A 72,089-nucleotide genomic window follows, 5' to 3' on the forward strand; every position below is an offset into this window, starting at 1 on the left:
GGAACCTGGTATCAAGCCAAACAGCGCGGCAGTAATATGGAATAACACAGTGCATGCAAAGTTTAAAGTCGCAAGGCGGCTTTGGCTCCGCACGCCCTTTTCCCAGTCCATTACGGAAAATGTTCTAGGAGCTGACACAGCCGGGACTTATATGGGAGAGCCCGCAAGCCCAGGAGAACGGCGCAGAGAGCCATAAATGTTTCCACAGTTTGGCAAACACACACTGGGCATAGTACAGCTACTACTTTGGGCAGCCCTGGGGTTGGAGGGATTGGGCATATGCAGTCAACTCCTTGGATAGAGATGGCTTTGAAGGAATTTCGCCGCCTACCCGATGACTCTTCACTGCATTGAAGGCTCACATCAACTATGGATACAAAGCCCGTAATGGCCCAGTGATTCCGCACAAGACCCTTTTCTCTGAGACTTTCAACCAGATGGGCCTAACCGACTTTGGCTAGAGGCTTTCTCCCCATGTTTAACAGAATCATTGCCTATGACAGTTCAAAAGCCAGCTGTCTCCAATCATTCCTTGAAGAGTGGTGAACAAAGACGCGGTGTTGGCGTGCGCTAAGCCAATATCAGCTAGAAGGCAAAGAGGATGACCAAGCCTCTGTGCTAGTGCCGTGCTTATTCAGATTCGCTACCTTGCGACCTTACGTACGTGGGTATAAAGTAGCGCAGGGTATGTCGTTTGCCGTATTTCATCTCAATCATCCCGTGGCGCTAGTTTCCAGAAGCTCAATTCATCTCAGCCCAGCAGAACCAGGAAGTTGAGCGAATGACTGGTGCATGTGCATGAGAGATATTCCGCCAATGGCAGACTCGATCCCACGCGACAGACGGCGAAAGGCTCACCGTAAAGTAAAGACTGGATGCAAAGCGTGCAAGGCCCGCAGACAGAAGGTAAGGTTACGTTCTTGGTGTTGAAGTCTGCCAGTCGTTAATCCCTGCTTCAAAGTGTGACGAGAGGAGGCCGATATGCTCCGGCTGTACCAGGCATTCAACGGAATGTTTGTATCTATCCGCTGAGTGCATTGTCCGGAGACAAGTACTCGAAACAGCATATCTACAGCCAATTGCGCGTGTGCCAGACACGACGGCTAGTTATCTTACACCTCCGACTCGAGACTTGAACCTTTCGGACCTGGAACTCTTGCATCAGTACCTGACGTCCACATGCAAAGCGACCTCGCAGCTGCCCGAGGTCACGACTCATATCCAGACGACGATTCCTCACCTAGCTCAAAACTACCCATTTCTGATGCGCGGCATTCTTGCCGAAGCAGCTATTCATCTGTCCTGGTTACATCCACGTCGGAAAAGCCATTACGCCGCACTGGCATCGAATCATCATCGGCTTGGTCTGCCAGATTTTAGGGCAGCACTACAGACTATAGACACGGACAATTGCGATGCATTGATGGCCTATTCCAAAGGCCTGGTATGGTGCGCATTTGCCTGGCATGAGTCGTTTTCCGCAGACGTGCAGGCGGTCTCCCCTGTTGGGGTCATCAGCTGGCTGCCTCAGTGGTTCAACCTCCTTCGTGGATCTTGCCTCATTGTTGAATCGTGCAGACGTTGGTCTACGAACTGCCTATACGCTTTACCGCCACAGCTCGACGACATGACTGAGTTTTTCAACAGCACAGACGGCTGCAAAATATCTGCATTAAGAATACAGTTGACTTACAAAGCGCATTCTCCGGCCTGCGAGGCTCTTCTATCCACTCTCCAATATTCCTTCGCACTAGCCTCTATGAGGCATCACAACACCCCTTTACGGAATGCCATCAATAATTGGATGAGCGCTTTACCTAATGATTACGTTTCGCTACTTCAAAAGGAAGAGCCGTGGGCTCTTGTCCTGCTGGCTCATTTCTGTATCCTAATTCACCGGTCCGAAACACGCTGGTTTATGAAGGGTCACGGATCGCGACTCCTCCAGTCAACAATTGGACGTCTCGATAATCAGTGGAAAGATTACGTCCAGTGGCCACTTGAAGAAATTGGGGTGTGTGGACTATATCAGGTAGGACGATGATTGTTCGTGACATCGTCACGTGCATCTTCCAGCAATAGTTATCTGTGTGAGCATATCATTCATGCTAAATACCGGCCTACCTAAGTTGGAGGGCAGAAACACAGGACTCTAACTCCTATGAGATTGCTAGAATGAGGCGAAAGTCTGTTTATGGGGCATCTGTACCATGTTCTCTATCGCGACGTGGAAGCTTTCAAGACATACCTTAGGTACTTCACAGGAGAGAGAATACGAGGAAAGACAAAAACCCATAGCTTACGGCAGTTGGTATGTAATCATAGAACGCACTTGGCCTCATAACAACACACATATCACGACCGATTTCTCCTTATGTTGACAGCAAGGGGCCCATACTATTCAGTCAATATATCTCGTAAGTGGCAACAGTAGCGCAGCGCCATCTTGTGTTTGATCGCTATCTCTGAAGCACCTCCAGTAACCTTTCTCGCTGTCCATAGTCTACGTATAAACGATACTTTGGCTAAAATCTTGTACAAGATGTCAAAAGCTTTAGGTTTGTTCTCCCGACAGCGATGTGGAATTGAGACCGAAGTGGTTTAGTTCGCTTCAGCTGCTCTTTCATTTTTCTGCTTTTGATGGCTGCGCATTGCGTCCAGCAGACGTTGCTCAAAGTAAGGTATCTACAAAGGTCTTCTCACTACCTGCGCATACGTCGGTTAGTTCCATCGAATCAATGACGATTTGGCGCTCCCTGCTGCGGTAGAGAAGAGGCGGCGGGTAATTGCATTATACCATACAGTATGTCATTGCGGCGTTTCTTACGATCGGCCTGTGGATCTTCCCGACTGTTTCCGACTTTGGGGCCACAGACTTGGGCATACGTGAAGCCTAAGGTCTGAAATGTTACTCAATCTCCAGACTTGTATCATCGTATAGAAAAGGCAGAACCAAGCTCGGCGACGGTACTTTCATGTATCAAGTCGTAAGGTAAACTTGATAGGTTACTCAGACAATCTTACAATTCAGTATTTGGAAACAACGGATGGACCGACCCATGATTACCGACGGCGAGCCATTGAGTCATGAGGCGTCAAGAGAGGATTATGTCTTCATCATTTTACCTGTGGATATCACGACTCAAAGAAATGTAATGAGTACCATTTGGGCACATCTGAGCAGCATGTCCCTCCCCACTATGATAGGCGGAGTGGTGAAGTAACTACTAAACCTCGATCATGAAAGGCTCATTTTCCTTCTCGAACTAGCCATGGTGATTGCTGGAAGTGAATATTGCCTTGTTTAATCTACTTCTAAGGAATGACTATTCAACTTAAATAAGAGCCTAAAGTTCCTCCTCCACTGTCAAGCAGCCTTTTGAAAAGTGCGTCTTGTCAAATTAGCTCTCCACCAGTAGAGACTCCAAGTGTGTCTGCCGCAACCGGGTGTACAAGTCACTCGACGTATGTCGAAATTTATAGAGAGATGCCAAGCGCACTGACCAGGCCAAAGAGGTCCCAGTTGACTCGGAGACCAACAATTGTGTCGTCCTGCCACCTAGCAATCGTGTAATGCAGCAGGTCAAAACCTCTCCCAGTGGCCTAGATCGGCTTTCCAGATATGTATTCGGGCAGAACCAGTTCACCCTTGTGAGTGCCGCTGAGAAAGGCAGCAGAAGCAGTCCAGTCCCCCTGGCCCACGATCTGTCGGTAGGGTTGATTTTCGAGTCGTAGATCGGGAAATGCGGTCTTCATGTTGTTAAGCCAATCGATGTACCCCTGCGGACTCAGTGGCTGATCAGAAAGACCGAAGATCTCGGCTTTCGGGGATAACTTGAGGCCTTCCAAAGTAAAGTTACCGTCATTCAGAGCATCATCGGACTTTGCCATGTAGGCCTTGTTAAGGGACGAGGTGTCTGTGTTGTTGGGACCCGTTGATAGCGGCGACGCAAGGTTCAGTTCCAGATCAGGTAGATTCTCGGCTGGTCTGTTCGCCAAAACACCCAGCTGGCGGTAAATCAAAGGGTTGTCGGACCACAGGTATTCCTCCACCATCCATCCGTTGCTCCAGCGGGCGATCGTCATCAAGTCGTATTGGACTGGCTTGTTTGTAGGAGGTAGATAGGTGCCGTCAAGATTAGTCAAGGGACCATTCTGAATGCCGGTGATGGTCTCAACGGCCAGAGTCCAATCTCCTTCTCCGAACAAGATCTTGTAGTCGTGATTATGCAGGGTCAAGTCAGTGTTGGAGTACACGACAACAATGTCTTCGAGATGCTCTGTCAGGTTCCTGATTGCCGTCCCTTGATAAACCTTGACATTCTCATCATGATTGAAGCGAGCTAGATCTCGGGCATTGAAAAAAGCGTCGTCAGATAGCTGCATCTGCCTTGTGTTCTGATCCACTGTCCAGTGTGTGATGTTGTTTTGGTTCGTTGGAGACTCCAGGGGAGGCGTATCTGATGAATTTTTAGTCGCCTACAAGGTATGGTCCTTAGACTAGCCTCTTACCTCGCCTCAGGATATGACTCCCCGAGGCAGCTGCCGCGCGCTGTACGTGCACTGGGACAAGTCCACCGCAAGCCGATGTCTTGTGGCTCATTGTCAAAAGTAACGCAGTAGTAAGGAAGTTCATGATGAATGGTGCATCGGGTTGCTTCTCGATGTTCATGTGGTGATATAAAAAATGGTTCCTTTGGTTGGGACATTCCGGATTTATAAACAATTCCTGTGAGATTTTACTACTACATCGTAGGTAGCTTTCATCCGCCTCTAGTGATTTATAATCCTTCAAGCAGAGAAGAGCTGTGAAATAGTGTCACTATCCCTAGCAATCTCGGCACTCCGGTTTCTAGGCCGTGGTCGATAATGATGAGTCACGATTGTTTCCAGTTGAGGTCATTTCAACGGCCCTTGACTGGTCTCGAGCACTTCAAAATACCGCATCGCTGCAATACTCGACATACGCAACTGCCGCGCTGTGTCGTACTACGCCGCGACCGGACTTCGCTGTGAATTCCACCTTTCGCTCACCACTTAGCACTTTATGCCGTATACCGTATACCGTGTGCCGTTTACCGTATACTGTTCACCGTATACCTTAGTCCACATAGCGTGGGCCGTCGCTTATTTCTGTCAGCAGCTATTAGGTCATCACCTTTTAAAATGACAAGGCAGATCCAATCACGTTTTTCACACTCTTTCGCATGCCTCAACATGGAAGGCATAGATAGACTGCATTTCACGTGGAAGGCTGAGCGAAGGGGGGTGTCGGTATACACGTCAGCAGGGCAGCCTTGCGGCCGATTACGAGGCTCAATAATCGTATATTGAACTTCGTATGGGTGGTATGTATGGATATGGAAGGAGGAAGTTCGCGGGCAAGCCCACGAATCCTCCGCGGGTGTAAGTAGGTGGAAGGGGCCGTTGGCACGGGCCCATATCGCCTACCTTCCTAATCCACCTTTTCTGCCTAATATTCCAACAGGGGGAGAGGGGGGTGGAAGCATTAGTGGCCATATAGTGATTAAACTCCCTAAGTGTCTTGCTGGACTGTCAGTAGCTGGTTACATTGCACTACTTTATTAGCAACTGGAAATCTCCCTTGCCCACTTGACGAGCACTTGAAGATGTGCTGAATCTCGTAGCAACCATATACTTTGGTGGCTCGGCAATGCATGTCACTCATTCTTGCCCTTTCGTTTAGGAGCGAGAGTACGCACTAAAGAGACTTGGGAGCCATACCGAGTAGAAAGGTTAGCAGTGGCGCTCGTCGAATAGGGGATCGATTATTCTCTTTCTCTTCTCTTGAAAAGTCAGTCGAGGTCTTGCCCATATTTTGATCCACTCACTCCGGCACTCATTGTTTTAAAAGATCCCTTGAGGCTCGTTATCGCAACACAGGTGGGCTATATCGGTGCTTGTGTTTTCCTTTCGCAAGTCGATCCGCACTCCCCTTGAATGTTCAATGCAGTCGTCACATACTCGGTCAGAGCTTGTGGAAGAACAAGTACCACACCCAGTTCCAGCTAGCTCTCAATGTCTGGATCCAGCTGTGCGACTCTCGGTCCTCGACCCCAGCTTCTAATTGCCTTCGTCCAGGTTATGTTCGTCGGATGGCACACCCTCAACAAGAATCGCCCAGCGAAGGTGCTCAATATACATTTCCGTAGTTTGCGGTCAGACCAAGGGTTAAGAGTCGCGCATCCTACTTAACACTTTCTTGACGCTTACTACCTTAGCATAACAAACCAGTAATATTCACAGTATTCTTTTCTTTGGCGTGAGTCTCGTAACTGACCGAGGGTTATGTGGAGAAAGCCTGCTTTATTATATATACCGATCGTATAACATAGCCCGAGGCATTCCTTAATTAATGCCCTATCAGTGGTCAATGTGATGAGGAGCCTGACATACGCGCGTCGCGCCTAAGTAGAACACATTCCCTCCTCTAAACACAAAAAATAGAGACTTGTTCTACTTAGCATTGCGCGAACACGCCAATGATAATTATTGGACAGCAGACGGATAGTCCAAGTCAAGACTCAACATAAAAGTCGGCACCGAATCCGATCTTCAGAAGGCAAAGCAGGCTCGCGCCGTAGTATGCTAGCAAGCTCGAGATCTTGCACTAAATATCGGTCTAAAAGAACTTCGTTATTGACAACATTATACTCAATCGAGGAATTGCACATGGAAATGAAACATTGCAAGATGTTTATAATGCTACATGTAGTGTATACATAGTCTTCTGGGAATGTGGATGGATTCGTGCAGCTCCGATGATAACTACAGCTAGTGGCAGCTTTTGAACTCGACACAAACATGAGGGTCTATTAATACAGGGTATTATTTGTCGCTGTATTCTAATCAGTGACTAGCAACGAAATAAGACGCTGAATTCAGAAGTAAAGTGATGACGTTATAGAGGAAGGCTTTGGTTACTACTATTACATGACCTGGACCTTGGCTGTAACCCCATCTTGTGGCTAGTATCTAGTAAATTGCAACAGCATCCGAATTTAAATGATCTCAGTAGCCCATGGCTGTGGACTGAAAACTCGTCCGGCTCTGAGCTTACAGGCGACTTTAATGAGGTAGATGCTCAACAATTTAATAATAGTTTAGTAAGCAGGATCATCAACAAAATAATCCAGCGACAGAACTAACTAGTGTTCAAGAGGTACGTCGAAAAATAAGATACGGTAAAAATTAATTATAGCCCAAAAAGAGAGGGGGGCATTACTTATATACAATAAGTACTTAATATAAAGATTTATAATCTTTTAACCTTATTATAATAATCAGTTCTAAGAATTCCGAAGTATTTTTATAGTATTAACTAAACAAAATCTATATTTCTATTTAAATTTAATAAGTTTTAAGTTAACTTGTTTAATTTTAGCCCCTTTATCGTTTTAGCCCCTATTAAGTTCTTTTTAATTATTTTATTAATATTTAATTTATAAAATATAAACTATTATAAAAATAATATATAAAATAAAAGTCTATTTAATACTTGTAAAAGCCTAATTAACTTTGAATTTATTCTAAGTTAAATAGTAGTTTTATAATAAAATTATTATATTATATTAAGTATATACTTAGAATATTCCTAAAAGCGTAATCCCGTTAAGGTCAATCTTTTATAATTATAAAGCCGGAATAAAACTATTATATACTTAGAGTATATTACGTATATTATATAATTAAAAATTATATTATATTATATAATTCTTTTTAAAAACCTAATCTTATTAAAATCGATCTTTTATATTTATAAAGCCGGAAATAAATTATTATATTTAATAAAACAATAGGTTTATTAAGTATTTTATATCTAATATATATAAGATGTTTTATATATATATTTGTTTTTAATTTGTTTTTAGTTCTACCTCTGCGAATCGCTCGGGCGGTTCTCGATATCGGTTACATAGTATTAATAAATAGTATTAGTGGATACCCCCACTGTCTTATTAGACTGTTTTATATATATATATAAACTAAAGAGTTTATTAAATAAGTTTTAGAAGTTTATATAAATAATAATTTAATTAATAAACGTTAAATATAAACATTTTTATCCTTTTAATAAAGTAATTTACTAGGGCCGTATTATATATTACATTAAAAAACTAAGTATATTACGCTCTATACCTAGTTACTAACTAAAATAGTTAATTAACTTAACTATTATTTTCTTTCTATTAATAACTCCTAACTTTTATTACTTATTAATGAAGCGAGCTACTTACTTTAATATATATAAAACTTCTTAATATTAACCTTTATAAATAACTAAATTTAATATATTTAATATAGTTTTTATATAAATATTATTATTATTTAGAGGGTTTATAAGAGCTATTTAAGATATTAATTTATTATTTTAATCTTATACTTTTTAGTTTATTTTTATAATTATTATAACTAAGCTAATATTAATATATTAAATCTTAATATTTATATTAATCTAATTATTTATAATACTTATTAAATTATTTAACTAAATTCTGTATTATTAAATAGTATTTTATTTTATTTTAAATATATTTATATTAGTTATAATAATTATAATATTAAACTACTCCTTAATAAAGTAATTTATTAGGGCTATATTATATATTATTTGTTTTTATTTCTACTTCTGCGGATCGCTCAGGCGGTTCTCGATATCGGTTATATAGTATTAATATATAGTATTAGTAAATACCCTATTATCTCGGTAAACATATTATATATTATATATTAAAGAAAACTAATTATATTATACTCTATATAGTGGTTTTTCTAGTTTTATAAGTATAAAAATTAACCTTAATAAGATTATGTTTTTAAAGAGAGTTATATAATATAATATACTTTTAATTATATAATATACGTAATATACTCTAAGTACGTACTTAACGTAATATAATAATTTTAATATAAAAACTATTATTTAATTTAAGATAAATAAGCTACTTTTACGTAGTAATACTAGTTAAAACGGTTAATAATAAAAGTTAGCTATAATAATTAGCTATAATAGTTAGTTATAAAGGTTAAAAGTAGCCCTTAATTATAGAAGTTTTAAACTTTAATAGTAATATAGAGGTTTTTAAAAAGGGTTAAAAGGGCTAAGATTTATTACTTTTAGAGCTCGTAAAGATTTTTATCCTTATTACTTTTAATATTATTTAAAGCTCTATTTATATTATATTTTATATTTGATTATCAATTAAAACCGTAGTAATAGTTAACTAATTTAATTATTATCTCCCTTTTATTAACTCCTAAACTTTTATTATATAATTTTAACTATTTATAAAGCGAGCTTTACTTATTTTAATATATATAAAACTTCTTAATACTAACTTATATAAATAACTAAGTTTAATATAATCTCTTTTATATAAGTATTATTATTACTTAAGGGGGCTTATAAGAGCTATTTAAAATACTAACTTATTATTTTAACCTAATCTTTTAGCCTATTTATTATAATTATTATAATTAAATTAATATTAATATATTAAACTTTAGTATTTATACTAACCCGCTATTTATAGTACTTATAATATTATTTAACTAAATTTTATATTATTAAAAAGTATTTTATTATTTTTAAGTATATATATATTAGTTATAATAGTTATAATATTGAGCTAATTATAGGTACTTAGCCTGAAGGATAAACTTATTAATAAATACTTTTAAAATAGTAGTTTATATATTAATAAATTTATTTAATAAGTTTATTTAATAAGTTTATTTAGTTTAAATAGAGTTTTAAGTAATATTAAAAATAATAATAATAAAAGAATTTTATAAGCTTTAAGTAGTAAATATTAGCCCTTTTTTAAAAAAAAAAAAACCTTTATATTATTATTAAAGTTTAAAACCTTTATAATTAAGGGCCGTTTTAACTTTTATAGCCGATTATTATAACTAATTATTATAACTAACCTCTATTATTAACTTTTTAATTAATATTATTATTAAAATACATAGCTTATTTATCCTGAATTAAATAGTAGTTTTTATATTAAAACTATAATATTATATTAAGCATATATTTAAAATATATTATATATATTATATAATTAGAAAATATATTATATTATATAATTCTTTTAAAGAACGTAACCTATTAAGGTCGATCTTTTATACTTATAAACCTAAAAATAAAACTTATTATATAATATTAAGCTAGTTAAAAATAGTATTTAAATCTTTAAAAAATAAACTTATTAATAAGTATTTTGAGTTTATTAATTACTAATTATATATTAAAAAAATAGGTTTTTATTAAAGTAATAATAGTTTATATATTAATAAGTTTATTTAGTAAATTTATTTAATAAATTTATTTAGTTTAAATAAAAATTAGTTTTAAATAATATTTAAAAATAATAAAAATAAAAGAAATCTTATAAGCTTTAAAAAGTAATAAATATTAGCCTTTTGCTCTTTTTGAAAAACTTTTATATCATTATTAAAGTTTAAAGCTTCGTTTTATTATAATTAACTTTTATTATTAACTTTTCAATTAGTACTATTATATAAGTATATTATTTAGCTTATTATTAATAAGTAGTTAAAAAGAGCAGCTTATTTATCCTAAATTAAATAGCGGTTTTTATATTAAAATTATTATATTATACTTAAAATATACTTAGGTATATTATATATATTATATAATTAAAAGTATATTATACTATATAATTCCTTTTAATAGCGTAATTTTATAAAAGTTTATTTTTATATTTATAAAGCTAGAATAAAACTATTATATAAATCTTTTATATAAAAACTTATTTAATAAAGTTAAAGAATATTATTTTATTAAACCTAAATAAATTTAAAAGATTATTAAAATAATTAGGCTTTATTTTTATTATTTAATATATAAAAGCGAATAAATATATTATATAAGCTAATAAGTATAATATATACAAATAAGTTTCTTAAGAATTAAGAATTTAATAAATTAGTTTTAAATAAAATAAAGGTTATTATTATATATAATGCTTAGTTTATAAGTTTAAGTCTCGATTAATAAGGATATTTCTATTTAAAATAAGTTTATTCAACTATATATTATATTTAAAAGAAATTAGTTAAATAATAATAGTTAAGTTTAAATCATATAATAATTATAGTTTTATAATAATAAATATTAAATAATAATAAATAACTAATAAATTATACCGCTTTTAAATAGTTAAAAAGATTTTTATTATAAACTTAAACTTTTAAAATAAAAATATTAAAAGGATAATAAAGCTTTAATTATTAATTTTAATAAGTATAAAAAGTATTATAATAATAGACTTTAAAATTATTATAATAATAATAACTTAATATGTTTTATATTTTAACCTTTAAATTTAATAATAATTAGTATAGTCTCTTTAATAGAGGGTATTTTAATAAAAAGAGTAAAGATTATAGCTTAATTAAGTAGTTATATAACTAAGATATATTATATAAAATAAAACTATATAATAGTTCTTTTTAGCTTTATAAGTATAAAAATCGACCTTATTAAAATTACGCTTTTAAAAGAAATTATATAATATAATATACTTTTAAACTATATAATACGTATAATATACCCTAAGTATATACTTAATATAATATAATAATTTCAATATAAAAACTACTATTTAATTTAGAATAAGTAAGCTACCCTAATAAAATAAAACTATAATTCAAAAATAATATAAAAGTAATATAAAACTTAAAAATATATAATATTTTATATATACTTTAATAATTATCACGCTTTATAAAAAGAATATAATTAAATTATTTAAATATATTAGAATTATATATTATATATAACTATACTATAGAATAATTAAGAGAAATATTATAATTACTCTTATTAAATTTATTTATAAATAATAACTTGAAGATATAATATAATTTATAACTTTATTAATATTATTTAATAGTTTCTTTCCGGCTTTATAAATATAAAAAATCGATTTTAACGGGTTATATTTTTAAAAGAAATCATATAATATAATATATTTCTTAATTATATAATATATATAATATATCCTAAGTATATACTTAATATATATAATAATTTTAATATAAAGACTACTATTTAATTTAAAATAAATAAGTTACTTTTTATATAGAATAATATTAGTTAAAAAGTTAATAATAAAAGTTAATTATAAAAATTAAAAGTAGCCCTTAACTATAGAAATTCTAAACTTTAATAATAATATAGATTTTTAAAAGAAAAAGAGCTAAAAAGGTTTATAATTTTTTTAAAGTTTATAAAGATTTCTTTTATTTATATTATTTTTAATATTAATAAAAACTACTTTATCTAAATTAAGTAAATTTATTAAATAAACTTATTAAATAAATTTATTAAATAAACTTATTAAATAAACTTATTAAACGAACTTATTAATATATAAATTATTATTTTAGAAATACTTATTAATAAATTAGCCTCTCTTAAGCTAGGTACTCTTAATTAGCTTATTATAATTATTATAATTTCTCCTAATAGAGCAATTTATCAGCCGTATTATATATTATATATTAGAGAAAACTAGGTATATTACGCTCCGTACTTAATTACTAACTAAAATTAACTAACTCGATTATTATTTTCCTTTTATTAATAACTCCCAACCTTTTATTATCCGTTTATAGGGCGAACTTTACCTACTTTAACGCATATAGGACCTCTTAATACTAGCCTATATAAGTAATTAGATCCTATATTATATATTCTTTTTTATTAAGGGTTAGGGGACCCCTTATATAGTCCCTTATATTTATAATATAGCCCGTATTAAAAGGATTTCTAACCTTATAAAGTATAATTTTTAAATTAATATTAATATATTAGATCTTAGTATTCGTATTAACCTAGCTATTTATAATATTTATATTATTACTTAGCTAGATTTTATATTATTAAAAAGTATTATACTATTTTTTAAGTATATTTATATTAATTATAATAGCTAGAGTATCGAGGGGGCTTAATTTATTAAGCCCTAGAGGGGGGGACTTATTAAGGGGTATTTTTAAAAAGTTTTAGCCCGCTAGTTATTAATTATATACTAAGAGAGTAGGTTTTATTAAAGTAGTATTTTAATTAACTAACCTCTTAACTAGTTATTTAACTAGTTATTTAGATAGTAGTTTATATATATTAATAAGTTTATTTAATAGGTTTATTTAATAAGTTTATTTAGTAAATTTATTTAGTTTAAATAGAGAATAGCTTTGGGTAATATTAAAAATAATAAAAATAAAAAATTTACGAGCTTTAATACGAAAAATAATAAATATTAGCCCTTTTAACCCTTTTTTAAAAACTATATTGTTATTAAAGTTTAGAACCTCTATAGTTAAGGCTACTTCTAACTTTTATAGCTAACCTCTATTATTAACCTTTTAGCTAGCACTACTATATAAGTATATTACTTAGCTTATTATTAGTAAGTAGCTAAAGGGTATAGCACCTATCCCAAATTAAATAGTAGTTTTTATATTAAAATTATTATATTACGTTAAGCGTACTTAGGGTATATTATATATATTATATAATTAAAAGTATATTATATTATATAATTTCTTTTAAAACGTAATTTTGTTAAGGTCGATTTTTATGCTTATAAAGCTGGAAAAAACTATTATATAATTATTATAATTAATATAAATATATTTAAAGAATAGTATAATACCTTTTAATAATATAAAATTTAGTTAAATAATAATACGAATATTATTAATAATTAAGCTAATTTATAATAGTTTTTATTTAGCTTTATAAGTATAAAATATTAACCTTAATAGGATTACGTTTTTAATAAAATTATATAATATTATATACTTTTTAACTATATAATATATATAATATACCCTAAGTACGCGTTTAATATAATATAATAATTTTAATATAAAACCGCTATTTAATTTAGGATAAATAAGCTACTTATTTTAATAATAATATTAGTTAGAAAGGTTAATAATAAAAGTCGATTATAAAAACTAAAAATAGCCCTTAATTATAAAAGTTCTAAACTTTAATAATAATATAGAGGTTTTTTTAAAAAAAAGGGCTAAAAGGGCTCATATATATATATATAGAGCTTATAAAGATTTTTTATCTTTATTATTTTTATATTATTTAAAGCTCTATTTAAACTAAATAAACTTATTAAATAAATTTATTAATATATAAACTAATACTTAAATAATTAGTTAAATAACTAATTAAGAGGTTAGTTAATTAAAATACTACTTTGATAAGAAGTTATTTTATTAAAAATACTTCTTAATAGGTCCTCTTTTTAGGCTCGATAGATTTTTAAGCTCCTTAATACTTTAATTATTATAACTAATATAATTATATTTAAAACGTAATATAATACTTTTAATAATATAAAGTCTAATTAAAAACAATATAAATATTATAAATAACTGGCTAATATAAATATTAAAATTTAATATATTAATATTAATTTTAAAAGTTTTTATAAAACTAAAAATCTTTTGATACAGGTTATATTATAAATATAAGAGATTATATAAGGGTCTTTTAATTTTTAATAAAAAAATACGTAATATAAGATTAAATTACTTATATATACTAGTATTAAGAGGTCCTATACGTATTAAAATAAATAAAACTCGCCCTATAAATAAGTAATAAAAGGTCAGGAGCTATTTTAGTTAATAATTATGTATAGAGCGTAATTTTTTTAATACGTATATATAATATAACCCTAGTAAATTAGTCCGTTAGAGGCTTATTAATATTATTAAATTAAACTTATTAAATTATATTTTATAAACGTTACTTAATTATATTAACGTCGTTTAATATATAAATAGTTAAGAATAATTAAATTATTAATATTTAATATAACGAAACTATTTATTAGCCCTTTTATTATTATTAATTTAATTATTTTATTAAAAATATAATAAATATTAAGAAAATAATTAATAAGTTAAAATAATTAAATAGTTAAGTATAAATAATACTAATTATTAATTACTAATTTTTAACAGAACTATTAAATAAAATTAATAGTTAAAACTACTTATAAAGCTTAGTTTAAAAATTAAGATTTGATAATTATTTTCTTAAGAAAAATTTAAAAGAGTTTAATAAAAGATTGATAATTAGTTATAAATATTTATTAGATTTTCTTTTAAGTTTAAACTAATTATTTAGCTTTTCTTTTCGTTTTTAAACAAAAAGAGGTTAAATAAATTTAAATACTAAGTTTATAAATCTTAAAAATTTAAAAGAGTTTAAAAGAATATTAAATATTATAAAATTAATTTTGATTAGTTTATAAAAGTCGAATTATTTAATAAAAGCTATAATTATTAAATAGTAATAATAAAAATTAGTTAATTAATTAAGTATAGTTAATAGTAATATTTTAAAATTATATTTATTAGAGGGATTTAAAAATAGAAAGGAGAAGGAGAATAAAAATAAGTAACTCAACTTAATAATTTAACTTAGTTACTCCTTTAAATTAGCTCTATAGTATATAAATATTCTATTATTAATAAAAAAATAGCCTATTTACTTCGTTAAAGCTTATTTTTAGAAGCGTAATTAATTATCTAGGCTTTAGTATTTTAAATAAAGCTTATTATTACTAGCTTATTTAGTTTTTAGTTTATTTTATATACTACGTACGTAAAAAGCTCGCCCTATATAAGTATATTTTTATATGTGATATTCTATTATTACTTCATATCCCCATAGCTGCGGAATGGCGCTAGTAGACACGTCCCCGATTTTCTTTAACGCTGATTCTATTATAATCCCTTTCATTGAGTGCATCGAAAGGAAATAAGACGGCAATACTAGAAAACAATAAGGAAGAATACGTGATACGTAACTCCCTCTCATATAGAATACGTATCTATGTACTGACCCGATTCCGCAGTCGATGGGATAGGTATGGGTGCTCCAAGATCTGATCGCACCGGCCAAGCAATTTTTCCAGATGCATCGGAACCGATACACAATGATAGTCCAAGCACACAGCTTGTTGCTGCCGGTGACAATTTTATGACTCCAATGACAATCTGAGGTGCTGAAGACATGTAAATAAAAATAGAATGCATTCACGTTACGCTTAGCTCGAAATGGAGCATTGAAGATCAGGCCTGCAAGAATACGGGTCAACAGATGGCGTTTAGCTGTAAGCATCTAGATATAGCCACGCCTCTGTGGAGATTGTCAGATGCGAAGTGCGAAGTGCGAAGTGCGAGGTGCGGGATGCGAGGTGCGGGATGCGAGGAGCCAGGATGTGAGACACGACGGTTAGTCTCTTAATAATGAACGAGTAGGAAACTACATAAGTATCTTGAACAACATTTTCTCATTGCGTTCAATTGAGATTCTCGATATCATGTTAGCAGTTGCACGAACTTCTTTCTAGCCGATCGACGCAAATTGTCGCTTGACAAACCGGATAACTTCTCAATACTTATCATCAAACTCAAGTCACAATAGTGGTTCTTTGCGGCCGAAATGAACCTTTACAAGTACTCCCCATCCGGGGCAGCTGCTATAATATTTTTCGTTGCCTTCGTCATCGGCGGCGCATGGCACCTTTACATCATCATCCGTAAGCGAGCGTGGTACTTTACACCAATGCTGATCGGATGCACCTGTAAGCTTCTTGTCAATAGTCACTCGCTGCCTTTCTCTAGTAGAACCAAATGTTTGGAGATACCCGACTGACATCGAAACCGGCGTAGTTGAGCTGATCGGCTACATGGGCCGCTTCCTCTCCTCCAACGCCCCTGACGTAATCGGCTTCTTTATGATCCAAACACTTTGCCTCCTCGTGGCACCCGCACTCTTCGCCGCCTCCATCTACATGGTCCTTGGTCGTCTCATCATCCATCTCCGGTCCGAATCGCTCTCTCCTATAAAACCTTCACGGCTCACCAAGGTTTTTGTCATCGGCGACATCCTCTCCTTCATTGTACAGATCATGGGCGCCGGCATGTTGGCCAGCAGCAGCACCATGAACACAGGAAAGACGGTTATCCTACTCGGACTGGTCGTTCAGCTTATATTCTTCGGCTTGTTTGTTATCTCCTCGGCCGTGTTTCATTCGCGAGTGTCGAAGCATATGCCGCCAATCTTGATGGAGGAGGAGGAGGCAAACACGGGATGGAGGCGACTATTCAATGGTTGGAGGGGCGTCATGAGCGTTCTCTATATCGCTAGCGTCTTGATTTTTGTTCGTTCGCTGTTCCGACTTGCCGAGTACGTCGAGGGCAATGACGGCGCACTGCTCGGCACCGAAGTGTTTCTCTACATCTTTGATGCCCTGCTCATGGTCGGTGTTGTGGCCATTACTGCTGTCTTCCACCCGGCCAAGTACGTTCCAGGAAAGAAACAACTTCTCGTGTTGCAGAGCATAGAACGCAGATCCTGAGCCTGCCGCATCAGGAGGGCACTTCTCAGAGAGGATGCATCAAATCATTTGCTCTGCTTTGGTGACTAAGGAATTCAACTCTGCTTGAGCCTGTTTTAAAGTGTAAGAAGCCGCTGAGATAGATGTACGATACATCATTATAGACTTATAGGCTCAGAATTTCATTCTATACCATCAAAAAATCCCTCATGATATGGCTCATCACCCGTGCCCTGACAAGTCGCGAGCTCAGACAAGAAGGGCGTGAGCAAACCCAAGTCTTTTACCAGCACAGCAACTTTGGGGGCCGCTAAACAGCTCTGCCATATGGGCCCGACGGCTTCGGTAAGCTTATCCATGTCTGCCGGGGCGACGTCTCGGTACAACCACGTCTGCGGCAGCCAAAGGGAAAAAGCGAGATAGTAGGCCATGACGACGAGGGCCCGTGGCCGCTTCTTGCGGGCCATGTCAACGAATCCGGACGTCACAAACGCAAAGGGCCATGTTCGGACTTTGTAAGCGATACAAGGCTGTCTTGCGTCGTCAGAGATGCGGGAAAAGACATCGCACTCTGAACAGAAGAGTGCGCCAAATAGCCTCTTGATGCCCTTGACTGCACGCCGCAAGTCATCGATATGGCCCCAGTCCTCATCGCTTTCGTCGATGCCCATTTGAACTAGCTCAAGATCAGGCACGACGGTCACGGGACAGGTGTGACTGAAGTCCGAATCCTTGTCGCTCGTTCTCTTGTCTCCTCTCCCTCGCCCATCGCTGGAGGGAACGCCCAGCGTCGTCCTTCTCCAAGGCAAAATTGTTCGCGGACCTATGCTCAAGGCTAGGTAGTTTGTCAACCAGATACCATTGTCCCCGGAAAATCGATCCGCGGCGAGGGCCGTGACGGCCAGCAGAATCGATGTCGCTACTACGGCCCGAAACCTATCATTCGGTCTCTCTACCATTGTGACTTGCGAGCAGCGCATGAGTTCTATACGCAATCGACGGAAGGCCTGATCTCGGTACAGGGCCAGCTGCGGCAAGCCGTCTTTCGTTGACTCGTCAGTGCTTGATAGGTGCAGCAGGGCGACTGAGAAGATGGCGTCCAGAAGAAAGTGGTTCTGGAAAGCTAGCTGGGGAATATCTAGCCGCAGGGACCGACAAGCACGATCCTCGAGCTGGAACGTTGCGGCGAACGATTCGACGGTGAAGTTGGAGTAGTGGTGTAGCAGGCGCAAATGGTCCATCTCATGGTTCGTATATAGCGGGCGAAGATCGCACAGCATCGGCTCTTGCCCCTCTCTCGTTACTCGGGAATGCTGCTCGACAGTGTTCGTTTGCTCAATTTCCCCAATGGAAAACCCGTTCGCGGGCGACAGGTTGCTCTGTGATGTGCAGTTTGAACGAGGCGTGTAACGACAATACGTCTGGCGCCTTGCACATGCCGAGCAAGCGGGCTTCTTTTCATCGCACTAAATGCAGCGTCTTCCAGTCAGCGGGAGTTGATTACATGCTACACATTCACTATGCAAGAGACTGCAAACAGAAGAAACGTAGATAGGGAGTACGCGCCTTTACGCGTCTGAGCTTGCAGTCAATGCATCCATTCCTTGATTTAGTATGATGTCGTGTGGCGTGCACCTTGACTACCGCGGGAGAAGGTTTCATTTCGTACAAGGCCGTCTTTACTATGTGAGCAGCATGGAAACCAAGTTGCTATGCCGTAAGGTTTTCGATAGAGTGGAAGAGAACGGAGAATTTAGCAACACCTTGGCCACGCTATTCGGTGACAGAAGCCTCAGGTCCAATTGGAATCCCTGGCAGAGCTCAGAGGGATGTCTTGCAGAGGTAAGTGGGAGCTTTCCGGAAAAAAGGGGGCAGTGTTCGCTAAAACGCGTAGCCAGATACGTGTATCCGTATCCGGAAAGTTCCCGATACCCTCACCACAAGGCAGCTTGAGAACCCACCGTAATGAACCCCTTTGGAATGGCCATTTCTGAAGACACGTACATGACGAAGCTGAGAATTTATCTCACAAGATACCAGAAGAAAAAGTGGGGAAAAAGTGAGATGTTAAAGTTATCTACATATTTAGTATCTTGGACAACTACTTGATGATAGAGATGAGAATTCGAACTACGCTCTGTCTTAGTCGTTCCGCATCTCCCAGGTCTCCCTCATAGTAGCCCAGTACTCATCCTTATTTCCACGAGCATGACTGTAATTGTCGGATCGGTCAGGTCACGTGAGCGGGTCTAAGCGCCTCTGTGGCGCCGTCAAGCCACCTTGGTAAGCTCGGCGAGCTCCCCGAGTGGCGGCTAAACCGCGCAGCGGAAATCTCGCCGCAGTACTCCGTAGAAGCACCTCAATACACAAGCGTCGATTTCACAGTACTGCACACTGTGTCTAAATCTGGCGACGTCGGTGAGTCCTAACAGCTTATCGGTCTCCTAGGTATGATAAACCTAAACATCCTTCTATACATTAAGGTCGCCTGCCTTAGAGAAGATACACGTGCGCGGAGATTATTCATCTTTTTTATAATACATTTAAAATAGTAAATAACTCGATATACTTACTTATAATTATTAAATATAATATTATTACTTTAGCTTATTTATATTTAAAAACTCGTATTATTACTCTTAATTTTATTTTAATTTTAAAAAAATACTTTTTATCTTTTTAATATTTTAACTTTTTTATATAATTTTTTTAGAATGAATAACTCTCTTTACTATATATTTTATTTAAGTAGTAGTACTTCTTAGACCTCTTTTTATCAGGGTGGTAGAGTAAGGGTGCTTTGACTTAACTACGCTTGGCTGGCCCGGGCGCCTCTGTGGCTCTTCTACTACGTAACGCCACCTTAGTAAGCGCAGCGAGATTACCGTGGCTCGCTTAGACCACGCTACGGAAGTCTCACCGCCAGAGAAGCTCAACGACCAAGACATAATGGTCAAATTCACAGTCGCAGGCCATCGCTACCTAAGACATTTACAACCTCGACTTCCCACGACATCAAAACCTACTCAAGTTGGACCACCCTGAAGAGATGCCTCGCAAGGGGAGTCAAAAGGTTAAGACAGGATGCATTACTTGCAAGTAAGTCCGCGCCGAACCCGCGTAGTATGCGTCTCGTCTCGTATCTCGCATAAGTTGAGCTGATAATGCACGAGAGTCCGGAAAGTCAAGTGCGACGAGACCAAACCAAGCTGTTCTCGGTGTACGACCACTGGTCGCATTTGTGACGGCTATGGCTCACGACTCGCCCATCCACCCCAGCTCACTCCCGAAGGAGTGGCTTCCCTGTCTCAGCCACATATTGTTTTCCCAAGTACAACGGCCAAGGAGGGCCGCGCTTTGCAGTACTTCTGCGAGGTCGTTGGGCCAGCCATGTCTGGTACTTTAGACCCCTACTTTTGGACACACCTTGTCCTGCAGGTCGGGGCCAATGAGCCCGCGGTCAAGCACGCTCTTGTCGCGATAAGTGGTCTCTTTGAGCAAGTTGACGAATTGCAGCAAGAGGTCACCGCGGGCCAGCGACTCGTCCACCAGAGACAGGCATTGCACCACTACAATGCAGCAATCCGGGAACTCAAGACCCAGGACTTGAAAGAAAAGCAGATTGTTGTGCTTGTGGTTTGCCTTCTATTCATCTGCATTGAGGCCTTACGGTCAGATGTGCAGTCGGCTGTACGGCACGGTCGACACGGGATCGAAATCTTGAAAGCCGCGTTACCTAACAGCGGGTGGATCAAAGATCACCTGCTGCCCATTTTTCGCCGTTTGAGCGTGTCCGCCTTTTACTTCAGCGATAATGACGGCACGTTCCTTGACATGCCCGAATTGTGGGAGCCTGCCCCATGCTCCTTTTCAACAGCGTATGATGCTCAGCACATGTTTGACGTCATCATCGCCCGGATATCGCACCTAACGCTTGTCATTGCCGAGACGGGACAAAAAACAGATGTGGAGCTTGAGGGGACCAAAACACAACCCCCTTATTTTGACGATCACCGGGCCGAACAAGCTATTGTCAAGAATCTTCTGGAGAAGTGGCTGTATATGTTTGCCCAGCTCATCGCCAAGATACATCATATAGATGCGAGCGGGAAACGCTTGAGTTCCCAAGAGCAGTATCAGAAGAAGAAGATGCAAGTATTCATGCTGACTCGCTACGAGGCCGCTCGAATATGGATCGAGATGGCATTTGACGGAGACACCCCGAAAGCCAGAGGCAGGTTTCTTCCTAATTTTCAAAGGGTACTCAAGCAACTTCAATGGCTCCAGTCTCAGATGCCACCGGGTGTTCAGACTGCCACCGGAAAGCAGTCGCCGCAGTTCATGTTCGAAATGGGATTCACCGCCATCATCTTCTACTTTGTATCCGCATGTCCTTACCCCGAAATGAGGCTCGATTTCCTAAGGTTCATGCAGCTTTTTGGACTTCCGAAAGAGAACCTCTGGGATCGAGACGTTCTGATGGCCGCAGGAAGAAAGATTATCGAAGATGAGAATGGTATCAAGTTGGAAGGTCGTGAGCGGTCGCTAACGTTGCCCTCGAGTCCCGGCCCTCTCATTGATCTTGCGACGCCAGGGTCATCGATATCTACACAACCAACTATACATCCATCAGATTTCTCCTCGCCGCCAGCGGATTTTGACGATTTCTTTGACGATTCTTCCACATTTGTCTTTAACAAGACATTGAAATCACATCCCTGGTGCTCTATGCCGTGGAGCATTCAGATAGGCCCACGAGAAACTTCGAAAATGAATCAATAAACATAAGTGTAACGCGGTTGGATACATAGAGACTCTTTGCCTATCTTACCTATAACATTGTTTCATGGTGAACCCCATGCTGTGATTCTCAAGTTCATTCCAAGATTGAAACTGACGAAATCATAGCCTTTATCTCGAACTTGCCACCGTGTATTAGGTATTCCATCAGATGCCGAATGGCGTCAGTACATTGCCACTTGTGGTAGTACCGAATCACGTATTGTTTCCTATTTCTACATTGATACCGACTTGAACTTTTATCTCAAAGAAATACGTATATGCCACTATACACTATTAAAGCGGAATCATATATAGGGATATACTTATACAGGGTGAGCTTTTTACGCACGTAGTGCATAAAGTCAACCAAAACAATGAGGGAAACACTATGCCAACACTGAAATGCCAACTTCGCATCCGCTCTAAGGTATTTAGGGACAATTGGGCAAAACATCGGGAACATTCTACGCCATCAGACTTTGGACTTCATTGCCATCGGAAATAATTAGTTCCGTGGCTCAGTCTTTTACTACGTTGCCGCTATTTCTCGTCGACCCAAGGGATTAGTACCAAGCAGCTCCTTCCATAGTCAGTTCGGGTTATGGCACATGGCCACTTACCTTGAAAATAAAAACATGGCCGGAGGTAAGTCGTCACTACTTGACATGCTACATCATCGCATAAATGCTTTATTTGCCAAGCGCCCTAGAGCAAGCTAAGCATTAGTCGGCGCATTAATGTATTCTTAGGGAGTAGAGATTCTACATCTTTCACATACGTGATAAAATGTTTTGCTGTGAGCCGTTTTGAGAAAATATCTCCTTTGCGAGGTGTACCTTAGGGAGCATATCATAGGTAGACGTACAGACGCAATGGCCTTATTTTTCTTCCTTTCTGCCTCAAACAAACAGTATGACTGTGGATCTATAACTCGACAACTGGCCGAGCAAGCAAGTTGGTACCGGTGATAGGCTGTAAGCCTCGTCACACATCTGACTTGTCCCGATGGCTCAGTAACACACGTGAGAACCGTATGCCGACCGTGCGCTTATCCAATTCGGACAGTCACTCTCCGTTTCCTTCAGTCGCTTGTACTGACATCTCGTTTGTCCCTTATCATACGGTAACTCCTTTGGGAACACGCCCAGTGATGATGATGTGCTGGGAGACTTCGCAGCTCTAAGAGGATACGCATAATCAACCCTTGCCCAGATAGCAAACTTGTGGCCTCATTTGGCCCCCCGCAATCTTCACTGTCTCAAAGGGAGAGATGTCTTGATTTGTTAGATTATTCTATTTGTCATTTTCATTTGAACCACGACACATCTTTTGAGATAGTATAATCATTGTGGGTGGTGTCCTACTGGAATGAAACACAGATACGCATATTCTTTCCACCCAGACACAGGGTCACAGAGTACGCAGAGATAGATAGTGAGGGCGTATATCCCACCGGGAGTGCAGTGACTGTCGGATCCACATGAGCGGCATAAGAGTCGTGAATTTGAGTAAAGCCTTATATTGCTTGGAACAGGGCTATTCCTGCATCGCTGTTGTAGAGAGTTCCCTCAAAGGAACACCGCATATCTGATTGGTGGAAGAACAAACCTTCCCCTATCAGTCATTGCGTTTTCTTGGGAAGTTCCGAGCCAACGCTTTCAATGCAAAACGGCCTAGACACTCCTCTCTTTTCTGATAAGGACATGAGAATATCCGTATTCGTCCCCTGGTTGAAGCGGAACATTTGTAAATCTGAGTCAGGAAGTTCTTGCCGGTGATCCATACCTTTCGTCCTAGGCATCAATCTCCCCCCGATCTGACAGAAGGTCGGTCAGAAACAATGCTGTCAGACGGGGAAATTCATGATCGGCAGCTGGTCATGTGTTCGTTGCAGGGCAAACCTACCCTCGCCGGTTCCGAGTGTCAACTCCACAGTCCTCGTTCCGTCGGACGGCGCTCGAAAGTCGCACCTCATGGGAGAGAACGGAGTGCAATGTGAATCTCAGAAGATGCGCTCCTCGTGCATGTGATCACTCTTTCCCTGGCAGGGCAAATGTTTCCTTCCCGAACAAACGGCTCCTTGACTCGTACTTAGTGTGACTCCCTGAACCCTGCAATCTAAAATGGCGGGCGAATGAGCAGCAAAGAGCAGAGCCCTTGCTTGAACGAACTTGCCATAGTACTCAGAAGTCATTGCTCATATTGGCAATTCAGACGCCGTAAAGGATTGGTTCCTCCGAGCACGTGGGCAATATAACCCTGCCAAGGAGGACCCCAGCTTGTTTGCGCACAAGCCTTGCACCCCGCAATGCTGGATCTGACCAAATTTGGCAGCAAAGCTTGGCATGCAAGGCCATCACAGCGGCTTTGAGGTTAAGTGGTGTTTTTGCCTAAGTAATACGTAAGCTACATGAGAATTTGTGTCAAAAGCGTGGCTTCTGAAATCACCTATGCCTACTCCTATCACTCTGAAGGACCAGCGTTTACATACCTTATATCACATACACACATTACCAAGGTACAGCTTTCGCAGTCGGTGTGACTTTAGGAAAGGAAGACGGTGTCGTTCACATAGGGAATAGGCCTCTATGCCTTAACAATACATCGTGCCTTCTGAGCCGCAAGTTTCAGTGTTACCTTTTTTTTGCCTTTTTGCCCACCACTTTTAACTCCCGATGACGCCAAGTAAAAGTTGGCTTGTGCGTTGGTGCGAACCTTAATACGCCAATCATCAGGAAGCAAGCAAGAATCAACGTCACAAATCTAGAGAGAGGGTCATTCATTATCGCAGTCACGGTTTCGCAGTCGTACTTTATTATGCTTGTCTTAGACTAATTAGACTCAAACAAGAGTACATCCTGGCGGCTAGAGCAGAATTCAAGTACAGCATCATTGCTGCGCTGTCGAACCAATCGCCTCTGTCACATCTTTAGTTCGCCTCGGCTCCCTGGCTACCGCACTTCTTCTCGCAGTAGTAGGTTATCTAAAAAGGCCCGGTGGTCAGATTTACTGACACAATTCCAGATGTTGCATGACATACCTCGTCTCCGCCGATATGCCAGGCATTGGAAAGGCATTGAAGACCATCGAAGTGACAGTCGGGGCATTTGTCCCATTGGTTGTTGCCGGTGTTGCGATTTTTATAGTAGTTGCAGGCACACTGAGTCCCCGCAGTGTCGATCTCGTATTCTGTCCATGAGCCGTACGTGATGCCGTAGGGAGTCCCATTTCCGGTGCTGCCACGCTGCCTGTTCTTAACGCAGACAGCTGCGTTATGCATCTTTGCAAAAGCGCTGAAGTCGAGTTAGCGATGGGGCATGAATGATTAATCGCCTAACGGTTGTGTGTACATACACCGTGGCAAAGACGGCAAAAGTCGCAAAGGTAGAGATTTGCATCTTGACGGTTAGAAAAGAGATTGAAGCAAAATAGTAGAGAGTAATGGGCAAGAAGAACAATCGTTTAATCACAAGTGAAGAAGTTGATGAAGAGATTTGGTCTAAGAGTGACTTGATCTCTTTCCAGCACAACAGCAAAACCACAGGTTGAAGTATTCCGGCGGTCTGCTATCCTAGAATGAGGGAAAGTGAATGATGGTAGCTCTCCAAAGGTCATGGGCTTGGAATATCGTATATCATGGTCAAATGCCCTTTCCGCATCGGGGAGTTTGTAATCTATCAGATACTGTCTAGTGAAAGCATTACTCGCTCATCCAGCCGTTCAACTCCACACTTTTGGTCCCCCAAGACGAATCGATGTGTGGATGATTGCTTGTTCTATCAGAAAGAAGCTTAGTGGTTGCGGTTTCCTTCTCGTGACGGCTGCTGAGTCGTGTTGTATTGAATATTACTAAACTCGATTAAGCAGGTAGTTCGCCTATGTATGACAACAGCACTCCAGCAGTAATTACACGAGACATCACGTATTGACACCACGTGGGCAGGTAAACCTCCACCTAGCCGTTAGGTAATTTAGCAACCATATGTTAGACCATGCCTACAGGGACCATGCCTGACTAGTGACAGACATTCAGACGAGCACAACCGCGCGCTCCCGTGGATTCAACGACCATGAGAATGCTGTCAACAGTTCACCAGCCGATCAGAGAGTATTGCATGAGTCGGTATGAAGAATGATACATACCATTCCAAGAATATATTTAAAGCCTCAGAAGAATGCCCAAGGAGTCATTTGCTATTTCAACTCACCTCGTATCCTTATCTGTCAAACTCTCACTCGTGTGTAATACTTCTCTGTCGTTTCCCTCAAGATGGTTTCCATCTGGATTGCCTTCCTCTCTGTATTTGCTGCTGCGATCAGCGCTGCGCCAACCGCCATTGCTGACAACAATGATGATGCCCTTAACATCACCGATACCTTGGATCGCAACCTCCGCAACGGAGAAATTGTCGTTTTTGGAACGGGTGGTCGAAGTACGCAACTTAATCTGAATCGTTGATTTATCATGCTGACCTTTTAATTTGTTTTGAAGCTGCCATCATCACCCAGAACACCTGGAAACTTTTATTGAAGGTTGAGGGTATTGAGGCCGAGACTCCAGACATTGATCATGATTTCCTAAGATCTGGTGATGGATTCTCGGAGATATCCGTGAACCACACCGATCTCGCGCTGGGAAAACGTGACTGCAACAGCAACTATCAGACCGTAGTTGATCGCACTCAGCGCTTTGTTGACTGGGATGTCCAAATGTCCCCTGTTGTCATCGGTGCTGGCAGTAAGGGTATTGACATTACCATTTCCAAGTCATACTCTATTGCGAATAGTGTGCAGGTTTCTGCTGGCATTGATCTGGGTCTCATCAAGGACCGACTGAAGACTAGCTTTGGGATCAACTACTCGCGTACCTGGACGACGACCCAGGGCTACCTCATTCGCGGTACCGTTGATAATGGCTACACCGGTGTCGTTATCACTCGCCCCTGGACCAACCGCAAATACGGTCGTACCTTCCAGGGTTGCGTTGGAAGCCTCCGACAAACTGGAACTTTTATGGCTGACAGCCACGAGGTACGCGAATCCTTGCGATATGATCTTATTGGCCGAGGCTAATCACTCTACATCGCAGGATGGCTCCTACGAGGGCGTTACTTGGGTCGGTGGTGCCATTACTGCCTGCATCAAGAGACAGAGCTCTATCCCATTGTCCCGGTGTAATGGTAGCGGCAACTTCCGATAATCATTTCGGTGCTGTCTTTCAGAAGATTTACGTTCACTGAATTGGTCCGAGTCGCAATCACTCAGGCTAAGCTGGAGCGACATCCTCCACTGTGGTCTGCGTCATGGCGGCTCAAGATACATACTGGGAGGGATTGATAGATCGTGTCCAATGCACATATACGGAAGATTCGGGCTGGGCCTTTCGGCTTTTATGTGGATGTAACAAACACTGAATTCCATTGGATGTCAGTTGATGTTAGCTACTATGATTAGTGCCAACATTGTTTGGCTGAAATACATCTTTAAACACACCCACTATTTGACTGAATGACCTACTGATGATCGGGGGCTTTTGCGAGCCAGTTGTCGAAGTCAACATGGTGTAAGCACCATTGACTTTTGCAGGGGATTTCTAGACGGCTGGCGCCATCGCGATAAGTGACTGCTCGCAACTACCCTGACTAATCTGCGTAACTAAGCCTGGGATACGTTTATCTGGGAGAACATCTTGCTCTATGTACTCTCGCCTGCTAACATAGACAGACTTTCAGACGTCTAGTAACTAGGCGCTCTTAATTCGTTCATGATACCGGCCTCCTCCAGACGCAGACAAATACCCTCGCCCCGGTCTTGTCTGAAGCCGTCCATTTCAGCAAAGACGCAAGTCCTAGATGAAAGATTGCGGCATCGTGACATTGTCAGCTGAGGGCGGGGAAAGGTCGAGCAGTCTCTAGTCTTCGTTCAGGCTGCATCTTTGCGAATGCCCCCATACTTGAATCGAACTAGAATTACACCGACAATACCTTGTGCCGATGTCAACCGCCCAAAGCTTATCATAGAATCATGACCGGCAAGCAGGCTGGCCTGAGACCCATTCATTTTGAGATCACGTACCAATAGCATCGTCATATGACGCTAGATACAGTACATAGATGGGGAACTATCTTTCCGCGGGAAAGTTCGCCGAATGCCGGGTAATATGTGCGGGAAACCTTTAATCAGCACATCATCTAGTGGTTTCGTCCGGAAAACTCGCACGCCTCAGGAGTCAAACTATAGGCATGTGGAATGTTACATTACGAGGTGATGAAAAAGATTGTCGGAACATGGGGCAATCATTTCGGTTTGTTACGGCAAGAGTAAGGGTGATGAATACGAAGAAATTCACACTAGTAATCTTGCGTGTTAGAGCATTCTGTCTGGCGAATTCTACAAAAGATGCTATATATTGGTCACAGAATTGTAACAGTCAGGCTCTCAAGATCTCAATCTCATTGTGCTTTCTTGTGAGTGACCCCAAAACTTTCCTGTCTCGTTTCTTTATTCATCCTATTACATCTCAGCATGGCTAAAACCAGTCCTGTATTTGTCATGGTTGACTCGGGAAATAACGAGCCGAAAGACAAGCCAACCCGCCAAAGCCTTAGGCCTTCTCGATCCATCATTTTTGATACGTCCGACGAAGAAACCGACACCAAGAAATTGGCAAGAGATGACCTCTGCGTTGGGTATGAGAACAACTTTGATGGACCGCCCCCCGACGGCGGCGTCAAGGCCTGGACACAGGCTCTCATGGCCCATTTTGTGGTTATCAATACTTGGGGAACAATCAACTCTTTCGGCATTTTTCAAACATTCTATCGAGATTTTCTTTCTCGGTCGGCTTCTGAAATTAGCTGGATTGGTTCCATGCAAGTTTTTTTTCTTTTCGTCGTTGGTGTATTTACCGGACGTCTCACCGATGCTGGATATTTTCGAGCAGTCTTTGCCTCAGGATCTACGCTGGTAGTACTGGGAAGCCTGGCCGCATCGTTCTCGACTCAATATTGGCAACTATTCTTATCCCAAGGGCTTTGCATGGGACTTGGCATGGGAGGTTCGTTTTGCCCTGTTATAGCTGTGTTGTCGACATACTTCAGCAGGCGCAGAAACCTTGCTATCGGAGTTGCCATCAGTGGCTCAGCTACTGGAGGGATGATTTATCCCGTTATTGCACGCCAGCTTTTACCCATGGTTGGATTCAGTTGGACAATGCGTGTCATGGCACTGATCCAACTCATCACCCTCTTGATTGCCAACTTCTCAATGCAATCCAGAATACGACCGAGGCGGTCTGGTTCAGTGATTGAGCTTTCCGCTTTCATGGAGAAGCCTTATCTTCTCTTCACTATCGGCATGTTTTTTGTAAGTTGACCCTGATTTAATCTTCGTGCATTATTAATATCTTTAGAACTTCTGGGGCGTCTATTTTGCGTTTTATTAGTATGTCAGACAGCTGAGACTGCTTCATCTCCTGCACCTCACTAAAGCTAACAGACTATATAGCATTGGTCCATTCAGTCGCGACAGGCTTTTATTTTCGTATGACAGTTCGATCAATATTCTTATGATTATGAATGGGGTCGGCGCGATCGGTCGTGTGGTTCCTGGCTTTCTTGCAGACCTCTATTTGGGGCCATTGAATGTTGTGATTCCGGCCGCAGCTATTTGTACAATCCTTTTGTTCTGTTGGATGGCAATCCAGAGTTCCACTGCGTTATATGTTTGGGCTGTATTTTATGGTAAGTCGCCTATTCCGTTCTATGTCCACACTTTGAAGATTCCAGACAACCAATTTCCGCTTTGACAAAATTGACCATTCTTTTCACACCTCCAGGTATTTTTGGGGCCACAGTCCAGGGCCTCTTCCCAGCAGCCTTGTCATCATTAACAACCGATCTTCAGAAGGCAGGCACAAGGATGGGAATGGTCTACACAATTGTTAGTTTTGCAAACTTAACCGGCCCTCCACTGGCCGGACTTCTGATCAAGGCTGGTGGGGGTCAGTATATCTATGCGTTTATATTTGGAGGGTTATGTCTTGCTCTAGGTACATCATTCTTAGTCGCCTCTCGTATTGCTAAAGGAGGTTGGGGATTAGCAAAAGTCTAAGTAATCAAGGCTTCAGTGCATCTTAAGTAGGGAATGTCAATTAATTATCTTTTAAGAATGTTAGAAATATATAGATTTTAAAAAGCGTTAATTAAATACAGATAGCTTTAGCTCATTAAATATAACTTACTCTTTATTTTATATTTAGAATATTTCATTATAAAGAAACGTAATAAATATATAACTTAATTTAATATTTTTATATAATATAAAAATAAATATTATTAGTTAAGTATTATATATATTATAAAATTAAAGTATATATTATATTATATAATTTTTTAAACACTTGATTTTATTTAAATCGAGATTTTATATTTATAAAATTAAATAAAAGTAATTATAAATAGAAGTAAATAGTTTGTATTTATTTTAATACCTTATTATAAGTACTAATTAATATAATATAGTTAGGTTAATTAAAATAGCTTAACTTTATACTATTTTATATTTAATACCTTTTATTTTAATATTAACGTTTCTTTTGAATTATATATTTAAAAGAAATATTAATTAATTAAAATAAAGTTCTCTGAATACTAAGCTTAGAGCCTATATATATATATATATTATATTAATTTATAATTATAAACTTTATAAAAGAGTAAGTTAAAAAGTAAAAAGATTATAAAAATAATTTAACAAAATAGTAGGAGTATTTATTAATATTATATATTAATATTATATAACTAATATTAAGAACTACCTAAGTATTTTATAGAAGTAAAATATTAAATAAATAAATAATATATATATATATATATATATATAAATTTATATTTATATTATATAGTTTATCTTAATAGCCTAATCTTATTAAAGTCGATTTTATATACTTATAAAGCTCTAAAACACTAATATATAAAAGATATATCTATATAAAGTGTGATTTTTAATATATTAAATATATACAATAATCTAAAATTTAATAAGTTATTTAATACTTTATAGTTATATAATTATAATTTAAAAGAGTAAAGCGTAAATACTATATACCCTAAGTAATTAATTAATTAATAATAATAACTAAATAAACTATTATAAATAAATAATAATGTCTATTTAGAATTAATATTAATTTAGTATTTTAATAGCTAGAGGCCGTATTTTATATTAATTAAAAGTTAATTCTTCTATTTTTATTAATTATTTTAAAATATTACTATAATATTATTTAGTTTATTTTTATTAAATACGTTATAAATAAGACTAATAATAAATTAAAATGTCGTAGTTTTAAACTATATAGAATATCTTATTTAAATTAGCTTTATTTAAAATTAGTACTCTAATAGAGTAATCTACTAGGGCTATACTATATATTACGTATTAAGAAAAACTAGGTATATTACGCTCCGTATTTAATTATTAACTAAAATAGCTCCTAACTTTTATTACCTATTTATAAAACGAGCTTTACTTATTTTAATACGTATAGGACTTCCTAGTACTAGCCCGTATATATAGCTAGGTTTAGTACGATTTCTTTTATATAAGTATTATTATTACTTAAGGGGGCTTATAAGAGCTATTTAAAGCGCTAATTTATTATTTTAACTTTATACTCCTTTAGTTTATTTATTATAACTATTATAACTAAACTAGTATTAATATATTAAATCTTAGTATTTATATTAGCTTAGTTATTTATAGTATTTATAATATTACTTAGCTAAATTCCGTACTATTAAAAGTACTTTACTATTTTTAAATATATTTACATTAGTTATAATAGTTATAGTATTGAGCTAGTTAAAGTAAGTGCTTAATTTAAGAGAGGTAAACTTATTAACGGGTATTTTTAGTAAAATAAGTTCTTATTAAAGTAGTATTTTAACTAGTTAACCTCTTAACTAGTAATTTAATTAGTTACTTAAATAGTAGTTTATATATTAATAAGTTTATTTAGTAAGTTTATTTAGTAAATTTATTTAATTTAAATAGAGAGTAGTTTTAAATAATATTAGAAATAATAAGGATAAAAGAATTTTTACGAGCTTTAGTACGTAAATACTAGCCCTTTTAGCCCTTTTTTTAAAAACCTCTATATTATTATTAAAGTTTAGAACTTTTATAATTAAAGAAGGCCGCTTTTAACTTTTATAGTTAATTATTATAGTGAATTAATTATAGCCGACCTCTATTATTAACTTTTTTAACTAGCGCCGCTACGTAATAAAGAGGGTAGCTTATTTATTCTAAATTAAATAGCGGTTTTAAATTAAAATTATTATATTATATTAAGTACGTACTTAGGGTATATTATACGTATTATATAGTTAAAAAGTATATTATATTATATAACTTTTCTTAAAAGCGTAATCCCGTTAAGGTTAATTTTTATACTTATAAAGCTAGAAAAACTACTATATTTAAAGTTAATAATTTAAGTTTTATTAAATATAATAAGAAATTACTTTATAAAGTTTTAGTTATTAAGTAAATAAGCTTAAAGTAGAAGAATTCTTTTTTAAGGTTTTTATAATTAAATATATTCTATATATATTATAAAAGTTTAGAACCTCTATAGTTAAGGGCCGCTTCTAGCCTTTATAACTAATTATTATAGCTAATTATTATAGCTAACCTCTATTATTAATTTTTAGCTAGCGCCGCTATGCATAAAGAGGGTAGTTTACTTATTCCGAATTAAATAGCGGTTTTTATATTAAAATTATTATATTACGTTAAGTACGTACTTAGGTATATTGCGCGTATTATATAATTAAAAGTATATTATATTATATAATTTTTTTAAAAACGTAATTTTATTAAAGTCGATTTTTATATTTATAAAGCCGGAAAAAATCACTATATATATTATAAAAATAATTATTAATATTATATAATATAAAGTATTTAGGTTTAGACGTCTCTATATAATACTTATTGAATATTTTTAACTTAATTAAAGTAAAATATAAAAATAATACTTAAGAAAAGTCCTTAAAATTAATATATTTATTATAATATAAAAATTAAAAATCGTACTTTTAAATATAAAACTTTCTTTTTCTAAAATAAAATACGTTCATTTAGTTAATTAACGAGATAGACCCTTTAAAACTTTAGATAAATATTTATTTTATTAAATATAAAAAGATTTATACTTTATAAAAAGTCCATTATTTTATTTTATTATAAAATAATTACTAAAGTTTTAATATAACTCTTTAAGCCTTTATAATTATCTAGCTTATATAAAAATATATTTTATATCTCTTATATAATAAATTAATAATTTTAAACTACTTATAATAAATATAAAAGATACTTTATTAAAAATTAAAAATATATTATACTTATTCTTATACTAACTAACTTAATAGCTTTTATATTTAATATATAATAATATATAATTTTTGTTTTTAAGTTTTAAAAAAAAAGTTAATTAATAAAATAAATAAGTTAATTTTTATTTATATAATAATATTAATTTAAAACTTTATAATAATAATTAGCTATAATAATTAGTTATATACTTAGTTATAATAATTAAAAATAGCTATAACTATAAAGTTCTAAACTTTAATAATAATATAAAAGTTATTTAATGAAGAAAAAAGAGCTGAAAAAGCTAATATTTAGTTACTAAGAGCTTATAAAAACTCTTTTTATTTTTATTATTTTATTAATAGCTAAAGTTTTATTTAAATTAAATAAATTATTCGGTTATTTTATAAAATAAATTTATTAATATATAAAATTTTATTTAAATAGTTAGTTAAATAATTAATTAAGAAGTTAGTTAATCAAAATATTATATTAATAAGAACTTATTTTTTAATATATATTTATTAATTAATAAGCTAAAGATACTTATTAATAAGTTTATTTTTTAAATTAATATTATAACTTAATACGTATAATAAGGCTAAGGCCTACTTTATAAGACTTATAATAATTACTATATATTATATATAAAAATATAAACTTAAAATAACTCCTCTCGGGATAAAAGAATTATAAATAAGTTATATAATTATAATTATATAATAAAATAAGAAGGGAATTAATATACTAGCGTTATAAATTAATATACTAGTATCGACTTTATACTAGCGTCGCTATTTAGCTTCGTAATTAGCTTAAAAATAATACCTCGCTATAAAAGCAGTAAGGATTATTATATTAATATAGCTTTTCTTACCCTCTTTTAACTTATACTTAGATTTAATATTTTTAAAAGTACGTATTATAGCCTACTTATATAATAATTTTATAAATCTTAAAATAAGATTATATAATAATTAAAAGGCTTATTACTTAACTATTTTTATAGCGTAATTATAAAAATTTATTATTATTATAAACTATTTCTTATTAGCTCCGTTTTTTTAAATACTAAGCTATATTAGCTATTTATTTATATAATTCCTTATTATTATTTTTTACTAAGAACGTTAAATTAGTTCCTTATTTATTATTATAATAAACTTAATATTTAGCTTTAAATTAGCTAACTTATTTTTATATTAGCTTAACTAGCGACGGTTTATTTTTATTCTTAAATAAGTAGCCTTATTTTTATTATTTATATTTTAGTTACTATAAGTAGTATTAGTTTAACTAGCTAATTAGTTTTTTAAAATAAAGCTAATTATAATAAAATAAGTTATATTATATTTTTAACTTATTATAAAAGGATATAATAATCTTAGGTTAAAGATCTAGTAATATAGATCTAAGGAAAACGTTTCTAAAAACGTTATTAAGGGTATATTTCTTACTTATTAAAAATAGCTAAATTTAATATTCTAGAATAGATCTTATAGTAATATAAGATACCTAGCTTAATTAAAATAGTATAATCTAAATTATATTTTTTAAAGGGCTAGAAATAATCTCTTATTAAATAATATTACCTTTTTATTAACCAGTATTACTTTTTAATTAATATAAAATATTTTAAAGAAAATATTATCTAAAGTTTACTTAGATATTTAAAATAAATACTTATATACTCCCGGCTTATAAATATTTCGTTCTTAATATAAGCTTACTTAAAATATATCTATTAGTTATTAATTATATCTTATATAATATTAATAAGCTAATATAAGTAACTAAGACTATTTAAGAAATAACTTTTAATATTATTATTATTTAACTTAGTACTAGAAATAATATAAATATTAAAGTTTTAATATTTTTAAATAGAGTAGCGGGCTTATTATATTCTTAAAAATAGGTATATTATATAGAAGTACTAAAAGATTAGGTATTAGTTATTAAACTTTTATAGAGCTTAGTTTAGGTTTTTTAAAAGCTTGCTTAGTTTTAATAAAAATAAAAAGCTTTTATATTATAAAAACCCTACGATATATATAAAGGGCGCTTATTAATAAGTATATTAATATAGGCCTTATCCTTATTACTTAGCGTAGCTATTACTTATATTAATAACTAATATTTTTATTATTAGACTTATTATTATTATTATTATAATTACGGTTTTTAATTTACTTTTACTTAGCCTAAGTATAATATTAGAATTAATATAGTAGATATAGAGTTATTACTAAACGTTTAGAAACTACTTATTTAGTATAGTTTTTATTTACTTATTATAATTTATAATAATAATAATAGAGTAGCGGACTAAGTATTAGTTTATAAGTTAGCGGATATTTATTAAAAGAAATTAAAAACCTTTTAGTTTTTATTATTAATAAGGCTAAACGTAGCGTTAAGTACGTTTATTTAATAATTTAGAAAGAGGAGCTTAAAGTAATTAGTATTATAAGTATTATTAAAACTAATTACTTTAGGAAATTACTTTATATTTAGAAATAATAAAAAAGGTTTAGATAAGGCTAATAAAGTAATTTAGTTTATTATTTAATTATTTTATTATATATAAGATATTTTGCTTATTAAATAGCTTAATTAATACTATAATTAGTAAATATTTAGCTAGTTTTTTTAGTTTATACGAGCCTAGTGTTATAAATATTTTATTAAGTAAATAAGGACTCTAAGAACTACTCCTAGATAATAATACGTATATTATAAGCCCGAATCTTAACTTATTAGTTTATAGTTCTAATAGTATTCTAAACTATTTAAGTAAGCTTATAATATAAAAAGTATATAGAGGCTTTAAGGCTAGGGTTATAATTATATTAACTATACTAAAGGTTTAAATAATAATATAAAGCTATTTACCCTCCTTTTAAGTTTTAATAATAACTTATTATTTATAATTATATTTATAAGATTTATATTATTAAATATTAATATTTTATATAGGCCTAGGCTTATTAAACTAATTATATTAGAAAGTATATTAAATAATTTTACCTCGAGCTTTATATTTATTCTGTTTTATAATATTAAATCTATTAGCTTTAGTAAAAGTATTAACTTAGTTAAAAAGGTATTATAAGTTTACTTTAGATTACTAGGAATTAGTAAGTTAAGGATTTTAGTTATAAAAGAGATGAGGATCGGTTATTTAGAGTATAATAAAGGTTATTATTTAAAAAACTTCGTTTTAAAAGAGGATTACTATAGAAGTAAATAGGGTAGTAAATTAATTTAAAAACTTTATAACTCTTATTATTAATAAATATATTTTTATTATTAGAGGAGCGCTATTATTAGTTATTAATTAGTCTTAATTACCTATATAATAAGTTAAAGAATAATACTAAATTATTTTATTATAAAATAAGAAGGTTATTTAGACTATTTATTAAGAAAAGAGGCTATATTTTAAAAAAGTTATAAGAGAATAATCCGCTAAGTTTACTTTATTTTTTAAAAAATAATAAATAAAATATAATATAAGCTCTATACTAAGGTAATTGTTTATAAAAGGTTACGTATTTTATAATATATTAACTAAAAGTTTAATAATAAAGTTATATTACCTTTAAAAATTACTAATTTTATAAAATTAATTAACATTAAAATAGCTAGTTTTTAAAAAAAGAAATAATAGTTAGCTAAATAATAATAAAAAGTAATAATTAATTAATAGTCGCTCTTATAAAAGAAAAGGTTTATTAATAATAATATTACTTTAAGATTAGCCTAGTACAATATTTTTAATTCTAAGTAAAGAAACTATTAATAATAAATAATATAAGTCTAGACTTAGGGCTTAATAATATAACTAAAAAAAAAAAAAAAGAAAAAAATAAAAAGGGTAAAGATATTTTATAAATATTTAGTAGAATTTAACTATACTAATAATATTTTTAGGCTAATTACGAAGCTAAATAGTAACGCCGGTATAAGGGTAATACTGGTATATTAATTTACGACGCTAGTATATTAATTCTTAATAAATATATACTTATAAAAAATATAATGAATAATTGTATATAAATAAAATAAATAACTATTTAATAAATAGTTAAGTAATTATAAATAATAATATTATAAAAATATATTTATAAACGAAATTTATATATAATATAAACGTAAGCTAAGCTTAAAGATAAACTTTTATAGCTTTTTAATAATTAATTTAATATTAAATTTTATAATTACTTTTAGTTATTTTTATCAAAACCCTTTTTAATAAAACTATAATTAATTATTAAAGCCTTATTTATTTTATAATTTATAAATATAACTTTAGGAAGTTATTTATAACTACGATACTATTTATTTAATATTCATAACTTTAACTTTTATTAATATACTTATTATAACTAGCTAGCCGTAATAACTAAGTACTATTTTTATTAGTTTAATATTATATAATAATTCTTTTTCTAGCTTTATAACTATAAAAGTCGATTTTAATAAAATTATATTTTTAGAAAGAATTATATAATATATATAACGTACTTTAAGTATATATTTAATATAATATAATAAGTTTAATACGAAAACTATTATTTAATTTTATAATATAATTTAATATATTTATTAAATTAAGTTAATATAGTAGCTATAGCCGCTATTATTAATTATAAAGTTTATTATATAATAAAAACTTAGTATTAATTTTAATAAACTAACTTAATTAGAAATAAAATTAGCTCTTAATAAAGCGGGCGGACCTAAAGAGAATTATATTATTATAATAATAGAAAATAGGTTATTAAGAAAATATAACTAGAGACGATATTTTAATACTATATTTATTAAAGGGCTAATAAAAGGGGTAAGTATAAATACGGCTTTAACTTATAATAAATAAAAATTCTTTTATAAATTAAATTATACTCTCTAATTATATTATAATGGCTAGCTAGTTATAATAAATATATTAATAAAAGTTAGGATTACGAAACTAATAATAATATTATAATTATAAATAGCTTCCTTAAAACTATATTTATAAATTATAAAATAAATAAGTCTTTAATAATTAATTATAGTTTTATCAAAAAGTTCTTAATAAAAATAGCTAAAAATAATTATAAAATCTAATACTAAGTTAATTATTAAAAAGCTATAGAAAATCTATTCTTAAACTTAGCGAATTTATCCTATATATAATCCTATATACTATCTAAATAATTCTTTTATAATTAAGACTAATATTATAATATCGGTCTTATAAAAATAAACTATTTTTATCTTATTAATTTTATTTATAAACCGCTTGTTATCTATTAATCCTTCTTATTATTATATAACTTATTTATAGTTTTTCTATTTTATTAAAATAACTCTTATATTAATATCTTTATATATATATAATATATATAATTATTATAAGCCTATAAAATAGCCCTAATCTTAATTATATATATTAAGTTATAATATTAAATCTCTTTTCTAAAAATCTAGTCCCGTAAACTTATAAATAAATATCCGTAACCTAGGTTAGGGCTAATTAAGTTATTTATTTTTATTTATTTTTATAATACTAATACTATATTAAGTTATATAAAAATTAAATTTAAAAATAAAATTTAAAAAATAAAAATAAAAATCGTAAGCGCCTCCGCTTTAAAATTTATTAAAGCTCGTTTAGTAATTACTAATATACCTTATACTCGTTATTTTTATACTAAAGTTCTATATTAGTTTAATAAAAAAATTTTTATTATTATACTTATATTTATTTTTAATTTTATTTTTGCAAATCGCTGGTAGTTTTTAATATTAGTTATATAGTATTTATATATAGTATTCTATTTTATTAAACTATTTTTATAGTTTTTTTACTTTTAACTTTTTTTTTATAAAGTTTATAATTACGGATTAATAGTAATATTAGGCGCACAGTTACTTTATAAGCTTATCTTATACCTAGCTAAGTTTATTACCCTTCTAAGTAACGGCCTTATAATAATAATATTTAAGATACCCTCGTTACTATTATTAAGAATAATACCGATATATATATATATATATATTCGTTACCTCGTTTTTATTAAAGTTAGAAAACGCTTCCTTTACTATCTATCGCTACTACTATTACTATTACTATTTAACTATTTACTTTAAGTATACTTTATTAAAATACTAAGATATTAATAACTTATTAATCCCTAGGGCTTCTTTAATAACTAATAAAAGTTCGATTTTATAGCTATTATACTAAATAACTCTAAGTTATAAAGAAACTATTTTAATAAATACTACTTTTATAATATTAATTTATAAAAATAGATAAATATATTATAATAAGTATTACCCTTATTAGTACCCTTTTAATATAATATAGAGGTATAAATAAGCCTAGACTTAATAATATAATTAAGAGCTTAGAAAGAGTATAAGTAAGCGTATTAAATAAAAATATTAAAGAGAAGCTATTATTAAATAAGATAAAGGGAAAAATAAGGGTAATATTTAGTTATTTAGAAAGTAATTAATATATTATATTGTTAGTAATAGTTAAGCTATAGCTAGCTATTATTAGTTATAAAGTTTATTAAGTAATATATATAATAAAAACTTAATATTAACCTTAATAAGACTAGCTTACCCGTGAGGGCGAAGTTAGCCCCTAATAAGGCGGGCCGGACCCCAAAGGGATTATACTTATATTAAAATAAAAAAGCTTTATAATAGGGTATTAATAGTTTTAACTTATAAGTTTATTTTTTTTTTTATTATTCTAATATTCTTCATAATTTAAAAACTTAATATTTAATAAAGAAAAAAAAAAAAGTAAGTAAAGAGCTTTTAAATTTATAAAAAGTTAGCTCTTTTTAATTATTAATAGCTACTATTACTAATTATTTATTCTATATTTAAAAACTTAAAAACTAGTATATAAATATTAAACTAAGACCTTTTATTAAAAATAAAAAAATAAATAAGTTTAATATTTTAAAATTTATATTAAATACTTATAAATATAATATTCCCTAATAGAGTAATCTGCCGGGGCTATATTATATATTACGTATTAAGGAAAACTAAGTATATTATACTCCGTACTTAATTACTAACTAAAATAGTTAACTAATTCGACTATTATTTCCTTTTATTAATCTCCTAACCTTCTATTATATAAAATCCTCTTAAGTTCTAGCTGTCTATAGGGCGAGCTTTACTTACTTTAACGTATATAGGACCTCCTAATACTAACCTATATAAATAACTAGATCCTATATTATATACTCCTTCTTATTAAAAATTAAAACCCTTATATAATTCCTTATATTTATAATATAACTTATATTAAAAAAATTTAACCCTATAAAATATAACTTTTAAATTAGTATTAATATATTAAATCTTAATATTTATACTAGCCTAGCTATTTATAATATTTATATTATTACTTAGCTAAATTCTGTATTATTAAAAAGTACTACGCTACTCCTTAAGTATACTTATATTAATTATAATAACTAGGGCGTCGAGGGGGCTTAAAAATCTATTAAGCCCTAAAAGGGGGAACCTATTAAGGGGTATCTTTAGAATAAATTCTTATCAAAGTAATAGTTTATATATATTAATAAGTTTATTTAATAAGTTTATTTAGTAAGTTTATTTAATAAATTTGTTTAGTTTAAATAAAAATAGCTTTAAGTAATATTAAAAGTAATAAAAATAAAAAAATCTTTATAAGCTCTAATATAAATAGTAAATATTAGCCCTTTAACCCTTTCTCTAAAAACTTCTATATTATTATTAAAATTTAGAACCTCTATAATTAAAGAAAGCTACCTCTAACCTTTATAACTAACCTCTATTATTAACCTTTTAACTAGTGCCGCTATTAAAAATATAACTTACTTATCCCAAATTAAATAATAGTTTTCGTATTAAAATTATTATATTATATTAAGCGCGTAGGGTATATTACGTATATTATATAATTAAAAATATATTATATTATATAATTTTTTAAAAGCGTAATTCTATTAAAATCGATCTTTTATATTTATAAAGCTAAAAAAACTACTATATAAATATAGTATAATTAAAAGTTATAATTTATATAAGTTTTTAATAATATAAATTAATTTATTTTTAAAATTAATAATAAGTTCGTATTTTTAAGCCCGTTAGTACTATTCTCTAATAATCTTTAAAAATTATTAAAAATTCTAAAAGTTTATAATAAGTTCTTATATATTTTCTTTATATTTATAGTTTTATTTAATTAGGCTTCTTATATTTTATTCTTAACTCTATAATTAATAATTTACTTAACTTTGTATTTTAATTCGTTTAGTTTTATAATAATATAATCGTTTATATAAGAGTCCTTAAGCATTAGTTTAAGAAATAAAATATAAAAATTAGATAATATCTTATTATATTTAGAAGTCTTAGTTTATAATTATTTAGAAGTCTTAGTTTATAATTATTTAAAACCTTTTATAAGATTTAAAAAGTCTAAGTCTTTTATAATTTAATTTATTACTTAATTATTTTATTTTAATATTTTAATAAAAAGATAAGTACTATCCCCTTTTTTAAAATAGTCTTTTAATCCTTAATTTATTAATATACTTCTTTATTTATTATTATATAAACTTAAAGTCTAATAAAATCTTTACTTAAAACTTTTAAGTTTTTACGTTTATTACGGCTTTTATAACTTATAATCCTTATTATACTTTTTATAAGTAATTAGCTTATAATTATAATTAAAATAAAATAATAAATATTTTATATTTTTATTTATTACTATTATATATAAATTAAATTATTAATAATAATAATACCTAGTTGTTTTAGTTATAATTAATATAATAATAAAAATAAATCTCTAAGATCTAATTAATCCTTTTTATTTATTTATTAATCTATAAATAAAAATAATAAATAGTTTATAATTTATACTAAGTTATAAAATTAAAGATCTTTAAAATATTAAAATAAATATATTTCCTCTATTAAAAATAATTTTTTTAAGTACTCTGTAATTTATAATATCTATTTTTAAGAACGTATATATAAGTTCTTTTATATTACTTAATTCTTTATATAATATAAAGTATATATATTTAATAAGTCGATTAATAATAATTAAAATACTATTAAATTATACTTTTATAAATAGTTTTTAAACTTAAAAGTTTAATAATAAAGTTTTATAAAATTGAGTACTATATTTTTAATACGTAATAATAATTATAGCTCTCTATAAAGTTTATAAAAAGTATTTTTATTTTTTATAAGTTACGTAATCCTTAATTACGTTAGCGATTTTAATATATATAATAAATTTATTATAATATTAGCAAATCCGTTTTATATTTTTATAATACCTTAATAATTATATACTTTAGTACTATATATTCTTATAATAGTTTTAAAAACATTTTTAATTAAGCTAGTATTACTTTTTTAACTATTATTAAGAGTTTATAAGCTAATATAAGGTTTTTATTTATATCTTTTTAAAAATAATTGTTTTTTAAAGACCTTAACTTCGTAATTAGGTCTTTTATTAAGAGTATTTATTTTACTATTTTTAAATCCTTTTAATAAATTATTTTAAAATAGTACTTAGAGAAGTATTTTAATTATTAAACCTATTATTTATTTAAGTTTTTAAATATAATAAAATATATAAAATTCTTATAATCTATATATACTATAACTTTATACTTAGTATTAAATAATTATAATCTCTATTCTTAAAAAGCTTTAATAATAACTATTAGTTCTTTATTATAAATTTAATAATTAAGCTTAGCTTTATAAAAAGCTTTAAAATAAAAGTATAAAGTTATAAATATTTTTATTATCCTATTAGCTAAGTATTCTCTATAATAAAGTCTAAAATATTAATTTCTATTTTAAAACATTTAAATAAATCTAAGATCATAATAACTAGTTTAATTATAACTATATTTTTAATTTTAATAAATACTTTTTATATTTAAAGTTTTAAATAAATAGTATATTTTTTATATTAAACCGTTAAGAGGTCTTATAATATTAATATATTCTTTAAAAACTTTTAATAAAAATTAATAAATCCTAAAAAATTAAATATCCTTAATATTAAAAGTATAAGCTAACCTAACTATCTTTATTTTAAATTATTATATATAAATTTCTTTTAATATAATAATATAACCTAAGAAATCTACTTTTATATATAAATTCGCATTTCTTTAGTTTAATAAAAGTTTTATATCCTAAAGTTTTTAAAATACTAAGTAAATATACTTTTATATATTTTTAAGTTAAGTAAAAATAAGGATATTATTAATATAAATAATAATAAAAATATTAATATACTCTTTAAGTACGTAGTTAATTATTATTTAAAAATAATAAGTATATTAATAAATCTAAAAATATAATAAGGTACTTAAAGATTCCTCTTCGTATTTAAAATATAGTTTTTATTTATCTCTTTACTTAATTCTAATTTAATTAAATACTATTTTAAAATTTATTATAATAAACTAATTAGTTCTATATAATAATTCTCTAAATTTAATAATAAAAATAAGGGATAATAATTCTTTGTAATAATTAAGTTAAGTCCTTAATAATTAACTATAAATTATAGTTTTTATTTTTTTAATATAAAGAATACTAATACTCTAACTAATAAATTAAAAGGTCTAATATATATTTTAGTAAATATTTTCTTAAAATAGTTATTAAATTCTTATTATTTTTATTAATTAAAACGTATAGTAAATAGAACTATAGTCATTCTCCTTTTTAAGTTCTATTTATATATCCTAATTATTATATTTTAAAAATCTTATTTCTTTTAATAAATAGCTTTATATACTTCTAGTACTCCTTAAATATAATTTAAAATAAATTTAATCCTTAATTATCTATTATTAGTACGAGCGTCCTATTTAGTTCTACTCTCTTAATATAAACTAAGTATCTTATTTCGTTTTTAATATTCTAAGTATTATATAAGATTTATTTAAACTCTTTTATAAAGCCGTTTAATAATTAAATCTATTTATTAAAAATAGCTTATTTTTAATTTATTTATAAATTATGTTTACGTAACTATATAATTCTTAGAATTATATTATATTCGTTCCCTTTTTTTTTTTTTTTTTTTTTTTTAAAATGATTATAAATATTTATATAGCCCCGACGGAGTAATCTACAGGCCGTACTATATATTACGTATTAAAGAAAACTAAGTATATTACGCTTTATACTTAATTACTAATTAAAACTCCTAACTTTTTACTATTTCTAGCTATTTATAGGGTAAGCTTTACCTACTCTAACGTATATAAAACCTCTTAATACTAGCCTATATAAGTAGCTAGGTTTAATATAATCTCTTTTTTTATATAAGTATTATTATTACCAGGGGCTTATAAAAGCTATTTAAAGCGCTAACTTATTACCTAACCTTATACTCCTCTAGCTTATTTATTATAATTATTATAACTAAGCTAGTATTAATATATTAAATCTTAATATCCGTATTAACTTAGCTATTTATAGTACTTATAATATTACTTAGCTAAATTTTATATTATTAAAAAGTACTATTATTTTTAAGTATATTTATATTAATTATAATAACTATAGTATTAAGCTAGCCGTGGGTACTTAGCTTAAAAAGGGCAGACTTATTAATAAATATCTTTAGAAAGTTCTAGCTTACTAATTACTAATTATATACTAAGAGTAGTAGTTTATATATAGTAGTTTTTTCCAGCTTTATAAGTATAAAAGATCAACCTTAACAGGATTACGCTTTTAAAGAAATTACATAATACGGTATACTTTTTAACTATATAATACGCATAATATACCTAAGTACGCGCTTAATATAATATAATAATTTTAATATAAAAACCGCTATTTAATTTAAAATAAGTAAGCTATACCCTTTAGTTATTTATTAACAATAGGCTAAGTAATATACTTATATAGTAGTGCTAGTTAAAAAGTTAATAATAAAGGTCGGTTATAAAAGTTAAAGGCGGCTAATTATAAAGGTTCTAAACTTTAATAATAACGTAGAGGTTTTTAAAAAGGGTTAAAAGCTAATATTTATTACTTTTTAAAGCTTATAAAGATTTTTTTATCCTTATTATTTTTAATATTACTTAAAGCTATTCTCTATTTAAACTAAATAAATTTACTAAATAAACTTACTAAATAAACTTATTAATATATATAAACTACTACTTAAATAACTAGTTAAATAACTAGTTAAGAGGTTAGCTAATTAAAATATTATTTTAACAAGAACCTATTCTAAAAATGCCCTTCGATAGGTCCCCCCCTCTAGGGCTCAATAGATTCTTAGGCCCCCTCGACGCCCTAGTTATTATAATTAATATAAGTACGTTTAAAGAGTAATATAGTACTTTTTAGTAGTACGGAATTTAGTTAAGTAATAGTACAAATATTATAAATAGTTAGGTTAGTATAGATATTAAAATTTAATATATTAATATTAATTTAAAAATTATATTTTATAAAGCTAGAAATCCTTTTAATACGGGCTATATTATAAATATAAGGGATTATATAAAGGGTCCCCTAACCCTTAATAAGAAAGAGTACGTAATATAAGATCTAGCTGCTTATATAAGTTAGTATTAAGAGGTTTTATACGCATTAAAATAAGTAAAGCTCGCTTTATAAACGGGTAGTAAAAAATTAAGAACTATTTTAATTAGTAATTAAGTACGGAGCGTAATATACTTAGTTTTTTTTAATATATAATATACAATACGGCTGATAAATTACTCTATTAGGAGGGTAGTAGTTTATATATTAATAAGTTTATTTAGTAAATTTATTTAATAAATTTTTAATAAATTTATTTAGTTTAAATAAAGAGTAGCTTTAAATAATATTAAAAATAATAAAGATAAAAAAATTTTATAAGCTTTAGTACGTAAATATTAGCCTTTTTAACCCTTTCTTTAAAAACCTTTACATTACTATTAAAATTTAAAACCTCTATAATTAAAGGTAAATAACTTCTTTACTAAGCTACTTCTAACCTTTATAACTAACTATTATAACTAATTATTATAACTAACCTCTATTATTAACCTTTCTAACTAACGCTATTACATAAAGGGTAACTTACTTATCCTAAATTAAATAGTAGTTTTTATATTAAAATTATTCCTCTACGTTACTATTAAAGTTTAGAACCTCTATAGTTAAGGGCCGCCTCTAACCTTTATAGCCGACCTCTACTATTATTCTTTTTAATTAGCGCCGCTATATAATAAAAAGTATAGCTTACCTATTCCAAATTAAATAATAATTTTTATATTAAAATTATTATATTATATTAAGTACGTACTTAGGTATATTACGCGTATTATATAGTTAAAAAGTATACCGTATTATATAATTTTTTAAAAGCGTAATCCTATTAAGGTCGATTTTTATACTTATAAAGCCAGAAAAAAAACCACTATATATTAAAATTATTATATTACGTTAAGTACGTACTTAGAGTATATTATATATATTATATAATTAAAAGTATATTATATTATATAATTTTTTTAAAAGCGTAATCCCGTTAGGTTAATTTTTATACTTATAAAGCTATAAAAAACCACTATATATTTATATAGAAGTACGTAATTGTTTAGAATATATATCCTTTATTATATTAAAATAACTTCCTTAAAATCGTAAAATAAATATAGTTCGTTCTTTATTTTTTATTTAATATTATATTTTTAATAATCCTTAAAAATATAAATTCTTTTATATACTACTATTAATTATAGCGTATATTTATTATTTTTAAATATTAATATTTATTATAAAATATTTTAAGCTTCTATAATAAAGAACCTTAGTTAAGGTTTTATTTTTTTATTCTAATTTAATTAGTATTTTTAATTTTTAGTTATTTAAGAGCTAGCGCTTATCCTTTTTAATAAGTTATTTATAATTATTTTTAAATCTATATATCTTTATCCCTAATAAGAAAATATAGTACGTTAATTATATTTTAAATATTATCTCTTTCGTTTTTAATAAGTTCTCTTCTTTTAAAAATAATTTATAAACTTATAATATTTTAATATTAAACTAAGTATTTAAAATATATTTATTATATAAATAAATATTTAAAACTATAATAAAGTTATCTAAGTTTCCTAAAATAAGTTAGTTCCTAATTATTTCTCTTATACTTATTCTTTTAAAATTACTATTTATAAGTTTTAAATATTAAATAAATTTTATATTAATCTATTTAATATATTTCCTAATCTTTTTAGTATTATTAAAGTATTTTATTAAATAGTTTAGGTTTAAAAAAGTTATAATTCTATTTCTACTTAGAATATTTATAATCTAATATAAGAGTTCTATTTTAAAATAAACCCTAGGGATAATTCTATTTAAAAATCTTTTAAATAATATTAATTAACATACTTTTAATAAGAATAATAATTATAGTTATTAATTAAGTACTTTACTTAAAAACCTTATTATATTAAAAATAATTAAGTACTAATAAGAGGTCGTCCTTATTTATAAATAGTATTTCTTTATTTTCTTTATAATAGTTTATATTATTAAAAAGACGAACTAGTTATTTTTAAGAAATAAATATCTTTTATTTAGGTTATTTCTTTTTTTAACTTCTTTTAAAATTAGTATTATTTATACTAAGTATATTCTTATTAATAACTTTTATTTAAATACGTTATTAAGTAATATTATAAAGTTTATCTAAGTCGTAGGGTAATTCTTAGCTTATAAACTATTTTAAGTTCTATTTTTAAATACCTCGTTCTAAAATAAGGTTTCTATCTAATTCTTTAATATTAACTTAGTAATTTAATCTTATTATTTAAAATCTATTTTTTATTTATTATAAATAATAATATACGTAATAGTAGTTTTACTAAGATTTATTTATTAATAATAGCTTCGTTAAGTTATTTATTAATTTTATAAATAACTTTAGTATTAAGAACCTGTTAGTTTATAACTAAAGTTTTAATATTAATTTTCTTAATACTAATTCTTACTATAATAAGTTATTTTAATTCCTTAAGGTACTAACTTACTTATTCCTTACTATCTTAATAAATAAAGTAATTATTATTAAAATATTTAATTTATAATAATAATTTATATTAGTTTTTGGTCTTAATTTTTAGTATAACTCTAATAATTATATTAATAATTTTAAACTTATCTTAAATTTATTTAAGTTATTAATAATCTTATATTATATACCTAATTTATCGTAATTATAATACTTAAAATCCTTTTGAATAATCCTCGATTTATAATATTAAAGTCTATAAGTTTATTATACTATCTATAAAATATTAGTTTTTATTACTAATAATAATTTCGTAAAGCTTCTTTTATCTTAAGAATTAAGATTAGTATTATCTATTAATATTAACTTATAATTATTAGTTCTTTTCTTTATATTACTTATAAAACCTAATATTAAGTTTAATAATAAGTTTAATATAAGTTAAGAATTCTTTTAAAATATTAAGTTTAAATATTTTATCCTTAATTTCGTTTTTAGTCCTTTATAAAAATTAAAAATTCGTATTTATTTAATAATATTTAGTTTTACTAAAAACTTTTAAATTCGGCTACGTAATAAAAATAAACTTAGTTTATTTAAAATTCTTTAAGTTTTTAACTTATTAGACCTTATTTAGGTTTTAAAAAGTAATTTTAAAACGTTCTAAAATCTTATTATATTAATAAAAATTATAATAATCTTATCTTTATAATTCTTAAAATAACTATTATTATAAAAACTCTTTTTAAAAAGGTTTAAACTATTCTAAAACTCGTTTTCTAAAAAAAGTTATTATATAAATAACTCGCCCCTTTAGGGTCGGCCCGCCTCATTAGGGGCTAACTTCGCCCTACGGGTAAGCTAGTCTACGAGGGTTAATATTAAGTTTTTATTACGTATATTACTTAACAAACTTTATAACTAATAATAGCTAACCATAGCTATTATACTAACTAAACTTAATAAATACATCGAACTATACTAATTACTTTTTATATAACTAAAAACCACGCTTTAAACTCATCCTTTTTTAAATCCTCTAACTTATTTAAATACCTACTTCTTAGCCTAGTTATATAGTTCTTTAACTATATTAAGAAGTCAATTTCCATCTTAATATTAATATTAAAGCTCTTTTATAAAACTAATACTTTAATAATAACAATACTAATCTACTTTTTTCTTAACTATTTAGGGTTTTTTTTTAAGTCTAGTTATTCGAGGCTATATTTACGGATTTCTTTTTTTTAAAAAGCGGTATTAATTAGTATTATAGCCTTAGGGTCGAACCTCTTATTACGGAGGCGGCACTATAAATTAATAATAACTTATTTTAATATTTTAAATATTAATTATATATATTTAAGAGGAATTAGTAATAATAATTTATAGCGGTTTTAACTTTAATAAAAAAACAAGTAACGAATATATAATATATATATATTATACGTAAGTAAGAGTTAAAAGCGTACTAAATATTAGCGAGGTCAGTATTATTCTTAACAATAATAACGAGGGTATTTCTAATACTATACTATTATAAGCTACTATTATTTAAATAAGCCGCGAATTCAGCTAAGTATATAAATAAGCATAAAATAGTAACGTCCGTACTTAATATTACTATTAATCTATAATTATAAATTTTATAAGAGGAAAGTTAAAAAAGTAAAAAAATTATAAAAAATAGTTTAATAAGATAATAGGAGTATTTATTAATACTATATATTAATATTATATAATCGATATTAAGAACTACCTGAGCGATTAGTAGAGGTAAATAAATAAATAAATAACTCGCTTAGTCTTATTATAAAAATTCGTAGTATAAAAGTTTAATAAGTTCTAATTTAAATTAAAAACCCCTTAAAATATTTATTAATACTATTAAAAATAATAAGAAAATTAAATTTAAACTTCTCCTACCGTTTATTAAAATCTTAATAATATTAATAATAGTTCTAAAAGTTCTAACTTTTTAATTTAAGTTATTAATTTCTTTTTCTTAAAAATTAAAGCTATTATAACTTTATTTATTATATTCTATATAATAATAATATTTTACTACTTTTTTAAATCTAAACTAAGTACGTAGTATTATTATTAAAAATTTAACTAGCTCCTTATTACGTTTAATACTTTTCTTAATAGCGTATTTTATTTAAGTATAATTTTTAATTAAAAATAACGTCCCTATTAAAATCATAAAAACATTAAGTATACTATTATTAATAATAATAAGTTCGTTAACTAAGTTCTTAAACTACTTCTTTTTAAAAAAGAAATAAGTAAAGTATTATTAAAAAATATTATTATTTTTATTATTAATAAGCTTTATAAAATTAACTTACTAAATAAGAGTAATTAAAATATTATAACTAATTAATTATAATAAGTATATTAATAAAAATTAAGGTTATAAAATTAATAATAATATTATAATTATAAATAGCTTCTTTAAAACTATATTTATAAATTATAAAATAAATAAGTCTTTAATAATTAATTATAATTTTATTAAAAGGGTTTTTAATAAAAATAGCTAAAAATAATTATAAAATCTAATACTAAGTTAATTATTAAAGAAATTATAAAACGTTTATCCTCGAGCTTAGCCTAAGTTTATCTTATATATAAATCTTATATATTATTTAAATAGTTCTGTTATAATTAAAATTAATATTATAATATTAATCTTATAAAATAAACTATTTTTATTTTATTAATCTATTTATAAACCGCTTATTGTTTATTAGTCCTTCTTATATTATATAACTTATTTATAGTTCTTTTATTTTATTAAAATAACTCTTATATTAGTATCTTTATATATATATAGTATATTATAGCTATTATAAGCCTATAGAGCGGCCTAGTCTTAGTTATATATATTAAGTTATAATATATAATAATTTATTAAAAATAATTATTAATAAAAATATAGCTATATATTAATAATAGCTTATTTACTAATTATTACTTTACTAATAACTTTTAAAATTATAAACTATAGCTAATTTCTTTTACTTTTTAAATAATTATTATATTATTATTAAATACTAAATACTTTACTACTTAACTTCTAATAGTTTAGACTTTACTCTAATTAACTTAATTTAATAACGCCTTTTTCGTTTTTATTTACTATTAAAATAGTTTAACTTTAATAATACTAACTACGTACTATATATTACTTATAATATTAAATATTAAGGGCCTTTATAAGAGAAATAACTATTATTATAATATTAATAAAATATTAATATTATTATTAATAGCTAACTTTAAATTAAAATAAAAACCCTTATTTATTCTTATTTATTTAAATATATTTTGAATTACTTAATATAAATACTATATATATTTATTATAACTAGGATAAAAAGTAAAAGACCCGTTTTATTTAAAAACAAATTAGAGTATTATAAAATAAAGTATACTCTTAAAAATATAATAAAAATCGAGGTTAATAATAAAGTTATTTAAATATAAATAAACTAAAATAATAATATTAAACCTAGGAGTTATAAATAAATTCATAAAATTATTTATTATATTAAAGTTATTTAAATTTAAATAATTTAAGGATTTAAGGATATAAAAAAGGATTTATTTATTATTTAATAATGTTACGATTTAATATATATAAATAACTTAGAGGCTAGCTTATTAATTATAGTAGCTATAGTATACTATATATATAAATAAAATAAGAATATAGCTACTCCTCATAAAAAAAATTATAAAATAAGTTACGTATTAATAAAATAAGGATTATTTTAAGTTAAATTAATTTAATATAACTTAGGGCTAAATAATTATTCTAAATTAGGTTAATTAAAAATAATTTCAAAATAAAAATATATTTGAAAATAAAACTTATATATAATATAAACTTAAGCTAAGCTTAAAAATAAACTTTTTAACTTTTTCAATAATTAACTTAATATTAAATCTTATAATCACTTTTAGCTATTTTTATTAAGAACCCTTTTAATAAGATTATAATTAATTACTAAAACTTTATTTATTTTATAATTTATAAATATAGTTTTATAAAAGTTATTTATAACTTTAATATTATTTATTTAGTTATTATAATCTTAATTTTTATTAATATATTTATTATAACTAACTAGCTATAATAAATAACTCGGTTATAAATAAATTTTTATATTAATTTTAAAAATATTAAGGTTTTATAAATAAAAATATTTATAATATATTAATTATATAATAACTTAATATAATATAAACTAAAAAGTTTAAAAATTATAATAATATAATTTTAAATAGCTCTTACTTTAATAATACTACTATTATAACTAAATAAACGACTTTTATAAACTATTTATTTATTTAAATATTATATAATATAACTTTTAAAATAAATAATTAATATTATAATTAAATATATAAGAGTACTTTTTTAATAAAAGCTCTTTATATATTAAAAATATTATTATACTTTTAATTTAATAAAACACGTATATATTAATATATATTATTAAAAAAAACTATATATAGAAATATATTTATAAAAGGTAAGCTGTTTTACGTACGTAGTATATAAAATCAAATAAAATTAAATAAGTTAAATTATCTATTATTGTGCTTTACTTCCTCTAAAGTTCTTTTTAAAATCGAGTTAGCAAAGCGCCGAAGAGCATTAAGGACAGCGTGGCTTATAAAGATATGTCCATAATTTACTATTAGTATACTTACTTGTGTAAGTAACCTACGGTCACTCTAGCTATCCTTCCTCCCACATCTGATAAGAGTCTTACTTATAATAATGAACCTAGGCCAGCGAGATTCATCTTTGTGAACTTCGATCTAGAAAGCAGCAGACGCAATAGTCTTTCACGCCCAAGACTTCTCACGGGGCTGGATCTGGGCACAATAAGTGACAGGGCGATAGTCTGCAGCAACCCTACTCACAGACGGAAAACAAAAGAGGAGATTAAACTAACCAACCAGATCATATTGATGAAGTGATAAGCCGTTATGCTATCAAACCCTGCTTTGAGAAGAGACTCCGGGACATGGTTTTGGCGGCGCTGCAAACGCCCAGAGCCAAGACCGGTCTTCGGTGGTTTCCTCACTTTTCGGCCTCTCATCAAGCTTTCTTAGGTCGGAAAGCAGGTGGTAATGGATCTGTATCTTCATTAAGATGAAAGAAACCTTATTACGCAAGTGGGCATTCATATACTGATGTGCTCTAAGTCCCTGGCACTCCAAATGATACCTAACTGCAAGAGCTATTGTCAAAGCTCACATCTGCAGACATACTCTAATCGGAGATTTTCTCCTAGAGTTTCTCCTAAATCATGATTGTACCTTAACGTTGGCAGTTCCTGCCTTTTTGTGGCGGCATCTTTCTCGTCTCTGAGAAATGGCCAGTCGCAGAATCACGAACTGGCTTCTACTTCTAGGCGTGATATTCTTGGATTGGCATCGCGATGAGACGGAAGCTGGCATTATCGTAGTCAGAGACTCTTTTTCAGGGCGAACCGAGTCAGCAGATATTACCGGACCTCCTTGCGGTCATATGTTTTGGCGGTCTGAAGCAAATTGAGTTTCATAATGTCGCTGTCAATCTCAGTAAGGTTTATATCTATGCGCCAAGTGCTTTACTTCATTTAACTGACTTTCTGCTCAGACTTGTGTTCAAACTCTAATCATGCCATTTCCGGATCAGCTCGGTTGACTGAAATGAAAGACGAGCGAATTTCGGCGTCTCCAATGAAAGCCTAACATAGCCCTTTGGGGCATTTGTAAGCCTGTCGTCTCATGTCGTTCCCACGTTGAAGGCGGGAAAGTTCAATCACGATCAAATCAGCTTTTGATCGCATAGGTCCTGCAAATCCATCCGATTGTGATTAGCTTTTTGTCTCAGTCTTGGATGTCAGCAAAATCGAAAATGGCCAAACAGACCTTTCCTAGAAGTTTTGTCGCCCCAAGAGTTCGTCCCAGAACTTTGCTTTTCCTGGCTTGTGCTGGCATTGTCATTCATTTTTGCTTCAAATTGAGAAACGAATCGAGTGTACAGCTTGTCTCCTGGCACGATGTTACACACGAACCTCCTCCCGAGGGCCTTGTCGACCAACCACCCGTCTCTTCTATCGAGCAGCCCATTCCACCTATCGACCTATCCAAGAACAAAGACGAAGAACTGCAACAAGAAAAGGCAGAAGCATCGAAACAAGAGGCTGAGAGCTTGAAACAAGAGGCTGAAGCATTGCAACAAGAGGCGGAGGCATTGAAGAAGGAGGAGGAAGCATTGAAAAAGGAAGAAGAAGCCCTCAAACATGAAGCAGAGGCTGTAAAGCAGACCGAAAAGAAGCAGAAACAGGAAGAAGAAGCAAGGAAACATAAGGAGGAAGAACACGAACAGAAGCTACGGGACCAGTTTGCTAGGGAATACGACGCGGCTAAGAAGTGAGTATTGTGCAAATGGCCTGCCGTCATCCTATACGCATACAGAGCTGACTTGACTTTGACACCAGGCTTCCCGGTAGTGGTGCAATCTATGGCAATACCTTGAACTCCCTGGTCGACACAGACAACAGAACACATTTACATGCGGCGCGATTACGAGATTCCAGCGAGGAAGAACGGCCATATTCAAATCATCGACCTGTCCATTTCAACCCATATCCCGATTATAATGGAGAGGATTGGAAGAAGGAGAACCATCGCCCATATGTACCATGTCTCGGTGCTACCGGGGAGGTTGTGGAGGACTTACTTGTGTTCAAGGGCAGGCCTGCCAAGTTTCCGAAGCCGTCCTTTGGCAGCTTCGACATTTTCGACATGGACGGCAATCTCTGCTATGAACGCGAAAGTAGACTGGGACCTTACGGCCACACATTGCAGATCAAAGCGAACAGTCTACCAGTAAATTGGGACAGCGTCGATTGGGGTAGCCTTCAAGAAAACTGCGTCAAGCAAAACGCCGCTCGTTTTGGTACTGGAAAACCCAACGCATTTGTTGACACCGTTTACGGAACTTCCGGGACCGCTCAGAGACGAGAGGTCAGAGCAGATGGAGAGGACATGGAGGTTCCAAACAAACTGTCAACAACAATAGCAGGGACTGAGTCCCGAACTGCTGTTCTTCTTCGCACTTTCACTGGCAAACGATATACGGAAAACGATAAACAAGCTATCAGATCGTTGATTTCTGAGCTTTCCCTCCGTTCGGGCGGCGAGTACCAAGTCTTTCTTCTATTACACGTCCACGACCGTTCAGTCAACCTGAAGGGCGACAAGACGGCGTATCAACATGTTCTAGATGAACACGTACCTCGAGAGTTTCACGGAATTACCAAACTATGGAACGACCAAATCGTGTGGGACATCTATACAGCTCTCACCGAAGATGACGAGAAAAGTGTTCACCATGCGCAATGGCTATCAGTTCAAAAGTTTAGCATGGATCATCCCGAATTCGATTATATATGGAATTGGGAGATGGATGTACGGGTCGTCGGGCATAACTATGATTTCTTGGAGAGTCTGAGGGGATTCGCGAGAAAGCAACCACGAAGGGGTCTTTGGGAACGCAATGAGCGTTACTACATTCCTGATCATCACGGAACGTGGGCTGAGTTCCGCGACTATGTCGAGAAGCAAACCGCTGGTACCCAGGTTTGGGGTCCACCGAGCGTACCCTTCATCAACCCGGTCGGACCGAAGCCGCCTACTGGAAATCCCCGAGATGACCAATATGACTGGGGAGTTAACGAGGAGGCAGATCTGATCACTCTCGGTCCTATCTTCAATCCGGTCAATAGTAGCTGGATTTTCGCAGACCACATTTGGGGCTACAAAGATCAACAGCATCCAGCAACGTCGCTACCTCGACGGTGTACTATTGTTACACAATCGCGCATATCTAAGCGCCTCCTAGATATCATGCACGTCGAGAATCTTCGCGGTAACCACATCGCCTCGGAAATGACGCCCCAAACGGTTGCACTTCTCCATGGGCTGAAAGCAGTTTTTGCTCCCCATCCCACTTGGTTTGATCGTCCTTGGAACGGAAAGTTCCTCGATCATTGGTTCAACCCTGGGCCAAAAGGTGAAAGTGGTGGCCAAGGGAGTGCAATGGGGTACGGGAGAGAACGCAGATACCAAGGGATTACTTGGTACTATCGTGCTGAGCCTCCTTCTAGGTTGTACAACAATTGGATGGGGTACATAGATACCGATATTGGGGGTCGGGACTGGGAAATAACCAACGGCAGACCTTGCTTGCCGCCAATGATTTTGCATCCCATCAAGGATGTCAATCCAACCAGCCCGGGGTTCGCGACTAAATTTGAGCTTTTCTACGGCTAGTAACCTTCAACAAAGGGAACCATAGTGTGATGGATTTTAATCATGAATAGAACTCAATTACCACAGAAGACCCTAGTGCGATACGTGATGAAGAGTTGTTTCCATCCTGCGGGAACATGTGAATACGTGGCCGTTGAAAGACCTGTCAGACAGGAAAAGTGATTCAGTAGAAACACGCAGAGTAAAATGTAGGTCTAATATCATTACAGGCTTGATGCCGAGAATCATAGATTCAAAGGACAGGAAGGATAGATGAAAGATGAAAGATGCTAAATCTTCACTTCCTAAAGTAATATTAGTTAGCCACGTCAAACCTTCTAGTGAGGTTTCCGCTAATTAATCCGCAACTTTTGCAGCACGAATAACCTTTATTTAACGAGTCTCACGGCCTATGCATGTCAGGAATGTTTTATCACGATGCTCATTTCGTCGAGGAAAGTACAGGTTGACTTCAAAAGGTCATTATGTAGTCCACGGAGTAATTGCTTGGACTATGAGCATTAAAAAGTCATCACGTAATACCAGAAACAGCCGTATAAGTATTTCACGCGGTCTGGACCACAGGGAAAAAAGCCAATGACTGGATTATCCACTTAGGTCTCATGTTCTGATGCAATACCATGCCCATGCTTGAAGTCTCGAAGTCGAGATCATTTGCCTTACCGAAATTCCCTAGCTATGTGACCATGAGTAGGAACATTGAGGGCAGATCCTTAGCTGGAACTGAGACAACTACGGTAGACTATAGAGATAGCACACAGTCAAACCATGAGTTTGGACAGCACTCAGACTGCTTTGCACAACAAGGACCAAATCAGGGGTTATATTTGAAACAGTCCTTTTGCTAATCCTCCCACTGTAGTTGTTTCAATGCAGAATCGATCTTGACCATATTGAATAAGAGAAACATCCGTACTTCTGGTATTAAGGATTTTCTTGCTCATAATGGATGAGTCTTCCTTTGCATGATGCCCTCTACGGACACTTCGCAGTGGCCAGCTTAGTTGACTGTTTGACGACACCATCAAGCTCTGTGATAGAGATCTCACCCTCGCCCGGGCCATCACTGCTCATGCTCAAGTAGTTATTGATGATCATAGTGAACTTGCCTCCGTTAGAGTTGCAACCAGACTGGAATTCGGTGGAAAGATTGTTGGTAAACTCGGTTGCAGCATCAATCGGTGCTTTGAAGGGCCATTCCAGGTTGATAGTTCCCCGGCTTCCTTTGAACTTGTATTGGTTCTGATTCTTGGCCCACGCCCCTTCGGTCAATCTGACGTGTCCCTTGTATGTTCCGCTGCAAATTGTCAGTGTGTCAAACATTTCTAAAAGCTTTGGCTACATAAGAGTCGCCATGTGAAGATCTTGATGCATACCTCAAAATAACCAGCTGTCTATCAGCAGCTGTCTGGATGTCGACTTCTATCTGACACTTGACCTTTACTTTGTGGTCTCCAGCCTCTGAGAGAGACATTCGGTGATTAGTATAAGGCGCTAGCATTTCTTCTCGAAAAACGTACTGATCGTGGTGTTCAAGGCTTCATATAGCACATCGAAGCTACCACTAGGGTCGAGATTCCCACTCAGGGACCCAACAGGACAGCCCTCTCCAGTGTATCTGATACCAGTGACGGCAAGAGTAGCATTATCTCCAGAAACCTGACGTCCTAGGATGTTACGTGGCGGACTGGCGACGGCAGCACCGGCAAGGAATGAAACTAGAATCGAAGATATATGAACCATTGTTGCGATGCAGTCAAAAACCTGGGAAGCCTAAGAAAGTACAATATGGTATATCGTGATGAGACGAAAGATTTCTTCCTCATGAAACAATCGATCCCCAGCTTAGTACTTATAGCTCTTCAAAGAGCTAAGGGGAAATAATAATATTCAAGGTGGCAGAAACTTAAGTTTCGGGAAGCCCGAATCTCAATTTCACCAAGTGGAGCTGACACGAACAGATCTACATTGGCCGATTTTCACTTTCGACTACCCTTGCTGGATTTGGGATTTGTCTAATTGATTAACAAATCGTTGTGCAGATTCCATGGAACACAATGCCTCAGTGAGTTAGAATCTACGCCGGTGCCGTCTTGAACGTCCATTGCGAAAACTCGCATCATCTCCAATTTAGCAGCTAGTTCCTAACCCCAACACTCCCAAGATAATCATTTCCTCATTTTACGCTTCTCTCTGATTTATCAAAATACTATTCTATTTTTTAAGTCTCACTTTACCCTCTTATTAATTTCTTATAAGTTATACGTTTTAATATTTTAATAATTAGTTAAATAAATTAAGAAGGGACTTTATTATATACGAACTAAGTTTAATTATAAAAAGGATACTATTTATAATAAACCTTAAACTGAATTAAAAACTATTATAACTTAACGTAGGCTTTTTATTAAAATAATTAAATATATAAATATTTATAGGGTCTCTAGTTCTTATAATAACTTATTATTATAACTAAATATATATAATTAAAACTAGGGCTGGTCTTATAAGCTTTTAAAAGCTATAATATTATATATATATAATTTTAATAAAATAAAAGAATTATAAATAAATTACCTCCTTGAGTAATCCGATCCGCTAGGCCGTACTATATATTACGTATTAAGAAAAACTAAGTATATTACGTTTTATACTTAATTACTAACTAAAACTCTTAACTTTTATTATTTTTAATTATTTATAGGGCGAGCTTTATTTATTTTAATATATATAAGACTTTTAATATTAACTTATAAAAATAGTTAAGTTTAATATAATTTTATTTTTATATAAATATTAATATTACCTAGGGGCTTATAAGAGCTATTTAAAATATTAATTTATTATTTTAACTTTATATTTTTTAGCTTATTTATTATAATTATTATAACTAAGCTAGTCTTAATATATTAAGTTTTAATATTTATATTAGCTTGACTATTTATAATACTTATAATATTACTTAACTAAACTCCGTATAATTAAAGAGTATTTTATTTTTTTTATATTTATATTAATTATAATAATTATAGCGTTAAGCTAGTTAAAATAAGTACTTAGCCGAGAAAAGTAAACTTATTAACGAGTATATTTAATAAAATAGTAGTTTATATATTAATAAGTTTATTTTATAAGTTAATTTAATAAATTTATTTAATTAAATAGAGCTTTAAGTAATATTAAAAATAATAAAAATAAAAGAATTTTATAAGTTCTAAAAATAATAAATATTAGCTTTTTGCTCTTTTAAAAACTTTTATATTATTAAAGTTTAGAACCTCTATAATTAAGAGCCGCTTTTAATTTTTATAACTAATTATTATAATTAATTATTATAATTAACTTTTATTATTAACTTTTTAACTAGTATTATTATATAAGAAATAACTTATTATAAATTAAATAATATTTTTTTATTAAAATTATTATATTATATTAAGTATATACTTAGGATATATTATGCGTATTATATAATTAAAAGTATATTATATTATATAATTTCTTTTAAAAGCGTAATCTTATTAAAATCGATTTTTATATCTATTTAGTTTTATTTTATTTTATATACTATGTATATAAAAGGCTTACCCTATATAAATATATTTTTATATATAGTTTGTTTTAATAATATATACTAATATATACGCATTTTATTAAATTAAAGAGTATAATAATACTTTATAATACGCAAAGCTTTTATTAAAAAAGTACCCCTATAGGCTATATATCTAGCTATATTACTAATTACCTATCCTAAAAGCTACGTAATATAATACTTAAATAAGTAAATAATAAATTATTTACTTAATTACGGCTATAAATAATACGTAGTAATATTATTAAATTTAGAGCTACTTAAAGTTATATTGCTATAATTTTTAAACTTTTTAACTCGTATTATACTAAATTACTTATAATATAATTAACGTACTATAAATATCCTTATTTATAAAATCTTAATACTTTTAAAATAAATATAAGAGCTTTATTAAATTATTAAATAGTAAATAAATCCTTTTTTTATATTTTTTATCTTTTTTATATTTTTACCTTAACCTCTAGCTATTATAATAATTTATTAGGAGTAATTATTAATAAAAGTATAGCTTTTTATATCGGCCTGCCTACTTATTACTACTTTACTAATAACTTTTAAAATTATATACTATAGCCGACTTTTTAACTTTTAACTTTTTAAATAATAATTATATTATTATTAAGTACTAAGTACTTTATTATTTAAATTCTAATAGTTATTTACTTTCTAACTTAATTTAATAATAATACCTTCTTTTTATTTATTATAATCCTCGTAATAGCCCTATTTATTATTAATATAATTTAGCTTTAATAATATAATAATTTAATTACGCGCTACGTACTAGTTTATTAAATACTTAAGGCCTTTATAAAATAAATAACTATTATTATAATATTAATAAAAACGTAATATCATTATTAATAAACTAGCCCCTAGTTTAAATAAAGTTCGTATTTAATAATAATATACTTAAATATATTTTAAAAAGTATAACGTTATAACTGTTTAATTTTAATATATTTATAATAAATAATAAAAAGCTTATTTTTTAAAAAGTATAAAGATAAAAATACAATATTATTAAATATAAAATACTTTTAAGTTTATAATAAAAGCCTAGTGTAATAACTTTTTTAAAATAATAATAAATTAAATTTAAAATATAGAACTTAATAAATAAAACTAAGCTTATTAAATTAAGTAGGGTAATTCGTATTATAATATATATTATTTATAATATTAAATAATAAAGTTATTTAAAAATAAATAATTCGAGGATTTAAGGATTTAAAGATATAGAGGATATAAAAAATATAAAAAATTCTATTTATTATTTAATAACTTATAAATAAATCTTTTATATTTACTTCGAGCGTAGTTATAAACTTTATAAGAAGGAAAGTTAAAAAGTAGAAAAAGTTATAAAAATAGTTTAATAAGATAGTAAGAGTATTTATTAATATTATATATTAATACTATATAACCGATATTAAGAACCGCCTGAGCGAGTAGTAAAGGTAAAATAAAAACAAATATTTATTTTAAAAGTATTAAGGTTTTATTATAAATAAGGATATTTATAATATATTAATTATATTATAAATAACTTAGTATAATATAGGTTAAAAAGTTTAAAAGCTATAATAATATAACTTTAGGTAGCTCTAACTTTAATAATATTATTATTATAACTAAGTAAATAATTTGCTATTTATTTACCTAGGTATTATATTATATAACCTTTAAAATAAGTAGTTAATAGTATAGCTAAACGTAAATACCTTTTTAATAAAAGCTTTATATATATTATAAAGTACTATTATACTTTTAATTTAATAAAATATATATATATATATTAATATATACTATAAAAAGAAACTATATATAAAGATATACTTATATAGGGTGTTTTTTTTACGTAATGTAATATATAAAAAAATAAAACTAAATATTTTTAAGTTTTTAAATTTTTAAATTATTTAAATAACTTTATTATATAATACGGATTATTTTATTTAACTTAATAAGTCTAGTTCTATTTATTAACTTTTATATTTTAAATTTAGCTTATTATTATTTAAATAAAAACTATTATTTTAATTTTAAATTATAAGTTTAGGTACTTTTATTTAATAAAGCCTTATTTCCTTTTTTATACTTTTAAAAGAATAAGCCCTTTTATTATTATAAATATATTAAAAATTAAGTAGTTATAATATTATACTTTTAGAATAATTTTAAATATATTATTTATTATAACTTAATATATATAAAAGACTAGGGCCTACCCTATAGGACCTATAGTAGTTATTATACTATATATATAAAAATACGAACTTAAAATAACTCTTTTAAAACAAAAGAACTATAAATAAGTTATATAATTATAATTATATAATAATAAGAAACGGATATTTAAAAAAATAAGATAAATAATTATATATAAATAGGATAAATAATTATTTAATAAATAATTAAATAATTATAAATAATGTTATTATAAAGGATATATTTAAGAATAAAACTTATAAATAATATAAACTTAAGCTAAGTTTAAAAATAAACTTTTATAACTTTTTAATAATTAACTTAATATTAAATTTTACGATCGTTTTTAGTTATTTTTACTAAGAACCTTTTGATAAAATTATAATTAATTACTAAAGCCTTATTTATTTTATAATTTATAAATATAATTTTAAAAAGCTATTTATAATTATAATATTATTTATTTAGTATTTATAACTTTAACTTTTACTAATATACTTATTATAATTAGCTAATTATAATACTTTAATTACTTTTATTTAATAAGTTTATTTTATAAAAACTAATTAAATAGTACGAATATATTAATTATTAATAATAATAATATTATATAGCCTACTTAAATAGTTATACTTATTATATAATAACTATATAATATAATATTTAAATTTAAAATAAGAATAAATAACTTTATATTTAGCTCTTAATACTCTAACTTTTTAATACTTAGAACTAAATCCGAACTAAAACTTTATAATAAGTCCCCGGATATATTTTAAAAATTCTTTATTTAAATTAGGCCTATTTATATTATTATAAATCTTCTTTTTATTATTAAATTAAATAAGGTTTATTATATAATATCTTTTTAAAAACGCCCTTATTTAGTTAAACCTTTATAAAACTTTATTTTAAAAATAAATATAAAATATAAAAATAAATACTAAAAACATTTTTAAAAATTATAATAAATTTAAAAAAACTTAAAAAAACTTTAATAACCCTAATAAAAACGAATTACTAAATCAAAATTTATAAATTTTATTTAAAAAGATTAATTAATAAATATATTTTAGAATTTTAATAAATTATTTTTAAACTTAATTAGGTAATAAAGTACTTATAATAGCTTTTATTATAATTTAAAAGAAAATTAAGGATAAACTCTTTTATTAAAACTAATTAAATAAACTTTATAATTATATTAATATAATTATTAAAATTAATAATAAACTTTATAAATAACGCTTTAAATATAAAAATAAAATATATAAAATAACTAACTTAAGCTTAATAATAAACGTAAATATAAACCTATAATTATTATTATTAATTATTATAATAGACTTATAAATTTAAATATTATTAAAAAAATAACCTTATTAAAAAAGAATTTAAATACTATAATTATAATAAACTAAAATATATAGCTAAAGATTATTAATAATCTAAATATATTTAATACTAACTTATTCTAAAAACGAGCTAATATTATAAATAAAAAGTCCTTTATAAATAACTTATATAAATAGCTTATTATAATAATAACTATTTTATTTACTAAAATAATAAAAATAAATAAAATAATACCTAAAAGCCTAAGAATAATGAACGATCTAGATATAATACTACTCTATTATTTATTAAAATATTAATAATAATAACTAAAAAAGAATACCTACTTATTAACTACTTATTTTTAAGAATAATAATATTAAATATTATTATATTTTTTAAATTTATTAAAAATAAAAAAAGCTAAAACGGACCTTATTATAAATAATACCCTTTATTTTTAAAAACGAATTATATAAAGGCTTTAAATAAGTATAAAAATAATTTTTAAACTTAAAAGAGGACCTAATATAAAAATTATAAATAATTTTATTTATATAATTTAATAAAATAATAAAAAATAATTCCTAATAAAAAAGAACCTTAATTAAATAAAATTCTAATTAAATTTATTTATATAATATAATATAATAAGAATAAGAAGCTTATTTATAAAGTTAAAAATAACTTAAGGACCTTAAATACGAAAATAAGATTAAAATAATTAAAAACTTAATTTTAATTTTAAAATTAAAAATAAAAATAAACTTTTAATTTAAAAAGACGAACTTAGAATAAGTTTTAATAACCCTATTATTAATAAAGAATTATTTTATAACTTAGATAAACTTTATAAATTTACTTAATAACGTATTTAAATAAAAGTTAATTATAAATTCTATTTTAATATAAATAATATTAGTTTTAAAAGGATTTTAAAAATTATAATATAAAAATATTAACTTATATAAAAATAATTAAATAATATAATTTTATAAAACTAAACGATTTAAAAAAGTACTTATAATATTATTAATTAAGGAAATAATTTTTATTTAATATTAAAAATATATTTTATAAAAACTATTTTAAATAAAATACTTTAATAATAAGTATTTTTAATATCTTTTATTTAAAAAAATAATAAGTTCTATTTATAAAACTTAATAACTAATTTATTAAAAACGTTTATATTAATAATTAATTACTAAATTAAATATTTACGTATTTTAATAAAATTAATATAATAACCTTTAGACCTGACTTATATTTTTTATATAATATTAAAATAGTTATTATATAAAATAGGATATAAATATAATTATTATTAAATTTATTATATTTTTAAATTATAAGCTTAAAAACTAAAAAATAACTAAAAGTAAACTTTTAAAAACTAAAAACTAATCGTAAAAAAATAATAAAAATTAAAAATTAAAAATAAGTTCTTATATATAATTAAATAGTATAATAACGTATATTTATAAATTAAATTTAAAATATATAAATATAAACTACGTATTATAATTAATAATAGTATATAAAAGCTTTATATAGTGGTTTTTTTAGCTTTATAAGTATAAAAGATTGATTTTAACGGGATTACGTTTAAAAGAAATTATATAATACGGTACACTTTTTAACTATATAATATGTATAATATACCCAAGCACTTAATATAATATAATAATTTTAATATAAAAACCGCTATTTAATTTAGGATAAGTAAACTATACCCTTCGTTATATAATAATACTAACTAAAAAGTTAATAATAGAAGTCGGTTATAAAAGTTAGAAATAGCCTTTTTAATTATAGAGGTTCTAAACTTTAATAATAACGTAGAGGTTTTTAAAAAAGGCTAAAAGGCTAATATTTATTACTCATATTAAAACTTATAAAAATTCTTTTTATTTTTATTATTTCAATATTACTTAAAACTATTTTCTATTTAAACTAAATAAATTTACTAAATAAACTTATTAAATAAACTTATTAATATATATAAACTACTACTTTAACGAGAACTTATTTTCTTAGTATATAATTAGTAATTAGCGGGTTAGGACTTTTAAAAATGCCCTTAATAAGTCCCCTCTAGGGCTTAATAAATTAGGCCCCTCGACCCTAGCTATCGTAGCTAACGTAAGTATACTTAAGGAGTAATATAATACCTTTTAATAATATAGAATTTAGCTAAGTAATAATACGAACGCTATAAATAACTAAATTAGTATAGATATTAAGATTTAATATATTAATATTAGTTTAAAATTATATTTTACGGGGCTAAAAATCCCTTTAATACGGGCTATATTATAAATATAAAGGACTATATAAGAGGTCCCCTAACCCTTAATAAAAAAGAGTACGTAATATAAAATTTAATTACTTACGTAGGTTAGTATTAAGAGGTCCTATATACGTTAAAGTAGGTAAAACTTGCTCTATAAACGGGTAGTAAAAGGTTAGGAGTTAATAAAAGAGAGATAATAATCGAGTTAGTTAATTATTTTAATTAGTAATTAAGTACGGAGCGCAATATACTTAATTTTCCCTAATACGTAATATATAATATAGCCCTAGTAAATTATTTTATTAGGGGATAAAAAGCTTTATATTACTAAGAATAATAAATAAGCTCGACTTATTATAAATATAAAAATAACTTATATTAATTATAAATAATAAAAAAAAAGAGTTAATTATAATACTAAATATATTAATTAGAGACTATATACTTCTTAATATATATTAATAATTAATAAGAATAACTTTAATATAATATTATAAAGATTAGAGACCTTAATATTATCCTAAAAATTTTATAATTATAAAAGTATAACTTATAAATAAATTATTAATTAGGTCTTATAAAAATCTAGTTACTAAACGATTTAAAAAAAGGTTTAAACGGATTTATAATAATATTTAAAAATAAAAATAAATATAATATATAACTTTTATTAAAATAATAAAAGCTATAGGGCGTTTATATATAGTAATAATAAGGATTATAATAACTTTAAATCATACTTAAGAGTATTATATATATTTAAAATTATTTATAAAACCTAAAAAATAGAATTATTAAAATATAATAATTAAAATATAAAAATTAAACTTAAAAAGAATATAGTTTAGGTTCTTTTTATATATTTTATAAACTAAAAAAGATAAGATTATTTTAATAAATATATTAATAAAAGCTTAAAAAAATATATTTAATTTTTAAAATCTCTTATAATATTATTCTTATTTTTCATATTAAAAAGAATAAAAATAAAGACTTATTATTAATTATAAAAGACTTAATAAAATTATAAAAAAATTTATTACTTTTTATTATTTATTACTAAGCTTAGAGATTTATTTTATAAAGCTAACTAGTTTATTATAATAAATCTTAAAGAAGTATTTAACTAAATTTAAATTAAAAAAATAAATAAAAATAATATTTTAAACTTATAAAAGATTTTTAAGTATTTTATTATACTTTTAAACTTAATAATACTTTAATAACTTTTTAAATAATAATTAATTACGTATTTTAAAAGTTTATAAATATTTTATTATTATTTATATTAATAATATTCTTATTTTTTTAATTTTGAGATATATAAGAAGTATATTTATATAATATTTTAAAAACTTTAAGATACTAAGCTATATATTAAACTCTCTAAGTATAAGTTTTATATATAGAGAGTAAACTTCTTTAAATATATTATTATACTAAAATAAATTTATATATAAGTATTAAAAATAAAAATAATTATAAACTAGTTTATATTATAAAACGTTAAGGATATATAAGGATTTTTAAGATTTATTAAATTCTATTAATAATTTTTAAAGATTATATTAATATTATTAAATCCTTTAATGACTTAATATAAAAAATATCCTATTTATTTAGGACCCTAAGTACAAAAAAATATTTATTAAAATTGAATATAGTTATTTCTAAACTAATTATTATAATCCTAGAACTTTAAAAACCTTTTAAAATTAAAACTAATACCTCGGATTTTATTATAAAAATAGTCTTAGGATAATAAAATAAATAAAAAAGCTTTATTTATATTAATTTTATTTTAAAATATTTTATAAAGTAAAACTAAATTAGTAAATTTATAATAAAAAACTAATAATTATTATTAAATTATTTTAAAAATAAAGACTTTAATTATTTAGAACTAAGTATAAAATTATAGTCTATATAAATTATAAAAGCCTTTAGGGTCGGCCCGCCTTATTAGGGGCTAACTTCGCCCTATAAACAAGCTAGTTTACGAGGGTTAATATTAAGTTTTTATTACATATATAACAAACTTTATAATTAATAATAGCTAGCTATAATTATTAATATAGCTTAAACTATTATTAATAACGTAATATATTAATTACTTTCTAAATAGCTAAAACTACTTCTTATTTTCTAACTTATTTAATAACTCTAGAATATTTTGTTTTGTTTTTCTTAATTTATTTCTACGTTACGACTTTAAAATATTAATAATAATCTAAAATTAGTTAGGTATTTCGAGGCCGTATTATATAAGTTAAGTACTAATAAGGGTAATACTTATATTAATATATTTATTTTAGATCTTTAAGTTAATAATATCTAGGCTATATTCTTTAAGATAACCTTATTATAGTTTAGGGTCTTTTAATATAATACTTATAAAATCGAACTTTTAATAACTATTAAAAAGCCCTAGGGGTTAATAAGTCTTAGTATATTAATAATATATATTTAAAATAAATAATTTAATAGTGTAATAATAATAAATAATAAGGAAGCGTTTTTAACTTTAATAAAAAACGAAGTAATAAATATATAATATATAAGTTAACGTATACTAAATATTAATAAGGTTAGTATTATTATTAATAACGGTAACGAGGTATTTCTAATACTATTATTATAAGCTATTATTATTTAAATAGGCTACGAACTTAGCTAAGTATATAAACTTATAAAATAGCCGCGTACTTAATATTATTATTAATTTATAATTATAAACTTTATAAGAAGAAAAGTTAAAAAGTAAAAAAACTATAAAAAGTAGTTTAATAAGATAATAAGAGTATTTACTAATATTATATATTAATACTATATAACTAATATTAAGAACTACCTGAGCGAATAGTAGAGGTAGAATACAAAGTAAATAAATAAACTATAAAAGTTTTATAAACTTTATAATAAATAAGAATTTAAATAAATAATAAATTAAATAGAGCGAGTTTTTATTTAAATATAATTTTTAAATTATATATTAAAAAAGAGTAAAATAAACGCTCTTAGTAAAAGACTTAATTACAAAGTTATAGTCCTAAAAGAAATATAAGTTATTTTTAAATAAAAAAATAGTAGCTTTATATTAATTATAAAGCTTTTAATAATAACTAAAAGATTAATATTAACTTAATTAAAATAAATAACCCTAAGCTTATTATAAAAATTTATAATATATTTATATATAGTTATTAAAGAGTTATTAAAATATAAAAACGGATTTATTAGTATTATAATAAATCTACTATATATATAAAAATTATAAAAGTAATTAAAGATTACGTAATTTATAAAAAAATAAAAATAGTTTATATAAGCCTTATAATAAGCTATAACTATTATAATTACTTATAAAAGTATAATAATTAATTTTATAAAATTTTATTATTAAATTATTAAAATTTAAAAACTATTTATAAATATATAGTACGATAATATTTTAGTTATAGTTAGTTAACTAATTAAGTTTACTTACTTTATACTCTATAAAAAGTTAATAATATAAAAGAATTAATATATACGTTCTTTAAAACTATTATTATTAATTATAATATACTAAAAGAAATTATTTTTAATAAAAGTTCTCTATTTATTTTAAAGTTTTAAAAATCCTATTTTATAACTTAATATAAATTATAAATTATTAACTTTTTTAATTTATAAACTAATAACTAAATAAAAGAATTAATTAAATTTTTAAAACGTATTTTTAATATTATATAAATTACGATTAGAATAACTAGGTTATATTACTATTAATAGTTTAATTTATATATAATAATATAGTTAGTAAAAATATAAAAGAATCCTTATTCTACTTAAACTGGATTTTAATTAATAATATATAAAAAATATAATAAGGATTATAAACTATTAAAATAATAATAAACGTAATAAAACTTAAAGAAATTTAAAAAGAGTATCCTAGGATCTCGAGTTTATATATTAATATATAAAAAAAATAAATTAAGGATTAAAAGACTAATTTTAAAAGGGAGATAATATTTACTTTTTATTATAATATTAAAATAAAATAATTAAATAATAAATTAAATTATAAAAAGCTTAGACCTTTTAAAATTATTTAAAAAGTTTTAAACGTTAATTATAAGTTAAAACTCTTAAATATAATAAAATATTATTTAATTTTTATATTTTATTTTTAAATTAGTACCTAAGGGTTTATATATAAAAATTATATTATTATAAAACTAAATAAATTAAAATATAAAATTAAACGAATTATTAATTATAAAGTTAAAAATAAAATATAAAACTTTTAATTAAATAAAAGAACTATAAATATAAGGAAAATATATAAGAATTTATTACGAATTTTTAAAACTTTTAATAGCTTTTTAAAAGTATTAAAATTAAAATTAAACCCTAAGCTCTTAGTTATTATAATATCTTAATTAATAATTCTAAAAGCGTTATTAGTTTATATTTTACGAGCTATTAAAAAGCCTTTTAATATTTTTAAAAACTTATTTAATATAATATAACTTTTTATAAATATTATTTATTTTGGAATATAAAAACGTTTTAGTTTAAATAATAACTTATTTAATTCTACCTAAGCTTTTAATAAGCCTTAGCCCTCTTTTATAACTTTATAACTCTTTTTAAAAACATAACTCCTCTATTTATTTTATAATCTAACTAATTAAATTTTATTACTAAATAATTAATTATATTAAATTAGTTTAAAATATTAAAATAAAATTATAAATACTTATAGATATAAATAATATTAATAAAAATATTATATAATATACTTAGCTAATAATATATATTATAAACTTTAGAATTAAGAAGAACTAAATACTAAATACTATATAAATAATAATTAAATAAGGTATTATTTTTATACTTTTAAAAAAAACGAATAATATATAATAACTTATAACGAAATATAATTATTTAAGATTTCGATTTTTAATTTATTTTAATATTATATTAATATATTTTTAATAAAAATATAATAAACTCCTAATTTAAAAATAAATAACTTATTTATAAACTTAGAGAATTAGATTTTTAAAGAGAAGTTAATATTATAACTTAATATATATAATAAGGCTAGGGCTTATTTTATAAAACTTATAATAGTTATTATGTTATATATATAAATACGAACTTAAAATAACTCTTTTAAAATAGAAAAACTATAAATAAGTTACGTAATTATAATTATATAATAAAATAAAAAATAAATATTTATAAAAAATAAAATAAATAATTATATATAAATAAGATAAATAACTATTTAATAAATAATTAAATAATTATAAATAGTAATATTATAAAAATATATTTAAAAATAAGACTTATATATAATATAAACTTAAACTAGGCTTAAAATAAACTTTTATAACTTCTTTAATAATTAACTTAATATTAAATTTTATAATTATTTTTAATTATTTTTATTAAGAACCTTTTAATAAGACTATAATTAATTATTAAAGTTTTATTTATTTTACGATTTATAAATATAGTTTTAAAAAGTTATTTATAATTATAGTATTATTTATTTAATATTCGTAGCCTTAACTTTTATTAATATACTTATTATAACTAGCTAGTTAT

The 72,089-nt window shown here is 28.0% G+C and overlaps 10 protein-coding genes across 10 annotated transcripts; 6 read left to right on the plus strand and 4 right to left on the minus strand.

The window, feature by feature from the left end:
• Positions 1 to 724: 724 nt before the first annotated feature.
• HER10_EVM0005968 (uncharacterized protein) lies at positions 725 to 3,091 on the plus strand (the record flags this gene model as incomplete). The annotated part of the gene is made up of 5 exons (XM_035475566.1): positions 725 to 906; positions 962 to 2,032; positions 2,385 to 2,417; positions 2,726 to 2,782; positions 2,942 to 3,091. The coding sequence occupies exons 1-5, from the start codon at positions 793 to 795 to the stop codon at positions 3,089 to 3,091; spliced, it is 1,425 nt and encodes a 474-aa protein (XP_035337247.1). The 5' UTR covers positions 725 to 792.
• Positions 3,092 to 3,603: 512 nt separating this feature from the next.
• Positions 3,604 to 4,672, minus strand: HER10_EVM0001562 (uncharacterized protein; the record flags this gene model as incomplete). Its single annotated transcript, XM_035471306.1, has 2 exons — positions 3,604 to 4,460; positions 4,513 to 4,672. The coding sequence occupies 2 exons, from the start codon at positions 4,670 to 4,672 to the stop codon at positions 3,604 to 3,606; spliced, it is 1,017 nt and encodes a 338-aa protein (XP_035336908.1).
• Positions 4,673 to 16,534: 11,862 nt separating this feature from the next.
• On the plus strand, positions 16,535 to 17,453 carry HER10_EVM0005596 (uncharacterized protein; the record flags this gene model as incomplete). The annotated part of the gene is made up of 2 exons (XM_035475205.1): positions 16,535 to 16,676; positions 16,765 to 17,453. 2 exons carry the CDS (start codon positions 16,535 to 16,537, stop codon positions 17,451 to 17,453), a joined length of 831 nt encoding a protein of 276 aa, XP_035337216.1.
• Positions 17,454 to 17,614: 161 nt separating this feature from the next.
• On the minus strand, positions 17,615 to 19,094 carry HER10_EVM0008447 (fungal Zn binuclear cluster domain-containing protein; the record flags this gene model as incomplete). The annotated part of the gene is made up of 2 exons (XM_035477970.1): positions 17,615 to 18,898; positions 18,999 to 19,094. 2 exons carry the CDS (start codon positions 19,092 to 19,094, stop codon positions 17,615 to 17,617), a joined length of 1,380 nt encoding a protein of 459 aa, XP_035337446.1.
• Positions 19,095 to 20,481: 1,387 nt separating this feature from the next.
• HER10_EVM0007897 (uncharacterized protein) lies at positions 20,482 to 22,214 on the plus strand (the record flags this gene model as incomplete). The annotated part of the gene is made up of 2 exons (XM_035477437.1): positions 20,482 to 20,531; positions 20,765 to 22,214. The coding sequence occupies 2 exons, from the start codon at positions 20,482 to 20,484 to the stop codon at positions 22,212 to 22,214; spliced, it is 1,500 nt and encodes a 499-aa protein (XP_035337401.1).
• Positions 22,215 to 25,143: 2,929 nt separating this feature from the next.
• Positions 25,144 to 25,612, minus strand: HER10_EVM0012141 (uncharacterized protein; the record flags this gene model as incomplete). Its single annotated transcript, XM_035481542.1, has 3 exons — positions 25,144 to 25,197; positions 25,255 to 25,507; positions 25,569 to 25,612. The coding sequence occupies 3 exons, from the start codon at positions 25,610 to 25,612 to the stop codon at positions 25,144 to 25,146; spliced, it is 351 nt and encodes a 116-aa protein (XP_035337768.1).
• An 872-nt stretch (positions 25,613 to 26,484) lies between these two features.
• Positions 26,485 to 27,414, plus strand: HER10_EVM0009628 (uncharacterized protein; the record flags this gene model as incomplete). The annotated part of the gene is made up of 3 exons (XM_035479111.1): positions 26,485 to 26,647; positions 26,707 to 27,245; positions 27,304 to 27,414. The coding sequence occupies 3 exons, from the start codon at positions 26,485 to 26,487 to the stop codon at positions 27,412 to 27,414; spliced, it is 813 nt and encodes a 270-aa protein (XP_035337553.1).
• Positions 27,415 to 28,739: 1,325 nt separating this feature from the next.
• On the plus strand, positions 28,740 to 30,326 carry HER10_EVM0009479 (MFS monocarboxylate transporter; the record flags this gene model as incomplete). Its single annotated transcript, XM_035478965.1, has 4 exons — positions 28,740 to 29,579; positions 29,626 to 29,657; positions 29,721 to 29,956; positions 30,052 to 30,326. 4 exons carry the CDS (start codon positions 28,740 to 28,742, stop codon positions 30,324 to 30,326), a joined length of 1,383 nt encoding a protein of 460 aa, XP_035337540.1.
• A 24,296-nt stretch (positions 30,327 to 54,622) lies between these two features.
• HER10_EVM0013417 (uncharacterized protein) lies at positions 54,623 to 57,045 on the plus strand (the record flags this gene model as incomplete). Its single annotated transcript, XM_035482776.1, has 2 exons — positions 54,623 to 55,140; positions 55,209 to 57,045. The coding sequence occupies 2 exons, from the start codon at positions 54,623 to 54,625 to the stop codon at positions 57,043 to 57,045; spliced, it is 2,355 nt and encodes a 784-aa protein (XP_035337872.1).
• A 975-nt stretch (positions 57,046 to 58,020) lies between these two features.
• HER10_EVM0013232 (uncharacterized protein) lies at positions 58,021 to 58,788 on the minus strand (the record flags this gene model as incomplete). Its single annotated transcript, XM_035482596.1, has 3 exons — positions 58,021 to 58,342; positions 58,422 to 58,506; positions 58,566 to 58,788. 3 exons carry the CDS (start codon positions 58,786 to 58,788, stop codon positions 58,021 to 58,023), a joined length of 630 nt encoding a protein of 209 aa, XP_035337855.1.
• Between the last annotated feature and the right edge of the window lie 13,301 nt (positions 58,789 to 72,089).

Source organism: Colletotrichum scovillei, assembly GCF_011075155.1.
Source record: "Colletotrichum scovillei strain TJNH1 chromosome Unknown Contig00002, whole genome shotgun sequence".
In the NCBI taxonomy this organism is placed as follows: domain Eukaryota; kingdom Fungi; phylum Ascomycota; class Sordariomycetes; order Glomerellales; family Glomerellaceae; genus Colletotrichum; species Colletotrichum scovillei.